This window comes from Athene noctua, chromosome 3, assembly GCF_965140245.1.
Source record: "Athene noctua chromosome 3, bAthNoc1.hap1.1, whole genome shotgun sequence".
NCBI classification, from domain to species: domain Eukaryota; kingdom Metazoa; phylum Chordata; class Aves; order Strigiformes; family Strigidae; genus Athene; species Athene noctua.
The window spans coordinates 15,233,684-15,305,772 of record NC_134039.1 but is presented as its reverse complement, the minus strand read 5'-3'; the positions used below and the strand labels follow the sequence as shown (position 1 = coordinate 15,305,772).

Below are 72,089 nucleotides of genomic sequence, written 5' to 3'. Positions count from 1 at the left end.
TTGTACTTATATAAATGTCTGTACAAAGTGCAATACAAAAGATAGGCAGGCTGAAGGAGATTTTTTGCTTTCTCAATTTTTTTTGAGACTATAGAATTACTTTTGAACTTTTTCCAGTGATACATAGGTAAATCTCAAATAATTATTTGTTGTTATGGTGCCGTACTACCAAGTCACATTACCCATGGCTAGTACTAAATTGTGTTGGTTTAAGGTTTTGGGGGTTGTTATGGGGTTTTTGGGGAGGTTTTTTTTTTTTTCTGGTTGAACTGACTAAAATGATCATTTTATAATCTCTAATCTACACTACTTCCATATATAGTTGTTTTGGTGACAGCAGGTGAAATTCGTCACTGCTGTTTGAGTTGGTGGAGGCATCACCAGGTATACTAGCTGGCAACTAGTTCCATATTTGTGTTCTCCACAGGTGCTCATTTTTAAGTTAAATGTGAATTCAGTCTTTTTGCAGGATGCTTTTACAGTGAAAATTTTAATTAAAAGAAAAAAAGTGTAAGAAGAAATCAACAACAGAAAGTATTCAAAATGTATTGAATGACTGAAGTATGTATGTGAGTACAAGACTTAACACAAGCCTTGTTGACAGTAGTTTCAGCATAAGTAGATGAGGTTTAGTTAGCCCCTTAGAATCAGGGAATAACTTAGTCATAAGAACAGAGGAGTAACTGAAGCATAAACAATCCGTTATTCACTGTGAATGCTGCAGACATGTTGAGACCCTTGAAGACAAGCAGATCATGAGCATCATTGGTGGTGGCAGCCACTTGTGGGGTGCCAAGTGTAAGAATGAGTCAACTAAGAATGAGATATTCCCTACCTCATCCCCCAACACTCAGTGTCTGGAATCACTGGGGAAGAGACTGGTGGAAAGGCAGAAGAAAGGCCATGTCTGTAATAATCAGGTCTACAATTTTCATGTCCAGTCTTCTGAGATTTACCGTATAGGAAGCTTCAGAAATATTTTAATGGAAGCAAATAGATTGTTCTAAGCATGTATGTGTGAAATGAAGAAAACGTGGTTATTTATTAGTAACAAGCAGTTTGTCGTTATGTCAAATGAGACAGAAAAAAGGATTTTGAGAGTTTGTTCAGATGTGGCATTTGTTCAGATTCAACAAAGTAAACAATCTTTTAAACAGCAGGAGGTCACAAAGAACATGGCATATAAGTATCACACATTTAGAAAGCAACATGTAATGCTCAGCGTTTTCAGAGTGTGAGAACAAGCAGAGGAAAACCCAGTCACTAGTTATGGTGATGGTTTGATTTTACACAAATATTCTCAGAAAATGAAGGAATGATTTCTTCATCCTAATTACAGCATGATACAAGTTACCGTCATGTACATATGCCTGTTCAGGTACCTGTAGTGCATGAGGAAAAGTACAGGACAGCCAACCTTGTCCTTGTAGTGTTCCAAGGTTTGGATACAAGGAAAGGTAGAGCAAAGGGAAATTTTTCTATTTCTGTGACAAAAGGGGAAGATGGTACTTTTATATTTGTTAAATAAGTTCTCAATAGTTTGAGAATATGAAGTTGATGCAGCTGAGGGAGGCAGAGGGGGACTGAGGGGCTTTGAAGGCTACCACTATGCAAAATAGTTTCAGATTCTTAGGGATGAGCAGAACAGGAACTATTTGTCCATGCAGGTGTACAAGGAACAAATAAGATAACCTTGGCTCTACTCACACTCTCCACAGCTCAGGAAGCTTAATTCTATCTTTCATAAAGAAGGAGCTATCCTGCAAACTCTTGCACATGATCTCTCCAGTAATCCTCCCAACAAATTCTTAGCTTTAGTTGTCATATTACTTCAAAAATGAAGGAAACTACAGACTTTGCATGAGTCTACATGCAATAGTCCCAAATTCACAGGACTATTCAAAAACATGTGTTGTGTGTACTTGTGTATGGTGAATGCCAACATTTACATATACGTGAAGTTGTAGTCTTCCAGGTATGTTTCAGTTGCACTTTCAAATTTACGGTACAGTAATAATGATAACACTTGCTTTAATAAAAACTTAAAACCTAGCACCTTCTTGTGGGGCCAAAGGCTGAAGTTTTGCAAAAGAAAACAAAAATAACCCCCTCAGAACAAATACTGTAGGATTTTTAAGAAACCTGAGATATCTGGCAACTGCCAGTTCAAGAGGACCAGTTCTGTGTTTTCATTTGTATCTTGTACAGACAAAAGCCCTATACCAAGGTTAAAACAAAGGCAGTAGTAATCTTGATGGACAATAATTAAATTGTTTTGAAAACCTTTACAGATTGTATACAGCAGCCAGTGCACCATTGCTCCTCAAAAACAGAACAATGTTAGCTTGACCTTACTCATCACTGAGGGTAACAGGATTGTTTCAGAAACAGTCAGGACTGTGATCAGTAATGAATCCATCTGCCTATTCAGAAACTGTCCTTTGAACAAGAACACTCCTCTTCCAGGGGAAAATACACCTTTGTATGTAGAGACATGTTAAATGTTTTTGTATAGACCTCATTTGTTTCCCTGGAAGGCATAGTTGTATTTCAACCAGAATGCTTGCAATTTGAATGTAAGCTCCAAAATAAGAAGCTTCATTGGTTTATTAAATCTAAATAATACAAAGAGACACTAAACACTCAAAGTAATTTTTCTGACTGCTATCACCAAGCATTGCTACTGAAGATGGATGATAAAACTCATTGAGTTTTCCTGTTTCCTAGGTAAACAGTCAAAGGAAATGTGTCTGTGTTCCTCTATTCTTGCCCTAAGGCATCTTGATTAATATTGACATCATCAAGCCCTGTGCCAGTGGACCAAAAGAAGAATAACATATTCTGGTGACTAATCCAATACTGACAGCAGCAGGCAGCCTGAATTCAACATAGAAAAATATTTTTAGTGGATTTCTCCTGAGCCTAGGATTGAAGCCAGCACTTGGAAAGAGTCATCACTCATGAGACAATCAGCTGTAACTCTGAAAGTTTTAAAGATATGAAACAATATATTCTTACCCTTTAACATCTCACCTTACAGAATCAGTTTTAAAGATAGCTCAATTTTTAATTCAACTTATTTGGACAAATCAATTATTTTAGAAATAACTGCCAGTCTGCCCTGTTGAGCACAAGAAGTTTTCTGACAAAACCAAGCAACACCAGCTGTGATACACTTACAGAATCAAAACTGCATGATTTCCACAAGTATTTAATATCTTCCTTTCCCTTCCCTTCCCTTCCCTTCCCTTCCCTTCCCTTCCCTTCCCTTCCCTTCCCTTCCCTTCCCTTCCCTTCCCCTTCCCCTTCCCCTTCCCTTTCCTTTTCTGCTGATTCCTCATCATTCTAGTTAAGTTGAAAGTGTTTAATTTCACAATATGCTTACACGGTCATTCATACAGCAGGCACTTTTAAAACAATACTTACAGATTTTCAATTAAATTCCTGAAAGCTGTGTTTGATATAATTTTACTTGAGTATGCAGTCTGTATTTGTCTGCATAATATAATTTAAATATCCAAATTCAATTAGAACTCAATGTAAATATTTAAATCCAATTATTACTGGCAGGCAAGCACACGGATAGATGTTACTAGACAGCAATGCCTGTCAAAATTACACGTAATTCCCTGCACTTGGAAGACAATCAGAGTTTATATGAACTTGTGAGTTCTTTATACAATAAAATGGATATCAAAATTAGCTTGTATCACCACACTATAGGCAGGTTATCACAATCAGCTTGCTAAGATCCCTTGTGGCACCATGGATGGGGAGCATCAGACAGCTTGCTTTCTCTCATTTGAAAGAATTAGAAACCAGACTCTATGGCTATTCAGATTAATGGTTCTATCTGCCTAACTGACATTTGTTTTTCTGCTATAGATGTTTATGTAAAATGACTTTAAAACCAGGCCAAGGGAACTAACGAGAGTTGATTGAGAGCAGCCAAACATTGTGTAGTCTGACAACACATTTTGTTTTCTTTTTCTTATCTATCCTGGATTTATTCCTTCTGTCTCACCCTGAAGGCTGCTTCTCTGAAACTTCCTGAATGGTGGTTGAATTTATGGTTATGCTGATCTCATAAAAGAACATTTGTGGCACAGCTAGAGCATGTGAACAGTTTCTGCTGCCAGTGAAAATGTTTGTGAGACAATGAGAATGATCCCCCATGTGATTGCAGTGGATGGTCATTTTGAATACCTAGATTTCTTCATGGAGCTTGGGAAAAAGAGGAGGGAATATTTTTTCTTACTCTTTCCACTGTTGTATGACTGTGTAACGGGTTCAATTCCCAACCTCTAACCTTAGTGGATTGATTTTATGAGGTTTTAGGAATAAGGAACTGATCAACAGTTTAGGAATAAAGTTTTAGGAATAAAATTTTAGGAATAAAGAGCAGACATACCTTTCCTAGAACATCTACATCCACTTTTTAGCCATCAGCCACAACTCCAAAATGAAGTTTTGCTACAACTTCCTCCTGTGAAACATTTCTCATTGTATGTGCAGGAAAAGCTAAGCTGCTGATTCCCTGTGCTAGTGAGCTGTGTGGAGGTGATGCTCTCTAGCTAGGTGTTTCCCATGCCCACCTCATCAGTTAGGAGGCCTGACATGTGAGTAAATCTCAGCACATTTAAGTCAGAAACACAATCCACAGAAGAAAATCAGCAAGGAATTGCTTGATGCTATCCCTCTGGATACCTTCCAGGTTTGGGGGGGGTTGGCTGCTGTACTGATCAGGGCTCTGACCTTAAGGACCTGAGCATAGATACTTTACTGTTTGGTTGTAATTTGTTAATGATAAGGAAGGAGGTGGATGACTAGGATGGTTAGCTAGCTCATTTCAGACTGACTTGGTTATCAGAGGGATTTTAGCAGGATGTTTCCTTGACAAAAATTGTTTAACGATTTTTAATTCAGGGATGTCCAAAACTGATAGTTATAACTTGGTTTTGACAAACTGGGTTTAAACAACATACGCTAAAGAGCAAGGCTAAAGGACAGAGAAGTTTATTAGACAGGTCTCTTTGTGGACTTAATGGACACAATGCTCAGAAATTAAGAGCTCAACTGTCAAGAGTTCCCACATGTAAATTCTAAGTTAAATTAAATCTGAGTGTGAGTGAGCCATACTTCTGTTTTGATAGTTTCATTTATATTGAAGTATAAAACCATTATCATATTTCAGTATTTTATAGGGGTTTTTTGTACTACAGACAAAATTAATATTCAACAAGTAAAACACAATCAGCTTTGCATAAAACGTGTCTACCCAATCCCACTACTACAAAGACTTTACAAATAATTTGGTTTTATATAATGTCACATATGGCATTTAATACGTAAAGTCTCAGATCTTGACTTGATTCTTGAATCTCAGTGAGTACTTCATAACAGCCAACCTTATAGAAAGTATTCTTCAGTCACTCTAAAGAAAATTTTGATCCTCAAAGGCTGTTTGTTTGAAATTCTGTTAGAGTTGGGACAGGCAACAAACTTGTCAATCTCACTCTTTGGAGCAAAGCAATTTTCTTCACCATTTTCCTTGAGAAACAGCATTAGAGGAAAGAGAATTTATTTTGAAAAGCTATGAAAGAAATTAAAATGGAAAATTGTGGCTGGTCATCTTAACTGGAAATGCACTACTCCTTGGGATGTATGACACTGACACAAAGAGAACAGCTATTTTTTGAAAAGGTGTAGTGTGAAGCCTGAGGACATAAAAAATATATGCTGGAGAAGGCAAAAAAGCACCTGAGTGAGCGTAAGTATCCTCACCACTTCAGCAGAAGATCTTAGGCTGTGGTTGCTGCATTTTAAAATTCCAAAGGGGAGAGTAATTGAGCAGTTTAATCATGATGGGCATTTTAAGCAAAATCAGTGCATGTGAGAATCAGAGCACTTGCACTGCTCCCAGAAAACACCTACAGAATGTAACAAGTGATAAAGAATTCTGTCTTTATACTGCCCAAGACTTAAAGCTTTTAAAAGAACCTTTTTTTGTATGACTATAACCAGCATTGCGATCAACTGAGCTGCATACAAGTAGCACAGAGAATGGAGTTCATGCAGGATTTTCTGTTCTAAAAATACATGCATCTGTCATTTGAGCTAAAAACCAGGTTCTGTTATCTACAACTGTAGCAGCGGGAGGGCTTTTATTCAGCTTTCAGAATGACATAGTAGGCAATATTGTGAGAAAATAATATTTCAGTTCCCTTGTCTGAACCAAAGTTTTTTAACAGGATAAGAGGGATATATACATATATATATATATATATATATATATATATATATATATATATATAAAACTCATGTTCTGCCTCCATATGCAGACTAACTTTTCCTTTGAGGCACTGTCATATATTCCATACAAAGTATAAATCCATCTAGAAGAATGGTAGTTTTGTGGCCTAGAAGACAGGAGATCTGAATTCAGTTCTGATCCCTGATTTTCTCTGTATCCCTTTTAATTTTGTGGTAATAGTGTCCATTGGCTGAGACATGTAAGAATATTTAATAACTTGTGAAATTATATCGTGTTTATTTTTCACTGGGTTAAAGGGTTGAACAGTGTGGCTTTTTACAGGAGCCATTCTCTCCTGATGACAACAGGATGTAACTGCTTTAGTGTATTTCTGAGTCAAGTTGGTAATGGAGGCAACAGCCACAAAAGTTTCTCCAGACCATAAAGTTGTGTGAAAACCCATAGCAGTCTGGAAACAACATATCATGGTGCGTCATGAGCCCTTTCACTTGCAGGAGCAGGTGCGGCAGAGGGGTAGGGGCAAAGCCTTCCACTGTGCAGCACAACTTGAGCCCCATGTGGGGACCAGGCTGGGGATGTGGCATTGCAGAAGGGGGAGACAGAAGTACCACCAGCCCGACACCTGTCTCCAGGCAGTCTGCACTGAGGAGCTGAGGAGAAGCCACCACAGTGCCCTGGAAAGAACCCATTTCTTGCTTCTTGATTGGAGAAGAACTAATAGAAAGGTGAAATCTCTCAGAGCTTTGCCTTTCTTTCTTCTCTTTTCCTGACATTTCTGCTCCTGGTTTCCCTTCTGGTTCTTGCACTGCTTTAAGCTGCACATTCTCCAGCTCCTCTGGGAGCTAGTAAATCTGATTATTATAGAGAATGCAGAAACATTCAGGAATGATTGAAGTAGAAGAATTAAGACTTTAAGAGGAAATTATACTGCACAGACCACAATGAAATCTTAGAGAAGGTGGTATTGCTTCTGTGTGAATAACAGCTAATTTTCCAAAATAAACTATACTATACACAACCATCAGAACCCACCCCTCTAATGAAAATGAGTAAAGAGGAATTATTAAGATTAAAGGCAATGGCAAACTGGAATTACATTACCCTTGCTAGATAAAGACAAGCAGTTTTTCAAAGAAAACTGAATGTTTCAATCACAGATGTAAACCAAGTCCCTGAATTGAGGCAGAGAACAGAATTACATTTAATATCTGAACAGAAATTTGACTTAGGGTGGATTAATGTTCAGCCAGCAGAGGTCAGAAACAGGACTGGAACCTCAATACTATATATTTAATTTCACTCCTCACACGGGAGAATTACAAAAGCCTGCCAAGGGGCAATTGCTTGTATGTTGAACCTGGATACTATTTTTCTTCAGACAATATTTTCCAGTGCTGCAGATATACTACAGTGGGGTTTTTTTCCCAGTTTTTGTCAGATAGAATTTAGCAGCTGGTAGAACGGAAGAAGATCACATCCAACTGAAAATGAACACTTGCAGCTTACGCTTCCTCTTTAAACTGTACTGTCCTGCTAAGTGCCAGCAAAGTATCTCACATGCTTGAGCCTGTCTACACTGGATCATCATTGAGGTGTTGTCATTTGCACCAATTCAATTTAAACATAAATGAAGCCTTGTCCAAATCTAGGGTTTTTTTACTTTTCATGGTGGCAAAGTTCTTGTCTGTTTGATCTAAATGATTAGGTAACTAGGAACAAGGAAACTGGAAATTAGGTTTATGTCTCTTAAGTGAAATACTTCAATAATCTTAAATACTTTAATAATCTTAAATTGAATAATTAACCCATTATTTAAAATACGGTTTAATGACTTTGAAGGTTACAGTAAACAATATAATAGCAGGATTGGAAGATAATGTGAAATGCATTACACAAAGTACTAGTTAATAATGGAACTGCTTGATTTAATTGTTTTCATTCAAAGACATTCTGTCTTCAACCCTGCAAAGCTGGTAGCTAAAATGTCCTACACCTCTTCATGGTGCAGAATTGTAAAGAAACGGATTCATGAGAAGAAAACATTTTGTAATGATACTTGGATATAGGCAGGGGTACTCAACCTGGGGCCAAAAGGTTAAGAAGGCTGCTCTTTCCCCTCATGGAAATGAAAAAGAACCGATTTTTCTGTTTTAATCTTAAGGCACCAAGTCAATGGGAATATGTTGTGCACAAGGAATTCTGGCATGGAAAAGGGAGAGAATAAATAGGGAAATATGATCTCTGCAGTTATAACCCTCTGATCTCTATTTACTTTTGAACAGTTTGTTTTTGTAAGAAAGACAAAAAATTAATTATTTTAATCACTTTATTTCTTGTTCAAAATACATACGAAACAATTAGAATAAAATTATTTCAAATGAATTATTTTCTTTTTCTTGTCTTTTTTAATATAAAATTATCACAAACTGTACACTTCATAACATCGTTTGAGGTTTCATTGTTACATATTTTTTTCAGAACTGACAAATAGATTCACACTTTCTAGAGAATACATTGTAAAAATACTGAAATGTATTACAGCTCTCAAAGGCTAGTGCAAAATAACCCATTTACTATCAGTAGTACAATTTTATGCTGTCAACTTTCACAAATGCCCATTTAGCGCATACAAAAAGCCAGTAACACAAGTTCAAAAAAGTTTTGTTTTCTTGTCTCTATAATGCAGAAGCCAAGGATATTGACTTGAACAATGGCTAGGTATCAAACCACAGACTTCATTTTAAAAGTCACATCATGAACACTGAATAAAGGGTACTAAAACAGTCAGGTATTTAATATTAGATCTTGGTCAGCCAACACCACATAGCAAGAAGAGACAAAATCTTAGAAGAACTCTGCAGTTCTTTGTAAGCTACATAGACTTGGCAACATTTCTGATCTAATTGTAAAGATTGTTTTAAAGGTAGGAAGTTCTGTTAGAGTCTGGGCCAGTTAAAGCCTAATCCAGAATACCACATTGTCTCATCAAAGGTGCTTATTCTGACAGGCAATGTATTGGGTGCTTTCTTTTAACATTTCAAAATACTCAATAAATATTGATTGGGGTTTTTTTTAGCTGTCAGTGTTTTCTATGGCCAGGAACTCCATTATAACTTCCTACCTTTTGAAGCATACACTCTGGAGAATATGCCTTCCCCAGAAATAAGCGTATATTAGAAAAATGTAATGTTCTGTGCTGAAGAAAAGATGTGGCTAATTTCTGTATTCTACTCCCCCTTCTTCAGTTCTTGTGAGAAGTGCACTGAAGCCTGTTGGCTTGAGTGCAGCACAGACTACAAACTGATAAGAAAAGAGAAGCTTTTTAGGACTCCTTTTGCAGTGGCTAGAGAAGCATCTGGCTGGTGTGCAGAGAAGCCAGCACTGCAGTCCTTCTGCCTAAGGTGGTGAGGACTGGGCAGAGCAGGACAATGAAGAAATGCAACTTGGCTTTGCCTGCTCTCATCCCAGCTAGCATGGCTACACTAGTGTCAACGGTGCTGCAATGTGCTAGACTAGCCATGAGACTCCCCACATCACTTCATTCCTAGCCAGAAAAGCACCTGAGTAGCTGCTGTACTCAAGGTGAGTGCCCAAGCCATTGTGAATTCACAAGGACTCAATCAGCAGGTCATATTTAAAAAATATGTCACATGGTTTGTTGAACAAAGGCTCTTGTGATCTTCACTGGAAAGAGGAGAAAGCACAAGTTAGAAGTGCGTCTCCAAATCAGGACGCCAACAGTGCCTACTTGTAGGGTAGAGAACTAGCCATATCCCATCCTTAAACATGTGCATTTAAGTCCAATGTATCCTACCGAGACTACTCATCTAAATAGAGAAGAATAGAAAGAATTTGGACTCACACTTGGAAGAAAAAGAAACAAGAAACAATATGAAATATATATCTATACTTTTTCATTCTCTTGAGAAATAGTTTTTTATTTATTTAACAAAAGTAAATATTTTTCCATACAAATATAGAGTGAAAAGAAGTGTTTTATATCTGATGTGCAACAGGACTATCTAAATGTTACATATTAAAGATTTAGTCTATACAGACACCATCTGAGCTTCAATAGCAAGATGGCATCATGTGGAAAACTGTAGGCCACTATTAAAAATGAAAAATCCAGTAAAAATACATCTGACCTCCATGCCTGACTACAGAGACCAGACATTTTTATTTACCAAATCAGGCAGCTGAGGCTCATATTTCTTAATGGTATTAGTAAAATCAGCATTTGCAATAATAGTTCATACCCTAGAGAGGCACTGAAGACTTTTAGTATAGTCCAAATTGTCAGCAAGCCACAAACATCCATGGTGGATAGAAAAGAATTCATTCTGCTTGCATTGAGACTCCTTACTGGATTCATTTCATAAGATGCTACGATACATCATCACATGCAACCTGATGCAAAGCCACTGAAATCAATAGCAGTGCTTCTGCTTGATTTCAGTGGTGGTTTGGTCAAGTACATACTGCTGTGCTTTGAAATGAAATTACATATTAAAAAGACCTACAGAGTAATTTTGATGTATATATAATGGTCTATTGCCATGATATTGAAAAAATATTTTCATTTTAATTAACACAAGAACAATTGTTATATAAAGCAGCAAGTGACAGACCTAAAAGAAAGCTCCTTTTGAAAGCGTGTTATAATTTGTGTATATTGGAAATAATGTAATGAATAGATTTCACTAAGCTTTTTCAGTAATGCACAATATATAAATATATATTGTTAAAACTACACCTTAACAGGCTGAATTGAATCACGTTTTTTGTGCTATATTATTTCAATAAATATTAAAGCTACATTAGATAAATTTACCATTTTGTGTTTTAATTGAGATAGCGCAAAAAAGGGAGGTGAAATATTCTAATTCCTTAAAAAAACCCCAAAAATCACAGAAAAAGAAAAATGTCTTTTCATCAGCATCTTTATATTTTGCTGCCACAAATATTTTTGCTAAAAGTCTCTTTAATTTGTTTTTGCTTCAATATTATTTTCAGTGCATGAATAGATTGATACTTTAGTACCACTTTTTGCCCTGCTAAAGATTATAGTCTTGTCTTAAGAAAAAGTTCATTTTTAACAACAGTACAGAAAACAAGACAAAAATACTAAGATGCCTTGGAATAATTTGAATGAAATCTCTTTTCTCAGCATGGATTGCTCATTTTCAAGCCCCCCCTTAGGTAGGACTGCTTCTTGACTTCATAGGCTGCCCTGTTTCTGGAGGGCATGCAGAATCAGACCCAAGATTTTAGAGGTGCTTCTCTGAAACCTGGCTATGACCTACAATTGCCGGTCTGCTACTGGCAAGTAGCTAAAGTGCAATAGTGCCAGGCTCCCTTTTGGAATAGTATGGAAAAGGTCTACCTGGGCAGACTTAGTTGCTGGCTAAGATAAAGCTCTACTTTTTCATTAGTGATTTTGATTCTCTGGCCCAAAGTTACCTTGGTGGACTAAGAACTGAAAAGGTTGTAAGTTTAAATAAATGAATCAAGTTTTTGTGCTATAAGGATAATTAAGACCATTAAACACTTATACTACATAAAGCTTGAAAGGAATAAATGTAAGAGTGTAAAGTGCTCTTTGGAGAGCCTACAAAATCTCCCTTTTCATTTTCTATGATAGCCAAATCTCTACTTACATAAAGAAGGACACGCCCATCCACATACCCATTTGCAAAAGATAATTACAGCTGGAAATTCTGTGTCTTGATTACTATGCAGTCATTTCTCTCATAACTATTATTGCACAATTAAGCCTCAGAAAAGTGTATTGAGGAAAGTAATGGTCCTCTATTGATTGCTCTGATTTCAGTAAGAGGCAGCCACTCCCAGGGTGAAACAATCACAGTACACCCAATACTATGTGACAATTTAGGGCAAAGGAATAAGAATTCACTATTTTGTTGAGCCTCCATAGATAGGAAGAACAGGAGGAGATGGGATTTGTCTGGAACATCAGTTCCAGGACCCCATTCATACACAAAGACCTGTGGGATATTAAGTGAGAAATACACCATAATTATGACTTTAGTTTTGTGAATCATTAGAGAATTAGCACCTGCAACAGCCCAACAAGTCATCCACCATTGTGTGACATTAGTTTAGGCTAAAACCAGTACCTTGCGTACCACAGCAGCATTTTCAGAGGTGTTTCCTATTGGTAATTCAAGTACTGATTGTCAGAAGCTTTGAAAATGCGAGGAGGTGATATTATATAAAAATGATTTTTCACTTACTGGAGATTTTCCAACCTATGCCAGGTGCGAACAAATAGGAGGCCATTACAGCATCTAAAGAGGAATGTGTCTGAACACATGCCAACAATGTTCCTTTTTTGCCTCAATTATGCTGCAAGAGAAAGACTGGAGCAGAAAGATTTGTCATGAGCAGCTACCACTGCTCTTTGCACTGTAAATCCTATGGGATCAGGATCTGTGGAGTGAAGGGCTGTTTTTATTTTAAGAACAGACCCAAGTTCTGCAACATGCCTCCCACTGCCCTTGTGGGCTTGCAAATGGTTGTACAAGATATGAGGTAGGGGAATTATATGAAAAATCTCTTTTTTAAAAAAATGTTTGCTACACATACATTTTTGATGACTGAAAATACTCTCAATTCACCCCCTTTGTATATTTTCCAACAGGTTTTTTTTCTAGAGAACTCTTTACATTCTCCAAAAGATTTTCCCCTTCTCTCTTCTCTCATGTTCATGGCTGAGATGCCACAAAATATTTTAAATATGTTCTTGTTCAGTCCTCTTCATGTCTGATGCAATAGTCAGCCTCAACTCATAGTACATTGGAAAAACCAACCCCACCCTTCATCTCTTTCCTCCTGCAGACTGTATTTATAGAAATGTATCTGCTTCACAAAACTAGCTAACAGCTAACCTCTTCACAACCTAGATTCATTTCTAATTATATTAATCTTAAGTGCCTAAAATGCTTGTCTGTTATGTTGACAAGCATTTGTAAGAACATCTCTGATATTAGGAATCACACAAGGATGAGGCATGTAGGGCTTCTGTACCTGCAGAAAAAATATGGTTTATAATAGGAAACACAGCCTTTTCTTTCAACCCTAAGAGGTCTCAAGATATCAGTTCTTAAATACATACCATTATTCTACACAGGAAAGCAACTTAAATCATGTTCTGAAGCTTTATTGATTTTTACTGAAACTTTTGATTTTTCTCCCCCCCCCCTTTTTTTTTTTTTCCTCATAGGTAGATGCATGGATAGATTTGCTTTACTTCAGTGACTTGAATTTCTAAGGTATGAAAATCTCAAACTATTTAAAAAAGCAATCTCTCAAAAACATTTCTATGCTTGTATTTTGAGGGAGAGGAAAACTAGGTTGCTGTCATGAAAACATGTTGCTGGTACTCTTGCTATACTTTTTGTAATAAATGGGTGGCAAAGTTCTCTGTGAGTGCTGAAGTTGCCATGAAATAGCTGTACCCTCATCCTTTTCTTGGTCTGTCTTCAGTTCTCTTTTCATGCCTTCACCTATCCAGGGGAGAGGCAGGATTTCACAATTCTCCTATGATTATGCTGGGCCCTAGGACGCTGTGTCTGTAGTCACTGTGCTAACCCAGACAGTTCAAATGGATTTGCAACTTTACTTTCAAGGAGTCTGCAAATACTCCACTTCATTAAAAACAGAATTCTATTTAAATAATTAAGCTTAAATATGTAATCCTCAATATTTCAAATAAATGGATTTGAAAATAACAGCGTACATGCAATCTCTCCTGCCTCAAGCTTTCCCATCCACTAATTGGAGAGTAACCCTGCCCAATTTCTCTGTAAACTATAGTAACAGCTTGTATCCCAGCCTGCTCAGACGCAAATCTTTTCTGTTCTGAAACAGATCTTGTGATCTTTCCTATTTTTTTTCCTATGCCTGCCTGGGTTTTCACCATTTTAGATGAGATGCATTTTTCAGACCAGCTATAGTATCAGCAGAATCTCCTGGGTCACAAGTATGGACATTAATGTTTTGTAAATCTCAATTTCTTCTAAGAGGCACTTCCTTGTCAGATGTTTTCTGCCTGTTGTACTTCTTTCCCTAAAGCCTGCTTATTGAATTCACCTAATATGAGACCAACAGCCAAGTCAACAAATTGTATTCATAAATTATTACAGAGCAGTTCCACTTTCATCACAGCTGCTATGTGACTTCCTGAAGATGCAACTTTCAGAGTCCACTGTCTTGAATTATGTATCGGGCAGTCAGTATGTCTTTCCCACTGGAGAAAGCTTTGGTACTCCAATAACCTATATGACCTGTATTTATATTTATTAGTTATATTTTGACAATGTTAATACTGAGAGTCTTTAATAGTGTTAACACGGTTCATCAGCATGGGCTTAGCAATACAGAGTGATGTATGAAATATCCTCCCTTGGATCAGCTAGGCACAAACACTTGTTCTTAGTATCAACAAAGTGAATAGTCCTCATGATGGTACAATGCAAAGCTTTAATTGATTTTTCCTATTCTGCAAATTTAACATGCTTTATGCCCTTCCAGAGGACTGAGTCCCATGTAACTTAAGAGTTGCAATCTGTACTTGGGTGGAAAAATTTTACATAGAAACACCAGAGTCATTTTCCTCTCTGAGCCAGTAAAGAAGAGGTTTCCCAGCAACAGCAACATTGTAGACGTACTGTCAGATAAAACATAAAATCACAGCCCTGAGCATTTCCTTTTATCAAGTATCCCCTAGCACTTAGCACAAGACTGAAGGTGTTAGTTCCATTTTCCTGGGCAGATTCCTCTGTGATATTTAAATCACACCTGCATCTCCAATTTCTCTTAAGAGTTCCAGCTCTTGTTTTCCTGTGTGCTGTTAAAAAACCCCTGCCAGTTTCCAGCTGGGGCTAAGGAAAAGGGGAATTGTGCAGGATATATTTGTTCATTTGGACAAGTAAACAAAAGACACTTTTTGAAGTTAAGGTATTATTTGTCTTGGAAATGGCAAATAGCTGTGATCAGCACCTCAATTAACTCCTATGCCTGCCTAATGATGACTCTTCAGGAAGTCTGTCTTCCGGCTTTACAGTACAGAAAGGAAGGACAAGTGATATGAATATCATAACGATTATCAGTTTTGAAAGAAGGCTTTTCATTTCAGTGTTTGCAATTGCATTGAGTAGCTTTGTGTCTACTGCCACGTTTTGCTTTGTCTTAGCTCTGTGGTCTGCTCTGAGCCATGATTTAGCTGTTTTCTGATACCAGAGAGCTCGGTTTAGACTGGCAAGCCTCAGAAGCTAAGTGAAAGTGAATCTTGAGCAAAGGGTTAAACTGAGTATCATCTGTGGTTTGAGTCAAAACATGCATTAATATTCCTGTCATATATATACCACATTTTATCCATATTTTGGATGGTCTAACAGATACTATATGAGATTTGTCCAAAGGTCAACTCACTGTCTAATTAACATATAAGTAATATTTTAACACCTACAGAATTTTCAAGTATATTCACTTGTATAAATAAAGTTATACGAACTTTTCAGGTCAAGCAACTGTCACTCAGTACAGATTTGACCAGTATTTATGATGAACTGAAACATATTTCTGATTAGGCATGGGTGTTCTGTTGAAATAGAAGTGCTAAATAATAATGATTATACATTTTGCAAGTGCAAATACTTGTATGTGCAAATCTGTGTTTTTGCATGCTCTAATAAGGTGGTTTTCAAATTTTGCAGGCACATTTACAGATCTCTGAAAAAATTTACATTATCAGCAGAACTCTTTTACTGAGTTCTGAAACAATTATCTTTCTTTTAAATGTTTACACACTTAAAAAATATAGTCTAATTATTTCAGATGTATAAAGTTTGCTAAATTAATGGAGTGTAATAAAAAGTTAGTACCTATAAAAGTTTATAAGATATAAGCAGTTAATTGATTAAAAAGATAGCAAAATAATCTTGGAACCAGATTATCATGTATTTGTTGTGCATCATCAGGTTAAAAACTTTCAAAAGGATTACATTGAAGCCAATTAAAAAAACTGAGAAGCAGGAGAAATGGATGGATCAAATAAATCTTTTTTTGAAACTTAAAGTTTTCTTAATATTGCTCAAAAAATGCATCTATAGAAAGAAATTAGGAAGTAACTCCTTTTTCCCTTGGAAAAAAATCAACCCAATGAAAACATTTCATGTTTGCTCAAAACTTTCTTCAAAAATATTGAATGTGGTTTCTTTAAGAAAAGATTATAGCTTTGTTACTTAAACATAAGAAGTCAAAACAGTTCCATATATTGAAGAAAAAATTTTGCAGGGGAACTTTTGTTCTGACATACTAAGTTTTGTTTTATCTTACTGGCTCTGGCCACTTTCTCTGTCCCTGACATATACATACCCCTGAGATATGTATATTGCTCTTTTAATGCTTGCTAGAAGCAAAAAACCAGACAGGATTACTGATTTCTGAATGTCTGTTAATCATAAGGGACTTCGGAGAAGGGAATTTACTTCCTTGACAGCTCTCCATAGAATGAAAATGAGTGATGTAGCTATCTTACACCTTTCGGTCAAGGCTCCACAAATTACATATTACTACTTTTTTAAGGCCAGGAGTCAGCTTTCAGCACTGCAGACAAAAGTATGGGTCAGGTGTCTACTGCTTGAAGAGAAGCTCAGTATAGACAAAAGATGGTGTGGAAAGAGATGGTTACTTGCTGGGAGAGTAAGGAGAAAGGCCATACTGGCAGAAATAGACAATGCAGTGATCTAAAGTTGAGATCATGGAGTACAATATGTGACTTACATCCGATTGAGCATACGCTCACCTATGCTCCTGTCTGCAGTGCCACTAGCATCCTAAATCTACCTGTGGTTTAGGGTCCTACTTAACATTTGCATAGACCTAATAACAATTTTATGGTTGCTTAGAGCAAATCTAATGGTCCCTGAAAACTTATTTAATGTGGGGAAGGGAAACAATTGCTTGAAAACAATATTTACCCAAAAGACTAGAATGGCTCATTAGATACATTTGTATGTGGGCTTTTTCACTTTACAGTGTATTATTGAAAATAAATACAAAAATATAACAGCTCCCCTGGAACCACTTAATCCATCATGTACTTTCTCTGTACAGTTCTGTGGTTTTCTGTTGCGAAAGTATAAAAAAGCTCTGCAGTGCAAAATACAATTCTTATTAAGTGCTGCTACTGTTTCCAGTAAATCACTTCAATAAAAATAACTCAGACTTTTAGGAATGTGAGTTTTTCAAACTGTTGTAAAGTTACTACAACATATTTTACACCAACCATTTGCCAGATTTGATTTTGCTCAAATTAGGCTAATGTTTGTGATATGGCAGAAATGTGGATAAGCAACAAAAAAACATTCAGAATGGGAGCATGGAGTTTGCAGCTTCTCCAAATTAAAATATTTTAAACTTCTTAATAGATACATAGAGCAACATACTCATTGACTAAAACTGTGCTAAGCTTTTACTAGGTGGCTCTGTGAGTATGCTCAGAGAGTAACTTGTGAGCCAGGCTCTAAAGCCAATGGGTTGGTTATACTAAGTATACACCCTGCCTTATGAAATAGCTAAGAAAGCAGTGGGGGAAAAATAAATAAATAAATAAATAAATAAATAAATATCTTTTTCCATTAATTCTATTAATCACTGATAAGAGGCTAAAAATATATAATTAGGGAATCATTTCTGAAGTTAGATGTCCTGATAATTTCACAGCCTGATTTTTCCTAGATGCAGAGCACCCATAAGTCAAGTTTAGACACAGAAGTCATTCACTATTGTTATTACCAATACCAAAAATAACACAACAAGAGCGCACAAATCGAGCTATTATTCCTTTGGTGTTTGACAACAGTTTAAATTTAAGAAAACAAGTCTTAAAATACCTTACTACTTATGATGAAACATACAGGATACTCATAGAGAACAATGAAATAGTTAAAAAGATGTTGCTCATTGCTGAACACTAATGCTACATTTGATTGTGAAATTGTTAGCTTTTTGGATATTCGGTGCAAAAAAGTGCAAAGAATATTTAGTTAACTGTTACAGTACCACATTACAAAAAGTATTTTCTAGGCCACAAAGGCCACTGCTGATATAATTTATATTAAGATAAATGTATACACAAAATAGTTTTTCAATCTCCACACACACACACACATATATATATATATATATCTCTGTTTCTATATCAACTTTGCAAAACCATGATGAAAATGATCTAGGCTACAGAATCTCATGATGATAACAATGATGGGAGGAAAAAACCCACAGAGGAGAACTTGTTCTATTAAAAAAATTACTCAACCAGAGCAAACAGAAGAATGAAATTCTGCGAGGCTGCTCTGTATTTATGGTGATGAAAATACAATCCTGAGCAGAGAGGATCAGTGTTCAGCATTACCAACCCTCTCTGGAAAAACTATTTCTGTCTAGAGGCCATGAATATCAGCCTGGAACAGACATTCAAAGACTTAGGCTGGAGCCTTTTTTTTTTAATTTGTAAAGAATGTCTGAAAGACTTACTTATTGATATGCTTGCTTGTTTGCTGTGTTTGTAGGCATAGAAGGCAAGGTATAAAACCTGCATCTTTTTTTGCCTTAGAACACCTGTAATGTTAGGATCAGACTTCCTAACTTTCCTGAAGCAGTTAAACACTTCAAGGCATTGCTTGACTGTCTTAGTGAAGATTAGTGAAATGGAGGGACTGGATCTTCATAACTGTATTCTGTGTCAACCAGACCTAACTAACCAAGGCAAAATGATTCTTCAGAAGTCTGTCTAAACTGCCTTTTCCCTTCATAACTAGATTGATTCTCACAAATTCATCCATTATTGCAAACCAATCTTCCAATGGCGTTTTTCTCGTGTATGACACTTGTGTAAAAACAGTTTTGGAAAATATTATCTTCTCACTTTTCTTTATACATTACAAAGATACAAAAAGAACGACCACCTCAACATTTTTTTAGTTGCAGTTCAGCTTTCAAAATCTCAGGCTCAATCATGAAGTCTTTGCCATGCTCTTCACAGAAAGAAAAAGAAAACCAGAAAAAAAAAAAAAAAAAAGAGAAAAAAAGAAAGTAACTATCTGATTGAGGTAAACTGCAGTGTTAAAAAGAACTAAATCTGCAAAATAATATGTAGTTCTCTTCCAGTTTTTAAAGCAGTTCATTCCAGCCAATATTTTTTTTTTGCATCTGATGTCACTGTGTATTCTAATAAATGAGTTTACTGGTTTATAAAATTGTTACATTTCAATTTCTTTCTCCATATATTGGCAGGAAACATATCTCAAATTCATATTTACCATACAATTCTAGAGGCATCCAGCCAGGGACCAGAAACTATTCCACGTGAACTATGCACTTAGTCAAAATAACTTCAAAGAAATCTAATACTGTCACATTAAATCAAGAATCAGAAAAATGTTGCGTGTAACTGCAGTTTTTGGTTACCTTTTTTGAACAGCTAAAATACATTAAAACAATTCCTTTATTTCAGAGCATTCTCTCATCCAAGTTTGACCTGTGTAAAGACCAAATAAGGACTGCATGATCCCAGCAGCAAATGGGCTGCTTCAGAGGGGCTGGATGTACCTCATCAGGAGACATCTCCATCTCTGTGGAGCTGCATCAACTTCCACACAACTCACTGCAGACACATTAGCTTCCCATAATGATACCCGTACATGCGCTGTTCAGCGTCATCCAGAGACATCCAAGCTACCTCTTTGTCTGCCAGTGGGTAGGTGAAGCAAACCAGCCACTGAGCACAGGCACTTGCCTGGACGCACCTGCCTGGATGCTTTGCTGGACGGGCTAACAAGTTCCTGCAGGGGCAGCTGGCATCTTGATTGGTGAAAAAATATAACTGCATAGATCCAGTAGTGAGACCTGTTCCATAAAGGCTGAACTAAACCCCAGTGAAGCCAGTGGGGTCCTTCTCATCAGCTTCAGTGGCCTTTTGACCAGACCTTCCTCCCTGCCCAAGGAATGAACTGATTTCCCAAACACTCAAAACATGACAACAGTTGTTTTTTCATGCAACATTCAGTTTGCAGTGTTATCTTGACAAGTCATACAGGTTTTAGTGCAATTTAGAGAAAATTTACTATATCAGCTATATATGACTATTTTCTCTCCCTCAAAAAAATTAGGCATTACAAGCTGCAATGGATTTGAACTGCTTAAGGGATGTTTTTTCTGATTTCTTTGTCTATGCAAAGATATAGATCATATCAAAACACTGCTCGGATATGATACTGGATATATGCCAGTGAGAAAACAGGTGAATGAATTTGTATGAGGAAGGTTTATATTTAGCTCAAGTCAACTTCAGTCATACATTAAGAAATTATTATAAAGTGTAATATAAGACTTAGAATAGGAAAAATGTATTTTAATAAAAAAATATGGATACAGTTCATATGCGGAAGCTGAACCTTCTGTTTATGTAGATGTGAGCTACAAGGGAGCACTGGATACTGAACACGATGAATCTACTCGTTCCCTAGGGCGTAAGCGGTGGTTTTGGCGATGAACAAGATCCTTGGCTATCAAAACTGGTTGCTCGTCCAGGTAACTGCAAGAAAAGTGTTAGTTTTACAAATGTTATCATATCTGGCTGTGCATCACACGCATGTCAGAGGATGAGACAGTCCCTCAAAGAAGAACCCAAATCACATCTCTGGATCAAAGTCTCCAGCAGAACTAATAATGGAAGAAAATTCCTAAAGTGACCTCCTAAAAATGCCTCTGACTCATTTCACAGGCGTGGGTTTATTTCACCTGTCAGGGGTGGTGCCTCTGTCTCCAAATTTACATAATCCATAGAGCCAAAAATGTCTAAAAAGAGGCTCCTCTGCTGCATTGACTCACTTTCCATGCCCTCACACTCTTCTTTAGGTGTTTTACTGAAGTCTTGCTGTTGGGCTTTTTCTGCCTGTCACTGGACATGCTGTGCAGCCATGTGCTACACAGTGGGGAAACCAAATGGTCTGTGATGCCTTAGAGAGCAACTCATTTTTCTACAGAGAAACACATATCCATAGATGCTGCATTTATTTTCATGATTCTCAGAAGCACATAAGTGTGAGAGAGACAAAAACATTCAATATACAGAGAAGGAGAAAACTTTGCTGCTTCTTACCTCTACTAGTGGATGCCAGTGAGTTATTGGTTTACGTGGGTAAGCCAACATTTCATTCCAATGATCTCTTCCAAGCCCTTCAGCATCAATTCCTGTCCGACATACCCCAATGACCTCATTGTGCCCTACTCTGAGAATTGCAGAGAGGCAGAAATTTTTTAAAAATAAAAATAGTTTTAATAACATCTGATGTATAATTCTGTTTACTGGTTTAGTGCAGCACAGAATACATGCACAAAGTTTTCACATTATTTATTACAGATATTAGTTTTAGTGGTTGTACAGTAATATTAAGTTCTGTAATGGTTGCATCAAAAACCTCCAGACACTACCAGAACACTTCCAGCAGCTGTAAAAATAGCAATGAAGACTTAAGTCTTGCCATTAAAAGGTTACAACCCAAAAGATACAAGGACAGAAAAGGACCAGAATATACCAAATGATCTAGAAGGAAAGCATGCTTAAAGTTTGTGGGAAAGGAAAGTGAAGGAAAATGGTGGGGAATACACTTCCTGCTGCAAGTCCTTCAGACATCATTTCACACTTCCGAGCTCTGACTGCTGTGGTCGTTGGAACTTCAGTAAAAACTGTGAAAGGCAACAGGCATAGCCATAACAGTCTATACAATAATACTTCATACTCCTGGCAGTGCCATAGACTTGTCGAGGGACTCCAGAAAGTAATTTTCTGTATCTTGTCTATATGTACCTTAGAATAAAGTTTCCTAACTTCCTCTTAGCAAACACTTTGAAAGGAACAGCTGAAGAGAACTTAAAAGTGTACAAGTTGCTGTGCTCTTCTCCCCCTAACAGCAACACAGTGCCCCTTTCACATCTGACTGAGAAAGTCTTCCTGACAGAAATCTGATGGCAAGGAAAAAAAATCTGAAGGTTCATGTTGCTAAATTGGACTTTCACTGTTTATTTGCCCTGCAATCTCAAGAGCTCATTACTTGAATGAAGCAGACTTGGCTTGGGCATGATTCTGTCAGTCACTGTCTAGTTTAACCTGCAGTCCTTGAGCCACTCTAAGCAGGAGTCTCTTCCTGTCAGTTCTTGGTGAGGACATAGATAGTTGAGGCTCAGACGTCTTATCAGTGAGGGCTGAAGCCAAAGGTTACAAAGCTTCTTTTTTGAGTCAACTGAAGAATTAATTATGACTTAATTCAATGAGGTAATTAGCATCTAATTCTTTTTTAGTCATCCAAATTTTCTTTGATTTCAAACACCCGCCATTTAAATAGAAATTAGAGGTTTGATGGCCTTTTTTAAACTGGGAGACACACCTGATTTTTAAAGCTTTTACACAGTCCAGACAGCAGATACAGACAGAAATGTATGCCAAGGCTAGTGTCTCATAAGAAGATTGAGCCATGTTTCTTCCTCATCACAGTTATTTACTATGTAGATAAAATGGCCTGAACTCTAAAAGGTGTGGAAGCTTTAAACCTCCTCAGGAAAAGACCCAAAGGCTTTATCTTTTGTGGCACTGAACCTAGTTGAAAGTTCAAAGAGGTGGAAAACAGTTGCTTGCAGTGATCAGGTAACTTCTCACTGATGGTTAGTGGTCAGAAAGCAAATTGTGCTTACCGATCGTAATCCATCACTGCAATGGAGAGGCTGACCTGGTCCACATTCTCTGGAGGGATATCAAAGATGATGGCCTCGTTATACACGGGATTGAGTGTGTTCTTCTTCGTGGTCGTTTTCCGCTTTTTCAGTCTTCGACCCTCACACATCAGTGACACTTTGACATACGGATCTGAGTAACAGATAATCAGTTGTGTGCATTTTGACTCAAAGTCATTAAAATATGTAGTGTAAGAGCAATATTTTTAGTAAGAATGTCATACTGATAGGACAAAAAAATTACAAAGATTTTAGTGCTTTCAATATGTTGTCAATGCAAAGGAAAAGTATAGGCATTCTGAACAGACATACTGATTGCCAGACCAAAGATAGCCAACACATCTGAACAGGGCCTATCTCCATTCTCCTGCTATTTCCATTTCTCAACCATGTTAAACACACAAAACCCGAGAAGTTCCTATTTGTCACCTTTCTGAATAGAATCTGCCTTGTTATTTAAAAAAGAAGTAGATTCACCTGATGCTCCAGTTATATCCATTGCTTTGAGATTCCTACATTTGATGACTGTTAATGTCATTCTCCCAGCAGTAGGCAAATAACAAAGGGAAAACATGATCTCACCCAAATCTATGCTTTCCTGAAAAAGAAAAGCAATGATTAGAAATCTGACCAAACTGCCAACAATTCAGTTCACATCATGCAAAAATTTAGAAATTTTTTTTTTTTTTTAACATTGAGAGACTTCTTTTGCAGCCTCAGACACTTTTGAAGACATCACAAAAGGTGTCCATCTCCATAAAAGATGGAAAGACTACCAACAGGATAATATTTTAGTGACGGGATGTAGAATTATTAAACTGAGAAATTAAAACAAAAGCAGAGCCAAAACTTTCTGGATTCCTGATATGTTTGTGTTGAATTCACACCAATGAAAAGGTGCTGAATGTAGAATGTCAAGTTCTGCTCTTGTGAAGACTCAAACTCCATCACCCCCAATTGAAAAAAATCTGGTGAGATATTTAGATCATACACATTTACATGCCTTTTACCCACTGGAATTTATGTAGGAGATTTATTTCTGCACACATGTATGCATATACAAAGTTTATCCTGTCTAAGTGCTTTGAAAAGATAAATGTGCTTGTAAAAGTTGCTAGCTTTATTGCTCTCACTGTGCTTTGAGGGGTTCTGTTCTAGAAGAAGAGCAAAGCAAAGGACTAACACCTACAACTTCCCTGTCTCAACAGCAAATTTTTGGAGGATAATATACTCAGAAAGATGGATAACATCCATATGGATCTTAATAATCTCACAAAAAGATAGTTTCTATGTTGAGACAATATGCTGTGACTTCATGTGATATGATGTTGCTATACAGTTCAGATGCTACAACGCTTGAGAAACGTAATCTAAGGAAAAGATTCCATCAGTTCTTATTTTCTCTTTTCTCACAGTTATATAATTATTCCAATACCATAAAAGTTTAGTTGTTGAGATGTTAGTTATGTTCTAATTTGTTCCCATTCTTCAGAGATTTTAAATATACCCCCAAAAAAGTACATAAAAATTTGCATATTATACCAACCTGGGATTTTTAAATATGAGCTTGTAAGGATGTCACTTCTATAAGGCAGCCACTCTCAAACATGATCAGGTGATCTCAAAGGCCTTTTTTGACTGCTACTTAAAAGCTTATTTTTAATTTCTCAGTTTCAATATTTTATCTGTCAAACCTACAGAGTACAAATTTGTTTGAGAACTGCTGGATTTATGGTACAGCCGTTCCAGCATTGGAAGGCAAGCATGCTATATTTTTAAATGATACATACTAAAATAATGACTGCTGTGTAGATGACAAATACATTGCTTGTAGTCATGAGACAGACTGGGGCTTCTTTTTCACATTTTCCAGCTGCTTCTATGAAGAGTTTTATTGACTTCATTTGGGTTAACACTCTATCTAAATTGAAATAGGTAATTCAGAACTTTCTTGAGTCTTGCTCACATGCTTCAGGGTTTTGGGGTTTATGTGTATTTTTTATTCCCTGCATTGCAGACTTTAAATTGAAGAATGCAGTTTTAGAATAGCTTTAAATTCTTTGTTACACTGTTAATAAGATACTGACTTTTGTATAGGTTGTTCAATTCACATGTTCAGTCATTTTGCTGGGATTCTGTTCTGAGAATTAACAAACTGATAAGCATGTGAACATGCACTGTGGGCAAATTTCATGCTTGTCAGAATGTCAAGATTTCAGATTCCTCAGGATTTCAAAATGATTTAGCTCATTCAGTACACATAAGACAAATAAAGCTATTTGACATCTTAGCCCAACCAGAGTGCAGAATTTTGTGCCACTGAGTCCATTAACAAACTCACTTTTCTATCTCAGGAAATACAAATAAAACTTGAACAAATGAAGTGTAATAATTTTCACTCATTTGTTAAAGTTCCAAGTGCTCTTTGTTATATTTTATTTTTTGTCATATTTGAAATCTGTTTTAAGCACAGCTTCTGTTACTAGCATTACTTTCTGAATTCAGAGTCTGATTGTTGTTCCTCATATCCATATGTCAAAGAGATCTCACTCTCTTATTTGAAAAGGAAACATAGATCCCCCACATACAGTGCTTCAAAGTTTAAGGTCTATGTTGAGACAGGTGATGAAGATGGGTTGGATCATAAAACATAGTGGGCAGCTCATAAAAAGGACTAATTCTTCCTTCTTCAGAGAGATGACTTGTGTAGGTGAACAGAGAAAAAATCATTTTTGCAAGATGGGAGTATGAACTTGAGTATTCTATTATTTATTTTTGAAGACAATTTGGATAGACACAGATTTGGTGAGCTTAAATGATAAATAAGACTACAGACAGGACTATTTAGCATGACTTAAAGACTTTAAAAGAAGCATTGCGCAAAATACTTGCAAACTCCATATAGTGGTTACTCTACCATACTTTTTGAAGAGCAGAGCAAAGCATCTGTGCTTAACAAAATGGCAACCATTTAAGGCTTATGCTCAGTCCTTTTCCTTTCTGTTCTGAACACCATGTACAGAAGTTATATTGAAAAAGAGCTTGGAAAATCTCCTGCAGTCAAACCTAGTGTTTTAGACCATGCAATGAATAAGCAAATGCCTTAATGCAAAAGGAAATACTTGATCAACAAATCACGGGAAACTTTTCTCACCACACAGCAGGCTGTCCAAAGGCCAGATGTACTGAAGTTACCAGAGCTCTGTAACCTGTGTATTGAGTACTCAGTTTGAAGTGGTAAGGGATGGTTTTAAGACTGGGAAAAGGCTCTCTACCTCTCCAATGTTTATGCAGGCATTTTCGGACACCTATGACCTATACCTTGAAAAAATGTGGCTTGTGCTGCCCTGAAATGTCTGATTTTCTTATTGTGCAACAACACTCATATGGGTCTATGCACTATTTCAATAGATAGATTCTGCAGTAGACTAGTAGAATCTTGTCTATATTAAAAACATTTATGAGTCACTCATTGTAAGATCAAAGGAGTAGAAATAAAATTAGTAGTTACCCTGCACTAGTCTGTAGGCACCATTTAACTCTCCTCCTGGTGGAGACAACTGTCTGTCATAGACTGCCACCACAGACTCGGAGTTCCCAAGGCCCTCAAGTTGAGTTAAAACACAACTTCTTTCAGAATCCTTTAAACAACTCTGATGATTTCACCTTTTAAATTTAATTTGGTACTAGTTGTGGCATCCAACGTTTACTGAAAATTTTTTAGACAGTGCCTTTGGTTAGTAAGGAATAGAAAGTCATAGTACTTTTACTCAGTTTCTACTCTGAGTATCTGCTGAAATCAGTGGTCTTTCATAATACTTGAGTGAACCGACAATATCTTGTTAGGACCTCTAAAAGTCATAGGGCAACCGGGGATTAAGATATTAAAATGCATCATTAAATTAAATGTTATTTGGAAATCAATCACACAGTGTGAAGCCCCAACTTTATATACTTTAAATATTCTTTTGAAGGACTAAGATTAAAATTATGCATATATATATATATATATATATATATATATGATAGCATCAGAGACTGGATATTGAGTAAAATGTCTGGGAAATCACCATTTCACCCCTACTTTTTTTGTTAACTTGAGCACTAGAGATTCATTAATTTGGAGCTGAATACATAGGTTCAGACACAGATAATGAACAAAGTAAGGCCTAGCATTGAAACTTCTCATGGCAGTCTTTGTCTACCACATTGATTATCATGAGTAACATTTTTAAATGCCCTGGATCCGTAAGTATTGTTGATTTTAATGGAGATTTAAAAATAGGATTTATAAATTACTTCAGAATCCCAGGGCTCTGGAAAATGTGTATTTTTCTCACTTTATAATACACTAGATAAATAAGTTCACACATCATCTGACAGGAACGCTTCGATCAAATCAAATCTGAGGAAGCCAAGGCACAGACTGCCCTCAACAATCAGGTCTACATTTCAGTCCACCTCAAACAAAACACAACTCAGAAGACACAGGCCTGGACCTAGTGGTTTCCTTTCATGAAAATTTTTAACTATGCTTCAGATTGTTTTACATGTATCATATAGTCACTTAGAATTCCACATTACTTGGGTAACGCTCGTGAAATTTTATTTCTTTCCTAGATCTATTCTGAGTTTTTCTTTTTAAATTAAACTTAGATTTCAAATAACAGCTAGCTTTACAGATGCTTGTAATGATTCCTCCCCCCACAACTTCCAATAATGGATGCAGAAAAAACCAGCATCGAGCACAGCTGCACTAAGGCAAAAGGAAGCATTTGCTGGTACTGCATATCTCTTCATTTATTTCCCTTTTGTGTACACAAGCCATCATACAGAACTAAGGAGCTGGAATGGTGGTAAGCACTATACTAGCTTCAGTTATCTTTATGGCTCCCAGTTTACCTCACTATCCAATCCATTTTCTGGTACAGCAATGCTGGAAACAAAGAAAACACCAATTTCAAATGCGTGTGTCAGCTATTCAGATGAACTTAAGGATTTTTTATGTACAGAATACAGATTCTTCAGATATCATAATTCTCATCCCACAAAGAAATCACACCTGCGTAAATGTGCTAATCGTTATTTCCATTAGGTTTCCCAGGTTCTGTTCACATTCTCTGCTTTACGGGCTCTTGGGAAATCTGTCCAGGGGTTGTCAAAGTCAGAGAAAAGGTCCTTATTCTATGATTTTTGTTATTGTATCCAATGGACACCAGGTGCTCACATTCTCATACATGCCTGTAAAAGTCGCAGCATTTCTACAGAGGCTGTGCTCCCTGCTCACAATATGGATAAACAGGGGAGGGGTGCCAGGGGAAGCTTGAAGCTCTTGAGAGAAGCATTAATTAGCCTGATTTGAGCTTTTAGAACTGTTGTTGATGGAGAAAGCTTTGCTGTCTCATACTCCAATTAAATTTTCCAGTTGTTTCCATTAAATTCAATAGAAGAGACAAATTTTAGCTAGGAACCTCTGTAAACTCAAACTGAGATCCTTCCATGTTCAGGGTAGTTTTTTCTCACACATCACTACCCATAATCCTTAACTGAACAGGAAGAATTATTTACTGACAGTGTAAGAACTTCCATGGTTCTCCAAGATCTTAACAGGTTTCCTATGCAAGTCCTATGCTAGCAGGAGTGAAAAGCTTATAGGGAACTAATACGTGAAATAAGGTGTCATTTTTGCATCACTTTTTAATCACGTGAACTCTAGGCCATTTGTATACTGATGCTTCTTTCTTCTTTTTCCTTAGTTTTTCAAGTTTTTCCATTCAAACAAAGTCTTAAAAGAGCAACTCACTATGGATTCTTACAATGAGCTACTGGATCTTACTAGAACTAAAAGATGTACACACTTATTGTTACTAGTGTGTCATGAATTTCCATGGTTAAAATAACAAGTATTTGCATAATTAATACTGCATTAAAAATTAAAATCCCTCAAAAACTTCCTTGTTGTTACTTTCAGTATCATTCAGATTATCATAATCCACAGTAATAATTTTAATTCTTAATTTAAATTTAATATCCAGAACCACTTTCCTGTTAATTGGAATTTAAATGATGTTTTAAAGATTGCATGTTAGAATAGCATAGCCAAAATACTAAGGACGGTATGAATTTATTTTGTACCAGATTTTTAATTGATTTGCAAATTTTTTTCTCTTTATTTTGAGTAAGCATCTGCACTAACTAATAATAATTTTCTAGATATCAAAGAAGTTATTCAGGCATTTACGTTCCTAGACTTTTAGCTGCTTTCATCAGTCACACTGAAAACTGCTTTTTTGTATAGTATGCAAATTTAAAGAAAAATGCATTGGCAGAACTAGACTTTTGGTTTACTTGAATACTTCAGGAAGATGATTCCCCCAAAGGACAGATTTTTCTCTCTGTCTCTTTTTCTTGTTCTGTTTAGAAACATATTATGTATATTCCTGTTTTCCAAGAATCAGGGATAAAATAAAACATAATGGTAAATGTTGGGCATTGAATGGAAAACAAAGAAAAGGGAAACCTGTCCTCTCAGACAGTTAACTAAGAATGTATTAAGACATTTCTGGGTTTGAAGTATCAATCAAGAGTTAAAAGAATTCTAGGAAAGAACAGTACAGAAATCTACTTGTCTGTCTGTTCTCTCATCTATGCATTTAGAATTTGAGGGTATTTATGCTATGATGGAAATTATCAGAAGTTTCATGAAGCTCAAACTGGAGAACTAATTCTACTGCATCTGAAGGGATTTTACTTAGGAAACCTGGTCCCCACAGCTAATATTTATTTTCCTCTCCTGTTATTCTTTGCATATCAAATCCAGCTCCTTTTCTTCCTCCCAGCACCATTTACTGATTGAGCTGTTGTCCTGGGAAATGCATCAATGAAGTTTGTGTTTGTTCTTGTCTCTTTGGAAGACAGTATGGAAGTAGTGGGACCTGTTGCTCTATAATGACCGCATCTTCTGCTTGTGGAGTCCTAATATTGGTTTTGCCTGACATCCTGATTGCTCTGGGTAAGCGCAGCTGCTGATTGCAGTTCTGATTGCATAAACAGGACTCTCTGAGATAGCATGCTGGGTCCAGCAGGCTGAATGCTCTCAATAGCGTCCCAGGAAGTCTCCTGGGTGCTTCTTTTGTTATTCCCTCTGTACATAACCATCTGTCTTATGCACCAGGGGGGTAGTTTTATCTTGCCAGTCAGCAAGGAAGCCCATTCTTGCTTTGAACAGCTGAGAACAGAGGTACTTCTGTGAAATAACTGTGACATCTACCAACATGTGAATGAGACAAAATGTATGTGGCTTCCCATATAAAGATGCTCTTCCAAAGCAGCAATGTGTTGACTGCAAAGAGACTACTGGCAGTGAGAAACTCAGACAGCGCTTAGGGCACAGCAGGTCAGTTAAGCCATGCACCTTAGCATAGCTACCATGGTACTGCCCGGATGCAGAGATATCAACTTCCCTTGAGGAAACCATATTCTTCATTCATCTAATATTTCTTACTGTTAAGGTAGACTGAAAGTAGCAGTTTGCCTCTAGGAAAGCAGAATATTCAAATAATTTGTCATTTCAAATGAAAAGAAACAAGTAGAAATAGAAACCTTTCCTGCTTTCAGTAACTAAACAAAAAAACACTCTTCCTCCATTGTCTTTTCTAGTTATTACCCAGACCAAAAGCAGTCCCAAACCTAAATGAAAAATGTCAATACACTTCATGTAAAGACTGACCCAGAGTATTCTCTCATCTACGCAGCAGCAGGTGATCACATAAATCCTTTATATCACTGTCCCTGAGTAGAAATGACAAGTGCCAGCTATTCTTGGCTTTAAAGGGGCTGTTCCCATTATTGGAAGATAATAGTATTAATTGCCTTCAGCAACTTAGATGGAGACTTAATGGGCTGTTCCCATTATAGAGATGTTAAGTGTTTCTATACTGACAAGCCTTTACTCTTTCATGCCTGTTTAACATTGTGTTAAAGTTTTTATGTACATTTCTAGAAACACTAACAGCCTAAGTCCATTCTGATGAGGATGGCTATCTGTAGGGCATAGTCCACTAAACTGGTGGTGATAAAACATTCCCTAAAAGTGCTGCTCGAAACACCAAGGAATAGGACAATCCTTATAATGTGACCTCAGAATTTGACTACCATAAGACTTATCTTTGTCAGCTCTATACCACTATTGCCTTACTCAGAGTAAGGTCTAGTGTGCCATTTTTTGTGCACTTATGAAATAATGAACTATGGAGAAAACTAAGCAAAGGTAATGCCTGCCATTGCTCCGGATGAACTGCAGAGTTGGGCTTCATTCTTGTTCGATCAGGAAGTCAGAAGAATCTCTTTCCATAACAGAGGCCAACAGCTAGAAGGATTACCTGTGTGACATCCTACTCTGGCAAATGTTTGAGATAAATGAACTGAGACAAATGTTCCACTTATTAAAAAAAGTCCCACTTATTAAGAAAGGTATTTAAGCACTTCTGTCTTTTTCAACAATGCTATTCACTTATATTCCAAATGCTTTAGAAACAGCAATCGCACATCATGGTCATCACATGAAGTCTATGTCTTTACAAAACTTTCTTTTATATCCCACTTCACAAATGAGAAAACTGCAGCACTGAAATGGCTGGTGTCAGAAAATGTAATAATAATCAAGTTCCATCTGTCCACATGAGATAATTTAAGAGGCTACAAATATATGACAGCTCCATGACTAACATCCCCAAGAGACTACCACTGTGCTGGAAATGGCTTTCATCTAAATTGAGCCCTATTTTTTTTTCCCCCAACTGCATAGTTTTCTATAATTGGTTACATTAACAGAGTTCCCAGAATACTTTTGGAAAAAAAATGTTTCTGACAGTCACTTGCCAAGTTTTTTAGGCAATGGTGTTAGAGGCAGAGATTTCCAAAGCAATCAATCACTTTAAAAAGTATAATAGGAAGTTAATAAACTTTCACAAGAGGTGGCCTTTTTGCCTAAACAATTTTACAACACTGACTCTTTGCACTTAAGTGCTTGTTAGCAATTCCAATAAATGAGTTTTCTTTTTTTAAAGTATGTGGTGTATTTTGATAGTAACAAATCCTCAGAAATGTATGCAAAAATCAAAAGCACTTCATAAAAACAGAAGCTAGATAGGTTGACTAAACAATCCATTTGATATTATTTGTCTCTGATGTTATGAATTAATTTCCTGAAGTGTATTAAAAATTACAGTATTCCAGAATACTGAACAGCCTTCATAGGTGGTCCAAAGCTGCCTCTTGAGTTTTTCTTTTTTTAAATTAATCAAACAAACAGAAGCAAATGATGGATTATTTATTGAAAATTCAATCACCCATGTATACGCAAAAATGGGAGATATTAATATCATCAGATAACTAGGATACTTCTTTTTCACAACCAATTTCACACCAAATTTACCTTGATAATTTAACATTAAGAAATGAAAATGCTTTAGCACTTACAACAGGTACATGCTACATATTATACAATAGCTGTAGATTTTCAACATAACATGTAACAGAGAAACGATAGTATGAAGGAAAATAAAAGGAACAAAATACAAACTACAGAAGATGAATAAATATCAACAGTTGAAAACCATAAGAATAAAAATGAGCGGGGGTGGGGTGGGGCAATCCTGCACTTCTTTAAAATAGTTTCAAATTACTATTATGACAAATAAATAAAAGTATTCAAAAAAAGTATTAAAAAAAAGTATTCAAACTGTAGATTCCCAGAGAGTCACTGATTTTATGGCAAAAGGAAACAGTGCAAACATCCAGTCTGATTTTCCCCACACTGTATTTCCTGTACCAAACAGAAACTCTTTATGGATGTCCAACCAAATATTTTAAAAATTATGTTAACTACTGACAGAGAGCTTTCGAATAGCAGAGAATCTCCTGATCTGTGGTAACTTCCTTCACTGGTAAAATGTTGCAGTTCATTTCCTTGGTAAATCTGTCTAGTAGATGTTCAACTTCAAAACTGCAGAGCCTGTGTCATAAAAACAGATTCTTTCCAAGCAGGTAATCGGAATGATTTTTACCCTCAGTCTAGTTTCTGAATAGAAAATTCTTGACTATGGAAGAGATGTAAAAGACTCAAAGCTGAGGAGAGGTTACTACTGTGTTTTTAAAGTTTTGGACCTATCATTTGATCTACTACTTCTACCATTTTCTACCACCTATCCTTTAGCAACAGCATGAGCAAAACAGTGGGTGTAAGGAGCACGTCTGAACAAAAGGCTGAAAAAAAACTTCACAGAACATACAATAAAACAGAGCAGAGATGAAGAAGGAAAAAGCATGAGAGAAATATATTTGCAGAATGCCATCTTGATTCCTATGCTCTAGTGTGTAAGTAAGGACCTTCCCACTGAGACAGCCAGTTTGTTTTTAAAAGATTTTTTCTGAACACCAAAGCACACCTGCCTGGAGTACAGTTATTTTTTCACTAATTGCAGAACCAGCTGGATCTTTTTTTTCAAGGCTTAATCCAAGTCCAATTGACTCTGGCAAGCATTAGTTATTTAATTGCTAGTTAGTGACTTTGGTAAATTCAGATCTGGTGCTTAAGACTATAATTCCCCATTGATTAACATCTTAGGCACTGTTTATTCCTGTGCAGGATTGGCTCCCTTATGTTACATTTTCTGAAATGGCAGAACTAGAAATCTTTACTACTAACCAATTTTAATCTACATGAAAAAGCTGAAGTAAAACACAAGGCAGCACATTGCAAGCTATATAGTAACAAGACATTTTATAGGATTTTGCCAGGAAAAAACAATTTCTTATCTAATTTTCTGAGAACAGTGTAAGACTTACGAAAGCTGATGTGGTCACCTAATACTAGAAGTTTTCTCAATTTTATTGTTAATGGTTGAAGTGGAGACAACTTATTCATAAGCATGGAATACTGTAAACTATACTGGCTGAAAGGCTCAACTCTAAACGCTTCATCTTTCTCTTAAAACTTCATACATAGTAAAAGACCAGCAGAGTGAATTAAACACTATAACTGCATGTACTAATCCTTAGTGAGGAAGAAACTTGAATTAGAGTTCAGCACTAAGATTAGCAACCATTTTTATCCAGATGTATATCAGTACCTCTCCTAACTGCATAATTTGGTATGGCATTTCAATCTGCTTAAAACCAGTGATGAACAGTCCAAGGATTCTAATTTGTTGAAACCATTCTAGTTATCAGCTAAAAATCTCACACACATGCCTGTTGCAAAGGACCAGTGAGCATTTAAATCAGTACTAAAGTATTAAAGATAATATCGAAGCTAGAAGAAATTTTAAAAATTACTGGTCTATTATTCCAAGACCTTAAACACAGATTCAATTTTAAGCTTGAGAACACAGTTCTTAAATTTACCTGAAATCTGAGCTTGATCAAACTAATCATACACAGATGCAGTTTTCTGGAGGTGTGCCAAAGGCTGTTCAGACCAGTTTGGTAGACCCAGCAGCTAAAATGAATTAGCTGTTCTTGTGAATTCACATTCAAAAACTGTCTCCACTATGCTCTGCTCCCTAATATTTCTCCTTTCTTAGAAAACACAGTGCTCATGCTCAAACTGTTGAGGAAATACGAGACCTCTTTGTCTTTCTAGCCATGCAGACCTAGACCTCCCTGTCTAGCAGGTATGAACAGCATGAAAGCATTTGGGAAAAGAGGCATGGGAACTCTCTGGATCCATTGAAGGGATGGTATGAAGCTTCTGTCACTGAAGCAGCGTCTACTACTGCTCTGCCTTCTGTTCATCCTGCCCCCTGTTCATCCATGCCCTGCTGTGGAAGTCCAGCCCATGCTCAAACCCAGGGATGACCCAGACTGTTTTGGCTATCTCCACAGAACTAGGAATGGAAAAACTTCTATATAAAAAAACCCCCCACAACATCCCACCATTTTTTTAAATTTTTTTTTTTCTCCTCAAATTCCAAACAGAGAAGGTGAGTTTGGATTTCAAGGTTAATAAAGACAATGTTTGGAGACTGGTGTTTTTTCTGCTGGTAGCCTCTCATCCATCCTGTCATCCATGAATAGACTTTCCTTTCTTGCTTGCAATGATAAGCAAATAATTTCTATTTCCTAACTGTACTTGCTTGTGTTGTGTCTCTTGAGTTTTGTTAATAACCAGCAGCAACACAGATACATCTCCTGGGGACCCTAAGCAACCAGGAAAGAACATTTCAGATTTCAATCATTTTTAGACTCTCTCTCTTCCTTCACAAGATTCCCAACCTATGAGAATCTGCTAACAAGAGCAGGATGGGCCCTGTTCCTCAATAGATGGTCATTTTGAAGGACGGGGTATTTTGCTAACAGGACAATGTTAATTGTACTTGTTAAGTAGTGATTTTCATGATGTACTATCTAATTAACAAACCTAATTTATATTTGCACAATGAGCCATAAGAATGACTGTATGTTCCTAGAAGATTTTTTAGTAATTAAATTGTATAGCTTCCTAAGCATCTTATTCTCTATGGTCAAAGGAAAATATTGACAACTTTTTTTTTTTTTTTTTTAAACTCTCGCTGATAAACTGGATGCTCTGCCACAAATTACAAAAGAGAAATGAAAATATCACATTAATGCTTTTGGAACACATTACTTACTGTGGTGGCACAGTGGATGTCTTTCCATACATTGGCTTCCCTGGAGAGATCTGAGACTTCAAAAAGGTTATCAAGAATAACTTCCCCAATCATGTCATGTCTAGAAAATCTGTCAAAATCATAAACACTGAAATGCAATTTCCTGTTGCTGAGCTGATCATAGGCTACAGGAAACTGAAAGGTTTCATCAAAAACAGGATTTAATGTCTTTCTGTGAACTCGTGTCTGAAACTTCTTTTTCCTATCTGGAAGCAGATAAATCTTAACGTAGGGGTCAGATGTTCCTGTGAAGTCTTTAGCAGGCAGATCTAAGGCTTTGACAATTGTCACAGCCAGAAGTTCATTCTCATAATCATACCGGAGAGTGAAGTTAAGTTTTCCGCATGTTTTCACATCTTCTTGTTGCCCATCAGAATCCACAGACTTCTGTTTGTAGAGTTCCGGTTTTATTCTCCCAATGCTGGTTGTTGTCTCTCCCCTTTGCAAAACTGGATCTGTCCCCATGTTAAAATCAACACTGGACACTTGCATCTGCCTTGGCAAGTGCCTCCTGAAAGAATTGTGCCTGAACACATACACACACACACACACAAAATAAGCCATGGTTATCTCCAGGAAAAGATCTGGCTATTACTAAGTAGAAAATAAAAGAAGACCAAATTAGTAAGAGTTCATCCCTTCAAAATATTTTTAAAATAATCCCCCCCAAATGTTTTGCAAATGTTAAAACACCCTTGAGAGGAAATGAACATTCAGAATGAACTTCTTGGCCTAAGAGACACCCAGTGCCCTGGTAATACATATATTTATAACCTTGTTTGCAGGCTGTGCAGCTGAAACTGAATTCAGGTTCTTTCAAAGAACAAGTTGACAGTTACAACACTGCTTGGTCCCACTGTGCTAGGGCCTGCGTAAAGTATAGTCTGGCAGAAAATAAATCACTTGCAGAACTGTCATCAGTACTTCCTGGATTTTGAAGGCATTCTGTGGTGGTTTTCCAACTAAATATTTACCAAACTTCATACTGATCACTGTGAAAGACAGCTGAAAAGGCCATGCAGAGCTATGTCTGGAGGTTTTCAGCATAGTGCCTTGTCATCCTACAACATTTTACATACATCTGCTTGGTATTTGCTACACCGAGGTACAGACTGCCTTCTCCAGTCATACTGGGAACATTTTGTTCTGGATGCAATACATGTCAAAGTTTTGGTAAACATTTTTTGTGATGGGTTTTCTTTCCTTCTGTTCTCACACTCTTGTGTAGCGTATTATAAAGCTGATTCTTGTACTCCTACCAAGAAACAATATGTTTAAATCCTTGTAATTCTGAATACAGTGTTGCATAAGCATATGTATTTATAGGCTTATATTGACTCATGAACATCATTGGAAATTTGTGCCTTTCCTATGAAGAATGAAATCGAACCCCTGGCATTTCATACAGCCTTACAGTAGTATAAAAACACTTGTCAAAAACCTTCATAGAATTAATCATCAGCCGATGCCATTATGACCGCACTGTCCAGTTTATTTTTGGGGCATTTTCACATTTCCTTAATACTTCACTACTCCAGCAAACTGTATTGGAAAAGCTCACTGCCTCCTCCTGTGAGCATACTTAGTTGCCATTAAAAAACAATTTAATTGTCAGAATTTCCTCTGCTTTTTGCAATCAATTGCTTATTAATGCCAAATGCAGCCTTGCCTTATTGCTTGGTTTCCCTATGGTGTTGTGTTCTGAAAACAAGAGGTTTCACAGCTGTGTGTTTCTTTCTTTAAATCAGAAATGCAAATTGTCCATTTGAAAGCAACCAGGACTCATTTAATAGATATTATTTGTATTTTTGCTGTAAGTGAAGTGGTTGCAGAAGGCATGAAGCACAGAACTACCACAGTTCAGCTGAGCAGAGATACAAGAGGGTAATCTGCAGCCATTAAATAATAGATAAGAATGTTTCCCCTTTTGGCTGTTTCAGTACTGCTAGGTGCAGGGAGCAGTCCTAGCATAACACAAGAATAGGAGAGGGAGAACTTCATAGTCTAGATTTGAAGTAGCTCCAAAAACTCCAGGTGTTTTGATCTCAAATTTAGATGAAAAATACACCCCTCTCATAACACATTCTACATTTTTTTACAAACAGACAAGTTGAAAATATTTTATTTTTTCTTAAAACTCCCTGAATTCATAGTATGCGATCCCCACATTGGAATGGAGTGAGGAATAGAAAGACCCTAACTAGTCAGAAAAGTACAATACTGTCCTCAAGGAGTTTCAGGGCTGTCCTTGTGCCTTTGTCCTTTGAGAATTCCAGACTTGTAGTGTGCTAACCACAGGGAAGGAACTGAACTCCACCCAAAATATAGTGACAATAAATGTTTGGGCACTCAGCAATTTAGGCAGTAGCTCTCTAGTATCTCTGAGTCATCATGAAGTCCAGAAAGACCTGTGTAACTACTAGTTCTACCTGTGCTAAGGAAACCTGTGCAGGTATGCCTTCCTCACACCTGCAGCTGTAGTCCTGGGATGCCCAGATAATTATGTTCAAACTCTGCCACAGACAAGCAGTAGAAAAAATTGCCTGTGAAGGGGAAACAGTGAAGCTGACTGTGTGGCATTTCCAGTTTGAGTAAAACTGGTACATGGCAAATTCTCTTTTCCTTAACTTCTCTTGCATTTATGAAGATCTGGGTTAATACTTGTAAAAATAATGTATAAAACCCCAAATCTATGATTTCTAAGGTACCAACCTTCTTTCATATTTTCAAACTTATGTACGTAAGATCGTCTAGTGGATGGAATCCTTGTTGCTTGCAAGATGTCACTAAGTAAAACAGTGCAGCTGTATCACTGTTCCCTGTGGTAACCAGCAGCACTTTTGCTCTAGGAAGCCAAAGTGCTAATTACATAGGGCCTACTATCTGTTCTGAGTCACAGCATTTCACCAAGATAGCTAATTGGTCTGTTAATTATTAAGATGCTTCATTGTTGTCATGGCAACATATTTATCTTCCTTTGTTCTGCAATAACAAAGGAATTAATGACTCTGATAATGAAGTACAAGGATGTCAAGGCAACCAGGTTGTGAAAATGCTGTGAAGCTACTAACATGTGCAAATCCAGGTACTTTAACCTCTACTGGCTCTTACATGTAGAACTGCTAAAATACACATGCCTTCCATAACTTAGAACAAATATATTTTGCGTGATTGTAAATCAGTAATATAAAATTGTGCTTGAACAGGAATAATGATAGTGTGAAGCTTATTTCTAACTCAGTAAGACTGACATGTATGACAAAAGAAAAGAATAGGATGCTGATTTATTATATGTCTTGAGATTTATTAGAGGTGTCTCTGGTCTAGCTTTCCTAGATGACATTATACTCCAGGAATGGACACCAGCACTTGTGGCAATTAGACAGAACAGAGGCTGCTGTCTCCTTCTTGCAATCACCAGTCAACAGACATGCTTGGGGTTTTTTTTATCTTAACATTCTTACACACCTCACTTTTGCCTTTGTGCCTCCTGGGAACAAACTTACTCTTTGCAGAGATGAATGACAAACTCCTCTCCCACCTAATGCTAAAGAGCAAAAAGCATGTCCTTTGAAAATACAGGTGAACATCTGAAGAAAGGAATATCATAGAAGCAATAAACTATATTACAGAATACTTTCACAAAGTACTGGGAATAGTGGTTCTCAATAACCCAGAGCAAAAATGTTTGTAAATGAACACCACCAATGCAGGATTTATTTTCTTGTAGTTTACTGGTTAATTGGGATCAAGGACTAAAAAGCTGCTTTTTTTTTTTTGACAAGCAGGTATTATCGGGAACTATAAAACTATAGTTCTAATTAAGCAGAAATGCATCATTTCCCTACACTAACATGTCTTCATGTTAAATGTATAGTCTATAAAAAGTGATCAGGCACATTATTGCTCTGAATGGCTCTTAAAATCCTTAAGCTTCATTTACAATGACTTAATATGATTCCATTTCTTTTATTAAGAACTGATGGCTGCATGAACCTATCACAGAATTGGTTACAACCTTTTTATTTGCCCCAGCTCAGGTGAGATCAGTGTAGAGGAGACAATACAGACAGCAAACATTTCTCTTTGATCCTCTGTCAATAGAATACATTTAGGAGATAGTGCATTCAGGTGACTCAGGAGTCCTGAGTACAACAAGGTGGTGCCGGTTGAAGATGGTGCAAGAGACAGTTATGCTACCTGTGTGTCTGCTGATGGTTCCCTTTTATTTAGAGGTCCCCAGTGAAGGACACCAGAGTCAGGTTTTAGTTGTTTTGTGATCCAACATTCTGTCACACAATGGATGGGTAATCTGGAAAACTGGTATAGATGTCCAGCCTTAATCTCATACATAATATTCTTGGCAGCAATAATGTATATGGTCTGCCAGAAAGTTAAGACTACCTTAAGGCAGGCAGAGGTATAAAAAAAATGCATTTACAATCACAGAAAGGACCATTTATGGGTAATTTTAAAGACACATCTCATTCTCAACATGTTCTGTAGCAAGGGCGGAGTTTTTCAGCAAACTGTAAAGGAAGGTGATATCTCCAAACACCCTGCTATTAATTGGCTAAGGTGGGACAATCAGGGTTACTCAAAGCAAAGGAACTGTCCGTCTCAGGAGATTTAACCTTGATAATCTAGAGAGGATAAAAATTTAAAAGTTCCCTTACAGTTACCAACATATGCTGAAAGAGTAGGATTGATGGCAGCTTTTAATTTTGTAAAACTGTCCTTCGCTTCACAGATATTTTATATGCATTTAGATCCCAGTCCAAATCACTCTAGGGGTCTGTTGGAATATTTCCACAGCCTGAAGTAGCTCTGGATCATGTCCCTGGAACTTCTTTCTTTCCCTATAGTACCACAGGGACTATTCAAGTCCATTTGCCAGCCAGCTATTTCTTCCGTCTGTTCAGGAAGGCAGACAGTCTGATTACTTACACATTTACCTGTTGGTACATGATGGATAAAACTCTTCCTATTAATATCCTGTTAGGCAGTAGCGAGTTGTGTAATATCCTTGCCATGCTAAACTGTATCAATTTTGGCCCCTCTGTGTTTAGTGTAACAGTTACAATTTCAAAGTTGTCTTTTCAGTACTTTGGAAATACTCATCAGAGTGGCTTGGATGCTGTGCTCCCTCTCTCTGCAGATAGATACAGTAGTTGGAGTTGGGCACAGCCAGGGCAATGTGGCTTAAAGCCAGCTGTACAGTCTCATAATTCAGGAGATGGTTCTGCTGCTTAAGTCAGTTAGACCTCCCCTGGCTGGAGTGCTCTCATTTTTGGGAGCCTCCTGTAGTTGCCTGTTGGCTGTTCCATGCTGTTGGAATAGCTGGGAAAAAGCACTTCAGCACTCACCACCTCAATGAGCACACTCAGCTGGCAGAAGATTGTCTTAGGGACTCACAAAAGACCAGAAAGTATGTGCCCACTAAATGTAAAGCATGTGTCTTCTCCAATCTTGTGCCTCCAACAAACATTGGGAATGTGAGCCTTTTTTTTTTTTTTTTTTTTTTTTTCCTTTGGTAGCATGTGTTCATTTAGCAAATGGTTTACTGAGGGAAAGCTACTCCATACACAGTAATTGTATTCTAACTTATGGCATTATGTAGTACTTCAGTTGACTCCTTTAGCTTTCATTTTCCCATTCTTTGTTTACAAAACATTCCCTTTTATGTAGAAAGAGATCTTTGCAGTTCATTGGTTTTTATGCATTAAATTTGCTGATAGTATTTGAAGAAAATTCTGTTTGAAACTATAGGTCACTGCACATGTCTTCACTACTTTTCAGTATAAAGCAGTACCTGTCCTTTATTTAAAGATATATATAGAATCTGTACTGTTTTAAGATCAGTCTATATGAATCTACATTCTTAGACTGGGATTTTAATTCCTCTGTAAGTGGCAAACCATGACTTAAAGAAATGTGCTGTCAACAATGAGACTGTCTATTTAGCAGAGAGGGAAACTTTCATCTGCAAAAGCAATTGCTGTATCTATAAAAATATCTCTGTGAAAAGCCAGACTTGCAGTACTTTAAAAAGTAACACTGAAAGATTTTCCGATACACAAAATCTAAAATGGAAATGCTTAGAGTAGCAACATATGCATTTCCAAAGTAACAGAAGAAAGATTTGATCTTCATATGTTAAAATAATGATATAACTGAAGGTACACTGTATGTATCAGAATATTCTGTTCAGAGGACACTGACGCTTTGCCTTCATGTGACTGCTGATTCACCCATAACTGTTAAGAAGTCAGTGAATAATCCAGGATCCTGGAAATTTTCAGCAGAGCATTCTGGCTCTACCCGTTCCCAGGAAAAGTGCCGTGAACATGAGTGCCCCCTACTTACCTTGATGATGATGTGGGCTCAGTGATCTGCCTCTGCATGCGTGCATGTCTGATCAGATGCTCTTTCAGTGCGTTCTGGACCTCTGCTGGTATATCAGGTGAAGTGTGGCTAATTTTCAACGCAGCTTCAAGTACCTTTGTTGTAGGTTTCCCATTTTCTTTAACTTCCTTTTTCTCACTGGTCTCAAAAACCTCTGTAGGAGCACTGGAGTTGCTCTGAGGGACATTACTGGCATTGGAAGTGAGAGGTTTACTTCTCCAGCAGGGCCAACACAACTTCCAAAAGACAAAAAGAGAGACTACCAGCAAGGCAAGCCCGCAGAAGCTGACGACTACTGCTAACAGACTGACTGAGATGTCTGCAAGGAATTAGAAACAAAGATCATCATGACAGACAAACATAGAGAGAAAAAAAAAGTCACAGGTAAGGAGATAGAAGTATTTTGATCATTATCTTGCATAGAGCCTTAAAGTCCTATTTTATGCTTTTTTCCTTTTTGATATCTACCTTTAAAATGTTATCATACTCTAATATTTGTTTCCAAATACTCCATTAATTGTTGTTCAGGACAGGGGCCGGAACATCTGTACCACTAGCCATGCACTCAGTCCGATTTCTCAGGAAGTAAGGGACTACCCAGATGATCCCGTATACTCCTAGCCATTGTAGTCAAAAGTGTGTCTGCTCAGGTACACATCTTGCTGAAAAAGTTAAACCACAGTCAACATTTTCTATAAGTGCACATGAAGATAGGCCAGTTCTAAACTGCCTGGCTGACACACAAATTTCTTCAGGACTTGCCAAACTTTTGACTCTGTGTGCTAACTGCTTCAGAAACATGTTAAAACCTAACATTTAAGTGGCATAAATAGGGACAGGATATATTCTGTCAGAAAGACATTTCTAGAGTTAAATCATAATCTCTGGACCAAGAAAGACCATATACATGGTTAGACCAAGAAAGCACGTATACATCAATATCTAAAATTCTTCTCTGAAAATGCAGCTGGCTTTAGAGTACACGACACAATGCCCCAAGTTGTACAGAGATCATACTGTACACTTAGCTACCCTTGCTGCCCTATGCTTAACCTTTTCTGCCACAGTTAGTTAGCATATCGAATAGCATGGCCAAAGATAGGAGAGCAGACTTCATACCAACAAAATTCTGTGAATAGATTTGTATTTTAGGAGATGGTGGATCACCAGAAATGCCAGTTGAGCCCTAATTAGGAGTTTTAGTCCAAGTGACATGTTTCATTTTGATTTTTTCATGCAACATTATAAAATACAACTAAAAATATCCATTTCCTTTTGAAACGAGCCTTTTGTATGCATTAAAAGTATTCAATAAACCCTGCTTAAATGTCCCAGAAGTAATGGCTGCTCCTGCTTGTTACAACAAATTTTGACAGTTTAACAGCTAATATTTTTTATCCGTAGCTACAGCCCACAGGCTACTAAACTGAACCAGTGGGAAAGTGCACCAAGAATTCAAGCACATTATTTCTACAGGATCACAGGAAGAAAAGTAGTCCTCTAGGTATGTATTAGCTCCATGGAACAGTATGGACCTCACAGGTCCCTTTGAGAGATGAAGATTCCAGTAGAAAATCTGGGAATGTTTTCTTCATTAATATATAATATCCAGATACATCTTTCAGTAACAAACCCCAAACTTCATTTGACATGAAAATGTGTGAGAATAGCAAAAGCAAATAGAAAATGCTTGTAGTCTGGAGATTTGAAAGTTTCAGTTCTGCTCAACCTTACTTCACATACATCCTGGCCCATGTCATGAAGAAACTGACCTCTTGAAGAGTTTGGCACAAGCTGCTGCCCTGTCTTGAACAGAAGTATGCCTCCTTGACCATTTCCTGTCGGTTCTGAGAAAGATATCCTCCTTTTCTGCCTGTAGTTAAATGTCTAAATGTAGCCCTTGGAATATGCGTGTCAGCTTAATAAGAAATTCATATGGCAAATTCTGATTTAAGATGCTTCCATAAAATGAATGGATGCATAATTATATCTAATAATAATGTAACACAAGAAGCAAATTATACTTTTGCATATGATTTTTTCTAAATAATTTATCCCTAATAGGGATTATTAGGCTATATGGTTTAATCTACTGTTTACACTAATATCCTTCCTCAGCCCAGTAATTTTTACTTGGCTTGTGCATGTTCTGCAGCAGACTGTCCTATCTTGACAACAAGAGAAGACATTAAGAGATGCTGAGTTTACAGCTTGTTTCAATGATTAATCACTTCATTGTAAATTTGTACTTCTGATTTGTATTTTTGTAGTTCTAATTTACAGTCATTGCTTCTTTCATGCCTTTGTATGAGAGATTAAAAGATATGCTTCATAAGACAAGCCTATACAAAATACAAATAAAATAAACTGTGCCAGGAAACAAAACCAGGACTTGAAACTCAACTGCCTATACCAGTCCCTGAAATGGTTTTAAACTGGGACAGTTCATACCCTCCCAGCCAATTGCTGGCCATGGATCAGGAACTAGAGCAGGCTGATGATCATTCTTAATAGGTGATTTGGATGTGGCTCTTTTGTTTTGGCAGATGACAGACTTTAATAGCATGGTAAGAGGCTCTTACATGTGAGTTGGCCTCAGTGACTGAGAATGGTCTGTGGGGGGTTGACCCTGGCTGGATGCCAGGTGCCCACCAAAGCTGCTCTATCACTCCTCCTCCTCAACAGAATAGGGGAGAGAAAATATAATGAAAGGCTCATGGGTCAAGATAAGGACAGGGAGAGATCATTCACCAATTACTGTCATGGGCAAAACAAACTTACTTGGGGAAAACCAAATTTAATTTATTACTAATCAAATCAGAGTAGGATAATGAGAAATAAAACCAAATCTTAAAACACCTTCCCCCCCCCCCCCTTCCTTCTTCCCATGCTCAACTTTACTTTCAAATTCTCTACCTCTTCCCTGCCAGGACTACAGGGGGACTGTGGGAGGTTGTAGTCAGTTCATCACCTGTTGTTTCTGTTGTCTCTTGCTCCTCCACGGAAGGACTCCTCACACTCTTCACCTGCTCCAGTGTGGGGACCCTCCCACAGGAGACAGTTCTCCATGAACTTCTCCAGTATGGGTTGGTCCCATGGGCTGCAGCTCTTCACGAACTGCTCCAGTGTGGGTCCCCTGCAGGGTCACAAGTCCTGCCAGGAGCCTGCTCCAGCACGGGCTTCCCACAGGGTCACAGCCTCCTTCAGGCACCCACCTGCTCTGGCGTGGGGTCCCTCCATGGGCTGCAGGAGGAGATCTACTCCACTGTTACCCTCCATGGGTGCAGGGCACAGCTGCCTCACCATGGGCTGCCCCACGGGCTGCAGGGGAATCTCTGCTTCAGTGCCTGGAGCATCTCCTCCCCTTCCTTCCCTGACCTTGGTGTCTGCAGAGTTGTTCCTCTCACATGTTCTCACTCCTCTCTTTGGCTGCTGTTGTGCAGGTTATTTTCCTTTCTTAAATACATTACCCCAGAGGTGCTACCACTGTCACTGATGGGCTCAGGTTTGGTCACCGGTGGGTCCATCTTGGAGCCGGCTGGCATTGGCTCTGTTGGACATTGGGGAACCTTCCAGCAGCTTCTCACAGAAGCCACTCCTGTAGCTCCTCCACTACCAAAATCTTGCCACACAAACCTAATACACATGGTCATAAGTGCATTTAATATATTAATACAGAGGTACACCTCATTTTTTTTATAAATTGAACCAGATGAATTTTCAATCAAGGTGGACAAAATATTTTTCTGTTCTCAAAGCCTGACAAAAAGTAGAACTCTTGGAACTGTTGATGATCTATCAGAAATAAAACAAAACAATTCAATTAAATTTGGGGTCATTTGCAATATTTCCAGATCAGTTTAGAGATGGTTGGCATAATTAGGTTATATTTTGAGAGAAAGGCTTTTAGAACTGAAAATTGTATTTTTTTTTCATTTAGAAAATGTTGAAACAGGATGGTTTAACAACTATAAAACTGCTGGAAACATTTCAAAACCAGAAATATGAAAATTGATCCAGCAGAGTTTCAATTTGATGAATAGATAGTATCAGCTGAAAAACATTCCATCAAAGCATTTCTAGACTATTCTATATTAAGTTTTTCACTGCAAGACATTTTTCAAGCCTTCAAATAACTTGGTGTCTCCTTTCAACACCTACTCTTGTACTTCAACTTTCTCTAAGCTTTTTTCTGTATTTCTATTAAACTATTTCAAATTCTAAGTCATTCCCAAAATCTTTACACAAAATGTATGTTTTATAGCCCTAAAATAATCACACAAAACACCTGAAGTCTCAAGAGCAAAGGAGCTAATTCTACTGAGCAGCTGTAGAAATGGTAGTCTCTATTTTTGCTATTTTACTAATAAATCACCCTCACATATTGTACTTCATAATACAACAAATACTTAAACAGAAACATGAAATATTTTCATTACCAGGAATTTGATAAAAAAATAGTTCATTAACAAAAAAAATTAATTACATCTAATGACCTAATTGTTAAAAAGCAACCAATATGCCACATAAATTGACATAAAAAAGCATATCGCTTCATTTCCACACTTGTAGCAGTCACTCAATTTAGCAATAACAAGATATTTGCTCCTACATGAAGGCTGAAATTGTCTGCAGAAGTAGTCAAATGGAGCTTCCCAGACCCTTTGTGTGTTACACTGGATATGTCTCCTAAATTATCTTTTTATAGGAAGTTTGGTTTAAGAATACAAAACACTGGAAGACAGTTCTGCAGACTAGGAGTTTTTTCACATCCCTGTCGAGTAAACCTGGTTGGGAAAGAAAATGGGTACTAAAGGATGGATGTGTCATCAGATCAGGGTTGCACTTCACATATGTAAGTATTATTTAAAGATGTAGATCTGGTGACAAATTCAAAGACTGCATAAGTTTTTAGAGGCAGAAGGAGATATATTCACTCTGCTGGGACAACATTAATTGCCAGTACTGTAAACAATGTCCTCACTGCTCTCTGATATGAAGAAAGAGAAAAATCATCTCAAACTACAAGCAGTTGTTTGACAGCTCTTTTTCTGAACTGGTAATTGCAGCTCATCTTCAATACTCCACATCTGCACAGAACAAGACATCTTTCTGAATATTCATCTGGATGTGTAACATTATGCTTTTGCCATTCCTGTTCTCATGCTGGGTAAGCTCAGGAATGTGAAGATCCTCTTTCTCACACACCCCCTTCTGGTCAGTGGAAAATCTTCCAGCGACTTCAATGGAGTTATCATTTCACTTCTGATGATCTTCCTTTACTGACCTCTGTCCTTAACACCATCTTCATAGTCTTGATAAAATTTCATAACCGAAAGTATCATGTTTCCTCATGGTTTTCTATTTAAAACTACTCTTTCAAGATATGGAGTTTCGGACAATTTTGTATTTCTCATTTGAAGATGGTATGTCTATTTGGGAAGTGTGTAAATTATATTTACCTCCAAAGCTCTCTGCATTTTTTTTATAAATATTTTCAGAAACGTTTCCACCATAGCTCCTTGACAGCCAGTCTTTCATATTAGGCAAGTACTTCAGAAACATCTCCATCTTTTTTCTGGATGCTATGGAATATTTTAAGCAACATTTTCTGTACTATGGCTTCCAACAATTTGTTGTTTGAAACTTGCCTCAGAAAATTTCTGCCCATGAATCCATTTGCAAACATGCACATTGGCAGACTTCCATTTCTGAAACAAAGTTCATTTAGATTTTAGTCAGTGCCCTGACAGCATGTGTCCTTTGATGCTTAACTTTGGAAAAACATACTCCTCAAACCCATGATCTTAAATGGAGAGAGACCAGATAGTGCTGTGACGTAGCTGCCCATGGGTATAAGGAGCAGGTATGTGTCTGCTATGGATCATAACAAAGAGAACATACCCTTGCCAGCAAAGTAATAGAGGGAAAGGAACACCTGGAAAAAAAGGGGGTTATATTGTCTTTCGGCCCGTCCCTTGGTCTATATCTGATCTTAGTTCTCTTAAATATTTAAAGTACAATGTCTCTGTAGCTTTTTCAAACATATTTTTCTTTAACTTTTAATTTGTTCTCTTGTTCATCAGCCATAAGCAACTTCACCCTTTCCATACTGACCACTCTAAAGAGAACTATTGTGTCTGGAATATCAGGAGTCAGCTCAATCAGATAAATTAATATTATCTCTGATTTTCTAGGATTTGGAAGGAAGCAGGAACTTTACCAGTTATAAAAGGTCTTGGTCCAAGAAATTTCCCTTATCTCTGTGTATATGAACTAGTTGGTCCAACCTATCATTTCTGTTTTCAGTTTTCCTTGGGGAAATCTGAAGAACATAAAACGTTGCTGGTGTTCAGTTTTACCCAGCATTAGCAGATCTTCCACAATTATCTCTGTCTCATCCAAATCCCTGCAGATAGGGATATAACGCTTTATCATGCCTCAGAAAGTGGCAGGTGCAGAGTCTTGTATTTTCTCTCATAACCTGAACCTGTCAAAGCACCCGACTTAAATTTCAAATGGAAAAAATAGCCTTTCACTTAAAAGTCTGTGTGTGATCTCCTCCCCTGTTCTCATGGAAAAACATACTTTGAAGATCTTCAGCAAATTTTTTTACTCTAGCCGTACTGTGAGTGTGTTCCCTCCTAGGCTGTTAATTCAGTCTCATGTCTGGATTTGTTCAAAATAGCCATCACTATCACTGGCTGGTATATCACTGGCTGGCATATCACTTCTTAATGCTAACAAAGCTCTATGGTAGCATGTTTTGTGACTGTAAGGGAATCAAATGAAGTCTGGTATCACTGTGATTTACTACATGATTATAGCACATAAAATGATTCATCTGCTGTCAAACTAATTTTATCTAAGTTATATTATTTATTAATGTGTCTGATAATCTGTATCTGTCCAAGCATAAATGGAACGCCCTCTTTTGACATTTCAAACTCCATGCATGGGACTTAGTGACGTACAGCAAATACAGGGTATTTCCCAAAAGCTTATTAGCCTTCTCCTAGCCCACATCACCTTCTGTTTTCCAGAAATCATAAGGAATTTGCCACAACTGCTGTGTATTTATGAGCCTCAGTACAGGATTTGCATGCTGTATGTAACTAGAGAAGGTGGCTCTCACTTTTGCCTGACTGGGTCATTGTGTTTTGCACTGAACATTGGCCTCTTCTCTCTAACGCATCAAATGTAAGTTATTTGTCTCCACTTCCAAGGTTTTTTCTGGCCTACCTACTTTTCTACTTGTTAACTCTTCCTTAATCTGAATAAGAGGTAATGCCCATCTCTGCTCAACCCACGTCAGCCTGACTTGCCTTCCTTTAAACAACAAAAAAAACCAACTCTGGGCTTGGTCCCATGCTGCTCTCACACTTGCAAAGATGTTGCTGTAAATATCTGCAAGAAACACTCGTTAACCTCTTTCAGACAAGAAAACGAAATGAAATCACATCATAAGCCCACTGGACTTCCATTAATCATAAAGCATGCCATAGTGGTAACAAGGCTCATACAGCTCAAGTATAACTTTTGAATTGGCAACAGTTGCTTATTCTTACCCAGCATTATATAACACACAGCAAAAAACACTGCCTATTCATCATTGCAGATTTGTCCTCCAGTTTTACAAACGTTTCTGTATTTTTCACATGCATTTCTTTGCAAAATGCATATGGAGGAAGATACTTTCCTAAAACTCTTGTTTTTACTGTGTATCACTGCTGTCTGAATGTTGAGCACTTCTGCATTGTTGTGACTGACTTCACATTCACTGTAAATAAATCTGGTCTCTGTTGTATGTTTACCCTTTGTTCTGCCTTTACACTGCTGAATTAGATGCATTTCTGGTTTTCACAGCTTGTTAACACTGATTTTGTAAAGCATATTTTACCCTCCAGTTTTTTTCCCCCAAACCATATTTCTCTCTAGTAATAACTTTGTTCTGACCAGGTGAGGAGCTGTACCATAAATAATTCAGTCAGCCTGTTAACTGTTCAAATCTTTATTATTTAATTTTATCACATTTCTCTGTAACATAATGATCAATTGTTTCACACAACAGTTACTTGCTCATGAAGAAAAATGTTCCTTTCTTGTACGATAGTCCTACACTGATCACAGTAGTCTTCACATTTGTTCAAGCCATTTCTGATCTCCTTCATGTTTGCTTTGGCACAGTTGAGAAGAACTTACAAGCACACTACTGGGTAAGTCTGTTCTTTTTCCCCCCTAGATGTATCCAGGCAGTGCAAGTACACCTACCGCTTAAAGTCTCTGTGTGTGCATGCAGTGCATGCATACACACATGCATGTTTAAAGGAACCAGGACTAAACGTAAACCGTCAGCTGCCATCAGCAGGTTGAGAGCTGTCAGGGAAGCATCTGGCAGCCAACGGGACACTCATACCAGCTACAGCAGGAGAATCCAAAACATTGCTCATCAGGGAAGAGTGAGACTCTTATTACAGAATGACCATGCGCAGGATGCTCCTGTGTTTCTTATTCCCTCTATACCTCTTGTCAATCAGGGATAGGGTTAGAAACTTGGTAGGTTAAACTTTTATGTTAACAGAATAATTGTGAGTAGAATATTTAGATGAATAACAAATGATCTTGTAGAAGCTGATGCTTTTTGCATGGTCAACTTAAAAAAAATTCATTGACAAGCAAAAGAGCAAGAGTGAACATCACTCTCCAGAAGTCTCTATCCACTCTAGATGGCTAAAATATGCCCTCCTGGCAGAGAAGTGACTGAGTTCCCAGCTCTGCTATAAACATCAGTTCCCCATAAGAACTGATAATGAGATAGTGAAGTTCTGCAGGACCAGCAGCCCTAAAAAATGGCAAAGGCAGCAGAAAGCGCTCACCATTTGCAGAGGACATGCAATGAATTTTAAACATGTGTCCCTAGAGCAGGATACCAAAACTCCTCTCATTACACTCTATGCAACTGGCTTAACCTTCAGAAATGCTCCTAACTGGGACTTTGATGTGCTCGGTTCCTCTGAAAATGAGGAAGGATGATTAACTGGCAAAAATTAATTAGAGTTCTTTACTAATCAGATAACCTGAGTCAAAATGTAGGCATAGTCAAGCTCCAAAGGTGAATTTTGGAAAAGTCTAGAAAATAATTTCCTTGGATTAGAGATAAATTTTGTTAGGGACAATCCTGCACATCCAGCTCCCATTTCTTTTCCACCTGAACTCTTCCTATTAGTTGACAAACATCTTAATCATTTTGCCCAAATCTACTGCAAATAAAGCAGGTGTGAAATAAAAACAAAACAGTTGCACATCCAATTCAGCATTTTGCCAAAAATGTTATACCCTTCAGAAGAAAGCTCACAGTCATCTCAACTACATAAAGGTACCATAAATGTAAACAACTTCCTAATCTTTTCACTTAAGCATTCCCAAGATGAGAGAACTAATAGTCCTTGTAATTACCGGGGCAGAAAATGTAACAGCAGAAGTCTATCTTCACTAACTATCTAAAGCTCTTAGGATTTTACAAAATTATTTATCTCACTAAGATTCTTTGCTATGAGTCCCATAGATTAATTATCCACTACACTAAATATGATTACCCTTTCTTGACACAAGCAGTGAGCAGTAATTGAGGGTCCTAAGGTGGTGGTGGTGTCACCGAGAGGAAAAAAACTATTGAATAATCAGCTATTTCTTTGATGTAATCCTGTTTGTCCACAAAGAATGTCCAAACTCTTATTTCTCTGAGAATAAGAGGAATCAAACACATGGAGGCTATTGTTTTGATTAGCAGCAACCCTAAATAGCTCTCCTTTCTGATTTGTTGTTTCATTTTGTTGTACTCTGCCTTCCCAAAGCCATACTGGTCACAAGGTCAATATTGTCTCATATTTTGTTCTGAGTCTGTGATTGGGCCATGCATCTTTTGTCTCAAGCAGCTGATTCCTGAGAAGCTTGGCTGCTTTTCACGGTCTAGCTGAACAGAAAGCAATCATCACACCCACCAACCAAAAGTTGCCTTTTTTAATGTTTTTGACTTCCAGAGCATGTTTTCATTCTTGTATTAAAGGTCTGCTTTCCTTTTTACCATCTACTCTTTTACTTTCTCATATGTTTCTTGCACTATTCTTTCCTTCCCAAATATGGATCTCCTCATCTTTTAGACTTCTTTCCTCCAATGAAATCTCATTAGTGATTTTTACGTCCGCTACCTTTGTGACACTTTTCAGTATCTTCTTTCTGAGATGAAGAAAACTGAATGAACCCACCATTTAGAGAGAATATGCCATTCCTATACAGCCAACTATTATTTTTTTTCTTTTCTCTCCTCTTTACACTGTCTCCTGGACTATTTGCTTTTTGGATTTTCACTGAAAGTTTAGTTGTGATCCTATAACCTAACAACATACAATCATAAACCATTATTCTGTAATAACCCTCTTACAGTCTTTTGCCTTCTCCAGAGGCTCCAGAAGTCCTCTTCACAACTCTAAGTATCTTCTTAGTCTTACTACAGTAGTTTCTTCTCCACATACTCCAGCACTTGTTGCAGGAGCTAATTCCCAACACATTGATCGAGCTGGAGGCCCAGGAAGCAAATAACTGAACTGGTTCCATGACATTTATCACCCTGCATGGGCATATTCTGGGAAAGTGCTTCTCGCATCATTATTTTGGACATAGAGCAAAACTGACAGGGCTAAATTAGCCATTCTTCATCTCTACCATACAGCTACAGCTGCATGACAGTAGAATTGCATGGAATTTACTTAGCCACAGAAGGATGTGGCTACATGATATGGACTCTCATGCCAAATGCTACCACCCTACGTATGAGACACAGGTATTTCAGAAAAACACAAACATTTATGGCTTCATTTTCAGAATGATGATGGAGAACACTTAACATTTCTACCTTTAATGAAGAGAAACTATGGATGTTCAACACTGTGGACAACAGTAACTATCCATAGAGATGATAAGAAACTCCATGTGCATTTGAAGAACAAAAGAGATATGGCATGGTTCACCTTTTGGTAACCAGATTTCTCCCAGCCTAAACTGTATTTACAATCTTTTAGTTCATACAATAAATAAAAGTGATATTTATATCTTGTCTATCCAAGTGTTTATATATTAAAATATTGTAAATTATCAACAATGACCATGTGTCTGTTCCTCCTCTGGGGACAGAATGTATTAATATATGCTCTTTAGTGTTGGCATTCAAGAGGACTTTCTGTGAGAGAATGGACATCTGAGCAATCCTGCGTGAGAACAAGACTGATAAGAGCCTCAGCCGAGCAAGAATGCGATCAGGATGTGACCCTGAATGAGGGGGGAGAAACTCGACGAGACAAACAACCCCCGGAAGGGGTTGGGACGGAAGAGGAAGTTCCACAAGGCAGGAAGCCTGGCAAGGCTGATGTGGCACTTTTTATCCAGTCATAAGAAGGTTTAAAGCGCGGGCTAAGTTGACTGTCCAATCATGAGGACTTGTACTGCATGTTACTCACGTGTGCGGGAGAACATTATAAAAGGGCTTTCTGAGTTGTAATAAACGGGCATTGCTTGATCACATTGGTCGTGTGCGTGCTCAGCTCTCCCGCACTTTAGCAGTATTATTAATGAGACAATGTTTAATATAATGTACATGCCAATAAAGTTGGTACCCATTATCGAATAATGGTTTCCTTTTAAGGAGGAAAAAGTGAGAGTTAGGAACTCAGCTGAGATGTGAGACCCAAGGATTCAAGCCTCTGATCTGTTAATTATGTTTTTTTCTAATCCAACAATTACAAGTTAGAGTTTATAAATGAAAAACCAAGATCATTGACTTCGAAGAAATGCCTAAAAAGAAGCTCCCCTTACTGTAGACAATGCAATGTCAAGGCAAGTGTTCAAGATTCAAATTTTCTAAAGAGCAAATAATGGTTCACCCCGTGGGACATTTTTGTAACCTTCACATCCCATCTGTTTATATACCCACTTTGTTTATATAATGACACCGAATACTGACTCCCTGTGCAGTACTCTCTAAAAATCAGATAAATTAATCTTTTTAGAGCCTAGATGTCCAGGCTCCGTAGGGTATTTTATTTTCATGCAACCTTCTACGACTCGGACCAAGACAACTAAACCAATGCGCGATCGGAATATCCTCGGCGGTTATCGTTTTCAAAGCACAACAAATCCACGATCCGTGCGGATGGAAACACGCTACGACCCCCGTGCCCCCTTGTCCCGGCGGTGGGGCGGGCGGGGAAGGGGCGCCCGGGCGGACCCAGCGCCGCCGCGGCTGGCAAGGCCGGGCCGGGCCACCCCCCGCCCCGCCGCCCCGGGACGCGCCCGCCTGCACCGGCGGGGAACTCAGCGCCCGCCTCAAGCGCAAAGCTCCGGGAGAACCGTCCAGGTACCGGGGTCTGAAAGGAGCATCGCTCCTCTTTCAAACGGGGTTTTGTTCTGAGGTACTACAAAAACCGCGGAATTTATATCTGTGGGCATTAGAAGGGGAAAAAAAAAAAAAAAACAAAACAAAAAACAAACAACCAAACAAACCACAAACAAACAAACAACCAAACCACACTCACAACAAAAAAAAAAACCCTAACAACTGCAGCGGTAGCTACAGCGCAGCTGGGGCACATGCTGAGGACCTGCTGCTTTTCATGACTTGGTGCTAATTTATTTAATTTGCACTATACGCTTCGTGTTCGCTGGCCATAATGCAAGCTGTCCATCTGCATTTACGAACAAACAGAATAGGCTGCCAATCCCTTCTGGCAGAAATTGAGCACAGAACTTGGACTAATTTTCAAGCCCCGTCCTACAAAGAAAGTACCATGGAAAGCAAGGGGCCAGAGGGTCCTGTACAGAATAACGCCAAAACCAGAGCCGCTTCCGAAAAATTTTGACAATCCAGAAATCCGTGACCAAAGATACCATCGTTAGGAGTCAAAATCTCGGTTTCGACCCCGACAATTTTTCTGGCTTCGGAATATCTAAACTAACCTGAGTTTCCTTCTCCACCCTCCACTCCTCCAAATTTTCCTGGTCTAGTCCTGCACCGGACAGGTCCGGTGGGCAGCCCTGACCCTAGAGCTCTCAGAAAGTCCCCCTGCGGTCCTCAGCGATTAACGCAAAGGATGCAAAATCTCTCCAACCCCGCGCAGAAAGCGCCGGCGGCTCTGCCGAGTTTCATCACAGGGATACTGCGAGCCGCGGCTTGGCGAGCCGTGCCCCGAGCCCGGGGTGCGCCCGGACCGGAGCTGTGGCGGCTGCCCGCCCTCCCCTCCCCTCCGCCGGTCCCGCCGAGCCGATCCCAACCCCCCGCCCCGCCGCGCAACCTGTTGCCGCGGCGCCGCCAGCCCGACGCGCCGGTCGCAGACGGACGGCTGGCGAGAAGAGGGAGGGTGACCGGGCGCAAACCACGCGTGGCGCGCTCGTCGCACGAGAATGCTGCCCACCCGTGATGAGAACATCGAGCACAGCCCCCTCGCCCGCTCCCCGCACGCACGGCCCCACAAACACGTGCAACAGCCCGGGACCGAGCTTTGCGTAAAGGAGAAACTCCCACGGCGGGCAAAACCTTGCTGAAGCGGAGCTGCCGGGGGCAAACGAGCCGCTGCGGGGGAACGGGGCCGTCTCCGGCGGCGCGGCTCCAGCCGGGGTCCAGGGGGTCGCACGGCGGCGACTCCTCTCCCCTCGGCGCCTCTCAGTCCCCACGCCGGCTCCCCCGCCCGCTGCCCCACGGTTCCCCCCGTCGCTCCCGGGGCGCTGTGTCCCGTCCCCCGCCATCCCCCCCGGGCGGCGGCTCGGCGGTGCCGGCGCTTCCCTCGCTGCCTCTCGGGAGCCTCCGCGGGCTGCCAGAGGGAGACGATTTTAAAGCGGGCTGTGTGCCTGCCCCCCCTCCGCCCCCTCCGCACGCAGAGAAGGCAAAGGAAAAAGTTGCGCTCTCCGGCCGCCCACGCCGGCGCTGCCCGCCCCGCGGCGGCGGCAGAACGAGCCCGGGGGCGGCGGGACCGGGGCCGGTACCGGTACCTGTGCCGCCGATGCCCTGACGGGCGGTCTCCAGGGGGAAGATGCCGGCGCATTTCTCCCGCTCCACCTGCCCGCCCAGGCACAGCTCCGAGATGATCTGCAGCGCCTTGTGGCAGAGGCTGCCCACGCCGTCCTCCGCGGGGAAACTCATCTTCGGCTCCGGCCGCTCGCTAGGCCATGGCCGGAGCGGGACGGCTCCGCGCCCGACCCGCGCAGCCTCCCGCGGGGAGCGGAGCGGCGGCGGGAGCGGAGCGACGGGCGCGGCGCGAGTGAACCGAAGAAGTAGTGAAGGGGGGGGGGGGGGGAGGGAAAAAAAAAAAGTGGGGGGGGAAACAAGCATCCACTTAGCAACGCCTTTTGTGCCTAACGGGTTTCGGTAGGCGGCTCGGCCAATGGCAGCCCGGCGCGGGGGGGCGCAGGTGGCGGGGGGGCTCCTCGCGTCCCCCGGGGAAACTTTTCCTCCCCCTGCCCCGCGGCCGGGCGAGGGGCGGCGGCGCTCGGGACGACACCCGGGGTGACGGACCCGGTGGGGGCGCGGCGCGGCGGGGGGCGGCGGCCTCGTTCAGCGGCTGCGGAGCGGGGACGAGCGGAGCGGAGCGGTGCGGAGGTTGCGGTGGTGCCGGCTGGAGGAGTCCTGCCCCCATCCCCGCGGCAGGACCCCCGAACCCTCGGTCGCTCGTGGCGGCGGCAGGGCCAAGCGGGGTTTATTCCCCACCGCGCCGGTCTTTTTTCCTGGAACGTTATTTCTTCGGTGACCCGGGCAGTGTCATACTCAGTACGGTCTGCCGAGCAACGCCAGCTAACTTCATTAAGCACATCGCCGTCTCCGCTGCACTTTTCAGCAGCAGAGTTACGGAACAGTTGACTTTGGCTGTTTCTTTAACTTGTAAAGAGTTAGAGTAACCTTAGGACTGCCCGGTCTATTTCCTCAACAAGTTCTATAAAGCTGGGGTTCTTTATAGATAAAAAAAGTTCCAGGTACTGCGTTTGTTTGAACATACTTCTAAATATCAGTACAGTGATGGTTTCAGTTATTGGCTGCATAGCCGAACAAGGCTTAAGCTGTTAATTTGTTCATATTACTGAATTTCTGATGCTTTCTTATATTTATGAACAAAAATGCTTCTACTTCGATGGCATTCAAGACCTAATTCTAATTAGGCATAGTTAGCAGTTTGCTTAACAGCACAGCTGCTGCTAGTGTGTCTTGGTTTCATAAGCATGAGAGCTTAACTTGTGTACTGCTGTTCATTTTTTTCCCTCCAGATTTCAAATTTCTTATCTGTTACCTGAAAATTAATAACTCTTTCTAACAAACTGCAAAGTTTAACATTTCAAAACTTCATAACCATCAATCAATAACTGTAAATTATTAAATAATACAGAAATGTGTGTTCCAGTTTTAATTCTGAATTTCTATACGTGGTATAGATGTAAAAATCACAAGATTATACTTCTGTAAATCAACCACTTGGCATTTTGAACGCTTATGCATTTATGCGTATGAATTCATACACATACATTTTTCAAAATCTTAGGAAAGTAATAGACTCTGCTGTTTACAAGCTGTAACAGCAACAGAAATTCTGATCCATAAAGCTTTTTCACAGCTATAGCAAGCATTTCAGAACTATCAAGTGCTACTAAGGAAATCATTCCCTGTTCAATGCATTTCCTGAGACTAGCGTTGTCAAAACTGTATTATAACTACAAAATGTTCTGACAAATCATAGAATGTTTAGACTATAACTAGTCAGGGCACAGAACTGTGTAGTACTATTTGAAGACTCATTTAACCCTCATAGGGATCTAAATCTGTATAATTATCTCCTGAAAAAATAGGCTTGCCAGAAAAAAAAAAAAAAAAAGTATGTACATATTTTCATTACAGTGAAGGCAACTGATGCCTACTTCCAAACTTCAAAATATGAACATATTTACTGTTCATGTGACATTTACATTCCTGTTCCCAAAATTCTGTCATGCACCACCAACTAATAATTAAGCAGTCTGTTTATCTTTGAGACATATTCAGAACTCTAGCAGAAGCTAACAAGAGATACAAACACAGACTGATGAAGGAAGAGTCTTAAACAGAAATTGTTTTTAATGAGAGTGAGGACTGTATTTAAAGTCTGAGACTTGAGCTGTTCTGTTGCTGAACCTGTCTACAGACAGTCTTTGTGCCCGTGGATGTTTCATGCAGTCCATGAGTGAATTTTTTTGTCTTTGAAGTTACTGGCAGTTTTGCCATTGATTATAAAAGAGTCCGTTTCACACATAGATCAGTTTGCCACCCTGCTTCTTTACTTATGTAGCGAGCTGTTGGTACATTCTTACATTGTTTGCTTTTTGCACACAAGAGCTTAATTTCAGTGAAGATCATACCATCTTACTGTTATTACTGTTGGTAGTATTGATAAGTACATAGAGAAAACCACAAACAGGTATATTCTACATTAATAATTTTTTAAAAATAATAATTTGAGGACGGAGATTTTCAGGTACATGTCTGTAAACAGGTACCAAACTGGTACCTCTCTGGGCTGTCCTAAATACTTTTAAAAATGCTTTAAAAAGTACTTTAAAAACACCAGCCACATTAAGTAGTATCACCATATCTTTATCAAATGCTTCACCATCAAAATCCTGTTCTTCAGTAAGTAGCATGGATATAAACTTTATTTTGTCAACAGAATGTTTTTTCTCAGCCTAAGTACTATGAGATGAATTGCACTAGGAGATGAGTGATTCTGCTGGTGAGATATGTTGACAATCTTGTCCTAAACCAGATCCAGACATATCTTTGGTTGTTTGGATCAAGTTATTGGTGAAGAAAAGTCTTCACTTCTGTGTTTAGGAGTTTAGTCTGAAATGTGAATTCAGATTAGGAATCATGGCATTTTTCTCCAATGTGTTCTTTCAGTGGAAAGCTACTTTTTCTGCATATGAAAAGATATAAAAGCTTGTTTTCTAGCTTCAGCTCCCACTGCTTGGATTTTCAATAGCCTGTCAGTTCTTAAATGAATATGCAGTTGCATGGTGTGCCCTTGTATCCACAAAGACCAGTTATTTTATTTATCATTTGGAAGTGCTCTTATGCTGTCTCACCACACGAGGTTTGTTAGGACACAGTGGACTCAAGCTTCATGCATTCAGCTGCTGGAATCATACCAGACCTTATCCACTCTTGCTATGCTGACTGCTGGTCATTACCAAGTTCATACGGGCTTGACTGCTTTCTGTTGATTGATGATGACTTTTTTCACATTAATTGCATGTATTCACATCCTCATACTATCTAAGTGATACCCAACCAGTGGTTAGGTACTATATTTTGGACTGCAAAAACATGGGATAAATACCCAGTTTAGTAACACATATCCTTTAACAAACACTGTGTTAGGATTTTTGAAGTTTAGTCAATATGGGTAGCCTAAAGGCAGATAAGGTTTCTATGTCTTTCAGAGTTATGCTGCACTAAGTGTAAGGCCACAAATTATCTGCTGTAAATGAGTGAAGGCCTAGTACTTTGCCAAGGGACATTGGGCTGGTCTAGTTAGTATCGAGTCAAAAGTACTCTCTATGCTGCAGGTGGTGATAAACAGGTGTAGGAATAGTCATAGTAATGTTATACTCCACAGTTCATACTTCTGACCACTTTCTGAAGTGAATTTCTGTCTGAAATTCAGCTAGAGTGGCACTGTACATTGCCAAAGACATCTGCAACAGAAAGTAGTCTTTGACTGCATTTGTAGCCATGCTTGCAAGCAGAGGCTCTGAGGGTACTGCTGGGCATGGTCAGATGCAGGCTTTATAGATATACTCAGGGAGAACCATGATTTGCTCTTGGAATTGTGCAGTCTTCAACACCTCCCTCACCGTGCTTCTTGTATATCATGCCTGTTCAGTTTTTGCATAAGAACTCACTGTCTTTTTAACAACATGGCACCTGGGTCTTTGTTGGAACCTTCAGGCATTTCTGTATATTTTACCTCAGCTGAGAGTTTGACCATGGTGTCTTGATTTAGAATTAAATAAGGATACCAAAAAAGCAACAGAGCTGGGGGGGAAAGAAACATTTCAGCATTCAGCTTTTAAGAAGATATGAGTAGAAGAAGAAAGTGAAAACACAGGTTACAAATACAGTTTTTATTTGTAACAAAGTAACAAATACATTTTTTTCTTTATAGCATCTCCTTAACTTTTAAATCCCTTTTAAACAGCAAAATAAAACTCAAAACATTAAAGATTGCTTTACTCTAGCTGCATATTTTAACCCTCTAATTTTGAGTAAAGAAATGCCTTTCCCTTCTAATGTTGTTTTTGTTTTGTTTTGTTTTGTTTTTAAAAAAAGAGCTGTCTGGCATGCATTATTACAGTTATACAGCAGTCCAGGAGACAGTCAAAGTGGAACGTTCCTAACCTGCAAATTAGAGAGGAAGGGGTGCCATGAGCTATGTAAAGGTGCCCGTAATAACAGACTGAAACATTATGTCATCTAGATATGAGAATGCTGCTCTTCTTTGCATCCTAATTGAAGATGAGATCATTTTGGTTAGAATTGGGCCTCTGTTCATGAGGTAAAAGGCTAGCACAGGAATCCAGGCATGAAGTCACACCCTTCTGTCTCCTGACATGAAAAGGTAACTGCTTGGCATCATCTTGTCATCAGAGCAAATTTTTAATAGGTTGGAAGAGAGCTTCCAGCTTTGTGAATAATCAGAACTGCCTCCTTGTAAGAGGACTGAGGCCTTGTGACTACAGCTCTGAAGGGCCATGGTGTGCATTCCTGGTTTCCGACAGTCTTCAGGCAGTCCCTGTGACTTTGAGAGAGACCTTTAATTTCTCTGAGTTACAAACTGTTACACTGAGGACAGTAACTTTTTCTGGTATCCTTTATTTTTCTTTCCTATGTAAGGTTTGAACACTTATGAATGCGAACCCTATCTTAGTTTTAGAAGTAATAAAAAAAAGCTTAAAATTTCTTTTTTTCTGCCATTCTTCTCAATTCTATACTTTCATAGTAGCTGTACAATGGAGCCCTTATTGGGATTGCTCCTTTCAAGTAATTCACTATGAATAAAAACCATAAAGAGACTCTCCTACATTTGGTCCAAATGGATGCTTCCTCAATTTTCAGAAACACTGAGCAACCATTATGTTATTTTTTTAACTTAATTTGGTGCAGTTGATACTTAAGACTAAAAATCTGAACAAAAAGAGTCCTACAGGAGCTACACAGACAGCTCAAGCAACTTCTGAGAATTAGCAGCAAATAACATTTGGTATTTTGTGGAAATTATATATGGCGTAGAATAATATATGGAGATTTCATATGTTACAAGTATTCGAGAATAACTGGTTAGGGACAGAAGGCAAAGTGATTACTATTGTATTTTATTTCAAATAATGCTTTGTAAGTGATACATGGGATGGGGAAGTTTTTGATGTTTCAGATCCTGAATCCACTGTGAATTGTTTGCTTTTCAGCTACCAGCTTGTAATTAATTGATTGATTGATTGATTTATTCACTGCAAAGTCATAAGCATGTGGTATGGTCTTTTCTGTGGCTATTAGAGCAGAAGGAATAGTGAAGCAATTGACCTGGAACCCAGCAGATCCTGAGAGCTCATCCTGGTGCTCTGGGGGAATGGCTGTGTGGTTGGCACGCCATTTGCCCCTTATGAAGATTTTAAGGCCTCCCTAACCAGTTATGTGCAAAGGAGCTGTGAACGTTCATTGATCGGTGACCACACAATGAACAAGGATGTTGCTGCCAGTGTGCGGGAAGGGCTGGCAGCTGGCTGAGAGCCGCCCAGCCGGGAGCAGTGGTGGCTCCCCATGGCGGGGGCAGCAGGGCAGGGCCTGGCAGCCAGGGCCCGCCTCATCCCCTGGCCCCCAGGATCAGGGCAGCTGGGGGGCGCTGGGGGCAGCCCCAGCCCCGAGCATATGGCACCTCCCTGGGGACAGGGATGGGCTGAGTCTGGGTCAGGACATGGGCCCGGCTTGGTGGGGCCCATGGCCGGGTAGGGCAGGGCTGTGAGAAGCTGGAGACCGGCTCTGTTGCAGTGTTCCTGGGGCAGACTGATGGCCCCGGGGAGTGAAATGGAGTCCTGGGTTGTGGGCAGGGTGGGGAGAACTCCAGAGCATGGGCAGGGATGGTCTGGCCTGGCAGTGCCCTCAGGGCCCTGACACTTGATTCATAAAAGGTCCTAATTATCATTAGATGGAAGTAAAGAGTGCTTAGAAAACCTCATCTGGCTAATCTTCGGTCCTAAATGGGGTGAGACAGTGGTTGAAGACATGGTGCTCTGTGAGGAGATGGCTGCAGGCTGGTGATAGACAGTGGAGCAAAGTAGCAGTGACTCCTGTTCTGTGATGGCTAATTACATGTTGGAAGAGGTGAGAAGAACAGCCTGGAGTCAGTTTCCCCCTCTGATATATATTTTTTTTTTTACCAGATAAAGTATTTTTGAGGCTAATAAGCCTTTTATATCTGCCATTTCTATTTTGAAGGGCTTCCTTGCCTCCGCTCTGTGACAGCTGGCTGTATCACCTGCCTCACACAGCCTCTCATTTTTATCATTTTTCACCTATTTTTTGAATTAGAAGAAAGGCAAGGTCATAGAGAGGCAATGTGTTCCAGCATGTGATGCCTTAAAAGGACATGTTCTACTGAATGGTAGCATGTTAACAATTCCTGTTGCTTTTTTCTTCCTATTTCCTTCCCTTCTTTCTCTTAGTGTCACTTATTGAGAAATGAGGTTGTGACTGGCATTAGAGAGGTTTCTTCAGCTGTGGATAAGAAGTCATTCTGAAATAATCTTGTGATTTGCGAAGTAGGTGGGCTTGAAGAACACAGAATAATAATAATTTTTTTCATTCTCAGCAGACTTTCCAAAGTTTTTCCTCAAAATACCCTGGTAATACAAGACAACGATAAGCCTTGGTGAAATTAAGGTATGTTTTGCTGCTAGAATAGTTCAAGGCAGCCAGATTTTACTGATGAATTTGGGCTATTCATCTGCAACTAGTGAATTTATGTCTCTGTGTGCCTTGTAGTGAGATGGCTATGAGCATGCTCCTTACTGATTTCCAAAAGCTATTATTAGTCTGAACCCAGCCACAAGTGTATTTGGTGATTTTAAATTTGTTTTGGTTTTGTTCCTTTGTACTTGATCATTTCATGGTAGAGTTCCTCCTATAACAACTCCAAATTTTGCTCCTAAAATATTTCATTAAAAGGTCTAATGAATTAAGGGTTTTGTGGCCCATTATGTTGTATCCCCTTCTCACAGTAACACTATTTGTTGAATGTATGATTAGGTCCTAATGTAGCAGCACAAAATTCTCTGAAATAATTTGTGGTAGTGCAAATACAGCAAAAACATTTGTTTTGAAACACTACACTTTTTGCTACAATACATTAAGATGTCTCCTGTCTAAGCTAATTAGAATAAAATAGGTCAACTATTTATGAAATTAACACCTGTTCATCTATGCTATCAATAGCCACTGAACAAAATTATTACATCTGTATCAATCATTTAGTTCCACATAATAGAAACAAATAATTACTACTCAACATTGTGAAAAGAGTAAAGCTTCCTGCTTTTAAAAGGCACAAGCTCTGCCTCGACATTCATTCATGATAAATGAGCCTCATTTCAGCATTTGTTGAGTGGCAGGAGACCTTTATCCTCTGACACTGTACTATTCCACTGTCATTATTTCTTAATTATCTCTGTCATCATTAGTTTGGTGCTTGGTATATGTTACTGGCCAAATTGAGCTTTGACTTAAGTGGGTACAATGCCATTTACTCACAACAGAAGTTATGTCCGTTTGTGTCAGAACTGAGCTTAATTCTCAGCTCTTATCCAGTGGCTTATGATTCACTTTTCTTGTTCATAGCAGATGCTGGATAATGAACTCAGAAAACTAATTTTTACAATGAGAAGATACCATTCAATACACATCTGTGGATCAGTCGCACCCTGCTATCTTCCTCCTCTCCTTGTCACCTGCCCTTATTCTGCTGGGGAAAAAGGAGAGCTGCCCTGACAGGGTGTCTGACAGGTCCTACAAGCCAGGTTTGCTTGCACAGTGAGGTATGTTCCTTGAAGATCTGATGGTGGCAGCAGGAATATAGTACTCCTTGGCCATCCAAAGTGGTTCCCTTAGGTAGCTGAAAATTAATCAGATTCTCCCTGCTTTGCTCAGGTCTTCTGTACTTTAACAACTGCTGCATAATACTTTTACTAGACTATGGGACCATAGTAATGTGCCTAATCATAAAGTGCTATATCATGTGCTGATTCTGAGAGAACCTGTTTCCTACCTAGGTCATGGTAAATAAATTTTGTTAGGTTTAGAAGGATGTTTTCTATTCTCTAATAATTTGTAATTTAATATTTTTTTTCAGAAAGAGAAAGGAACTAATGTCTGGTAATTCTAATTGACGCAACTTCAGTTTTGCATAATCAGTCATTTCAGGGATTTCTTCCTAGCCCTCAATCACTGCTCTCCCTTTATTTTACAGTCAGGGGAATAAATCAGAAACAATGCTCAAAGACAACGTGTCAGCACCATGCAGAGACCTGTTTGTGCATTCTTTCATTAGCAAGCGGAGTGCAGTTGCTACTGATTGAAGAATTTGGTGGGAATGTGGGCTGATAGCCTGCATGGCTTCCCAGAAGAGATGGGAAGGGAGCACAGAGGGCCATGATATCAGTTTTTCCTCCAGCACTGCATGACAAAATGAACAAGTCTGGTGCACTGGAAGAAGCATGCTGCACCTCTGTGAAGGGTTATTTTTTCCCTTTGACTTGGCATGAAGGAAGTCGGACTTCCTGTTGGAATCTTCCTTATACAATAATTGTGGTTTTGCGAATGGGATAAATAAATGCCATGAATGCTGATTCCCTTCACCACCCCCAAAAATCTGATTACCTATCTTGAACTAATTATTCTGTTGCAAAATACAATATTTACAAATTTCTTGATCTAACGTGAGCATTGAGGAAACTGATAGCAGCAGAACCTGCCTAGAGGTCACATATACTAATAATTGTGAAGGCTATATCAGGACTATTTTATTTTAAGTGCATTATATTTTTTTCATGTTTATGGAAAAATTAGATTTTTTTCAGCTTGTTTGAATATGTTGTCACACTGGCCCACCACACTGATAGGAGTTCTGTGATGTATACACAGATGCCAGAATGGATCAGGATATAGCGCAGTATACCAATAGTAACAACTCAAGCATGTAAACCAACATATTTCAAATGTGGCCAAACCATGAATATTCTTATCAAGGTTTTGTATCAGGATTTCTAACTTGTCATTCAATCACTGTATGTATATGAATATTGTTTAAATAAATAAATTCTGGTGAGGCAAAAAATTAAAGAGGTGGGAGCAGAGACAAAGATTCTTGCTAGTACATCTGAGTTTCTAAAACATGGTTCACTAGCTTTCACAGGCAGCTTCTCTTGGTATCTGATGTCTGTGTATTTACAGGAAGGTGTCATAATACATATAGCATTCATGAAATACCTACCTGAGAAGGAACATGACAGAGTTGTAGAGGATTCTTTACCATTTCAGAGTCCCTTAAGGATACCTATTCCTGCAAAATGTCACTCCTACATTTTTTCAGAATTAGTTGTCAAAAGTACTTTTTCTCTTAAAAACATGAGCTTTTCCCAAATGATTTATAATGTGCATGCTCAAAAGCAGTAAATATCATAATAAAATAATATAGTGATGAACAGCCATATATTAACTGACTGAGAATGAACCTCTGGAGTACTCTAATTACAGCATCCATTCATTGTGAAATTCAGAAATCAAGATACAGTTTTAGGGTAGAATCACTGCCAAATAACTGTGAACACTGAGTGTTTAGTGTTCCCTTCTTAACAGTGAATGATGCCCTTAGGGAGAAAACCCTTGAGAAGCTGAACTTTAAAAATGCAGGTTTTAAAACAAGAGGAGAAAAAAATTAAAAGCAAGATTTATCATAAACTTAAAAACTTTTACGCAAATTCTGAGTCTGGCACTGTAGGCATCAGTTTATCCTCCCAATAAAAATAAAGCATGGACAAATTCTTTCTCATATCTAGTCACCATTTGATTTAATGGAAAGAAGCCTGCAAAGAATCCACTTGTAGGGTCTGGTCATGAGACTGGATCTATACTCAGGTTTTGATGAGGTTTTGCTCTGTTTCAGAGCAGCCTAAAAGCTTTTTTAAAATACATTAACAGATTGTGACTTCATTGTGCCAGTCCATCAGCTAAAGGTCAGCTAGAAATCACAACTCATGAGTGCTTAAGACCTAGGCCTATAAAAGAAGACTGTAGAAGAATATATGTGTAGGATTCGTCTCGTCTACAGTTAGGTATCTACAGTGTAGTGATTCACAGAAAAAAGACCCTACAACTCGAATAGAGTTATACAGCAGGTATGTTTACTCCAGCGCCAGGGTGCAAGAGGATCTCTCCACAAAGCTTGCACACCCACTGCATATTTTACCAAAAACTTATAGAGTGTGAATATACATATTAATTGGATAATATAACACAAACATACATATGTATGAGTAAGGCTGGGTTAGTTCTAGAGGCTGATGTCAACAATGTATATCATCTTTGCACCTGCACATTGCCTCCTGGTGGTCGTCTTTGGGAGTCTTTGGGAGGAAGGCTTGTAGTCCCTCTCACCTTGTTTTTTCCCCAGAGCATGCGCAGATTGTCTTGACCAATTTCTTGAATAACAAGAGTGTTTTTAAGCCGGTTTACTCATTCTATCTTATCTAAGAAAACCAATAGAACTTCTACCATCCATATATGGCTATCTTTACTCATTACCAAGACTCCAACTAGTTAGAGCACACCTCTTCCCCAAGGACAAAACCATAATATTTGGCTGAACGTTGTAGTCCTTGGTAGATTTTCACAGTGAACTGCTTTTGATGAACACAGTAGTCCTTGGTAAAATTCCACAGAACAGTCTGGGCAAGCAGGATTCTTAGCAATATTAAAAAATACTGTAAGTAATACTATAACTTGCTATAAGTAAGTAAATAAGTAAAACAAATAATCATTTCTCTGTATCAATAGATGCATATATCTCAACTGTTATCTATTTATAGCTTATGGACAGAAGTGGGTACTGTACCATGATTTATCTGAGCCTTCTTACTTGTTTAACTTAAGATGAGATACATTTGTCCCTTAGCATACCTGTGTTTCTTTGCTGACTGTGAAGGGGTGACCAGCTCATGAATCCAAGTGCAGGACAATAAATCCAATGCTATGATTTAGAATTTTGGTCTTCTAAGATAATGGCACCCACAGAAAGCATCAAGATGTTGCAGTATACCATGAAACTATAGAACCAAGAGGTTTTTGGGAAAGAGATTCCATTTTTACTAGCCTCCCAGTTCCTCACACAGTCTTATATCATGGGAGTGCTTAGATTTTTTCCCTGATGAACATCATCCATGATGGAAGCCACAGGCCAAGATAGTGCTGAGGTCCCCTACTCCTTCAGCCACCCATCTTCCGGGAAACCAAAACTGTTCCACTGACCTCCTGCACACAGTGTCTGCTCTGGAAGACTGCCACAGAAAGGCAGAATAGCTGCTTGGTGGTAAGGCTGGAAATGGCGTGGTAATGGGACTGATTTGGGAGGGAGGACTAAAAGTGGAGGATGTGACTAGGACTTGAAAGAATATGCAGAGGCTCTATTGTGGATCATAAGATTGTTATAGCAACTAGATTAAGTACTGATACTGTATTTACATACTGCTCATCCTCACGAAGAAGCAGACACTCTCCTATCTAAGTTGCTTGAGTGATGTAATGTGAGAGAAAGCATGCTCTGATAGAGCTATCATATAGGAACAGCGTTTGGTCTCTTACAAAATATGGTTGAGGCCCCATACCTTCTAAAGCTCCCTGGCAATGGCTAGTTGTCTGTGCAATGAACAGCTGATTCATGTGGGTCTCATGAGCCTAACAGTCAAAAAGTAATAGATTTCCTGTGTATGCAAAGGCCCATGCAGGCAGCACATGGTGAAATTGGCACCTTTGAGATGTGCAGAGAGCCCGCCGTTTATATAATGGCTTTGCAATTACAGCCCTTGTTCACTAAGGGGGAGCTACCTCCTTTGGAAGTCTGTTCTCTGTGAACCCACATATTCTAGGTGTTGCATGGCAGTGTGTTAGAGCAATTAGGAAGAAACAGAAATTCCTTAGTCTGCTAGGATGCCTGAATGACAGTGGAGTTTGGACTGAAGCTGAGAATCTGACCCACAGAGCATATCCATGGATTCAGGTGGTATTGCTGTGTGGTTATGTGGAGTTATAATGAATATAGACATGCCCTCTATGAAGTGGTAAATATGTTCAAAGAATGAACTGGAATAGGCTGGACTGGAGCAGCCTCAATAAAAGAATAAAATAAATGTGTGTGTCTGCACATTTGCAAATGCACTTGTATATATGTTACACACGTTGTGTATGAGGAATAAACCTAAACAGTAATTATCTTTGTAGCAATTTTTCGACATCATAAATAAGATGATAACATTATATAATTTCTAAATAGGAAGGTAATCCAAGCTCATTAGAGAGGACAGTAAGACTGGGAGCCAGTGAACTAATAATTTTATATTGGTATTTTTTGTGGAAATGACGGTGAAACTCACGAACTGAAAGTGGTTTGCATGGAAAAATCTGCATGCAGACATAATAGAGACTGACTTCTAAGGAATCTATTATAAAACGCTTAGAAAAATTTGCAGGACACGATATTTATGTGATATTTTGTGGACATATCTAATGAAAATAAAGAGTAAAATAGAAGAAAGACTGGCATGAATATCAGTCAATCATCTACTTGTGTGGTGAGAATTACCAACCAGAAGAGGTTCTTCAGGAGAACTAAAGTAAAACATTTGAAAAGAGAATCAAAGAAAAGATAGGTAAACTGAGGAAACAAAAGATAAATGAATGCATAGTTATACCTGCTCTGACTAGTAAAAAATCCAAACCACCAAAATAAGCTGCAAATTTTGCTTAGAAGGTAGTTACAAGACAGGAACTAAAGTAGAAAAGCAGGCTATAGCAGGAGGCTGAGATTGACACCAATGTATTAGTGAACAGTGTATTGAGCAGAAAGACAAGTAGTGAAGTTGGCTGATAAAGTTCAGAGGCCCTTAGTTTTGATTCAAGAGCTGATGACACATCATATTTATTACAGTATGATGGAGAGAGTTTGGGATTACAGTCTGTTGACAGGGGACTAGCTCATTCATTTTGGTTGGCAGTACCGGATAGCTTTCACTCTTACCTACGCTTAGTAAACAGTATGCTGAGAGGGCATCATAATTTGCTGGCTTTAACAATCTTCTCAACCAAAACTCTGTATCTCCTTTGGGAGCAATGTTAGACGATATCAGAGATGACTTGCTTCCTTTGAAACAAAGACTGGGAATATGCTATCCCAATAAAACAGTGTGTATGCCTACAGTTTTTGGGCAATTTTAAAAAAATACTCATTAAAATACTATAGACAATGATGAATTCAACACTTTAAAAAGTACAATACATCACTTTAAAGTACGAATTTTGTTTAATCTGAATTGAGTATAACCGTGATTGTCCATAGTTGATGGAAAGCTTGTTGAACAGTAAGAAATCAATTAGCATTCAAAATGAACATCTCATTTTAACTGTTGTAGAGATATGCATATTTTTATATATATACATATAACATACATATATGTATCTGTAAATGTTTTTTCAGTGTCCAAATATCAGCCACCTGCTGCTTTTACTTTCTCTAATTTATTATTGTCCTATAGTGGCAAAACAGTCCTGAAGTTGTCTGTAAGTGATTAATACTATACAATACCTACTTAGGACCAATCCAAAGCCACTTGAACTGATGAGAAATTTCTTATTGACTTCGAGGGGTTATGGAGCAAGCTCTCAAGACATGTCTATTACACAACAAATGCACTGGATTTCTGCTGTTGTATAATCCTAGATCATAAAAAAAAAAAAAAAAAAAAAAAGGAAATTCAGAAAACTGGAAGCAGAAAGAGCAAAAACCATTTTAAAAATATATATATGTATGCATAGACATAATGCACTTACCTTTGAAATAGTAAATTTACTCTAAATTTTTCATATAATACATTCATCTTTTAATAAGGTACAACTGTCTAATGTGTTTTGTAGGCATTATATCTTTGGGTACTAAATAATTAATCTCTTCATCTTACTTTTCAGTAGAGGGCACTCAGAACAAATCATAGATCAAAATAATGTAGAAAAGACACTAAACATAATGCAAGATACTCATTAAAAATACTCCCATGTCTTAAACAAGGCTACTATATATTTACATCTGTTTCATATGATAAGCAACTGCATGAAAAGATAAAACTTTTCAAAACTTGAGCTGTCTCTTGTGCACATTCTTAAGTATTTCACAGCGTGATGTAAGCAAGCTATTAAACTTTGAGAAAAAGTGGTTTGTTCATTTTTATGGATTAACTAGCCAGGGTCTAATAAAAAATTTAACAACTTTTTAATGAACTAAGCCTGTCCTCTCTTTCCAGACATAATGAATAGTGTGTATAAGTCTTGGCAATAGACATTATTCCCCTTTTTGGTACAGATAATTTAAAATATGCAAAGTAGAATACATTCAGGCTTTGTTTCCAGCAAAAACTGATCTGTTAATAAAGAGAATAGGGTCCTGATTCCTCTCTGTTTTCATCTAGCTTTTATACCAGTATAATTCTAATGAATGCAGCTATTGCACCATTATAAAAAGAGTAATGCAGTGTGGATCTGGATAAGCAATTTGATTATATTACATTTCATAAAGAAATACTGAAGATTCAAATGAGCTTTTATAAAAATGCTAATATTTTAAATAACATTCAAGAAAATAATCAACCTTTGTCACTTAGAAGACATTTCCAAAGGAATGTGAAACATAATAAATTTAAGGAGTGAAACCTTTTGAGACTTTCATACAGTTGTTATATAAGAGCATCGTCTTGTTCTATAAATAGAAAAGAGAAGTTATGTTTCTCTGGGGTTTTTTTATTTTGTTGTACAAATAGCTGAACTTAGAATATGTATCTGTAGTTGATAAAATTAAAGCTTTGTGAATTAATATTTACTCACCTGAGCCTACAACCTTTGTACACACAAAAGTGTTCCATGAACATAAGGCTTAGTTTTTGTTCAGGAAGGGCTTCCATGCTTACATGGAGATTAACGTCTATCATCTATTAGGCCCGGATTAAATCTAGAAAATAAGGTGTTTGTGTCTGTATCTACATAGAAAGAAGTGTCACTCACAGACTTCTAATTATTTCTTCAAATTATGATTTTATACCTTTTTATAAATTTTATGTCCTTGTGGAATGCTAAAACTACTACCTTTTATCTACAGAAGAGGTACATCAAGACAGTAAACTTTCTTATACGTTTCTCAAAGTGTGATTCAAATTTGATCTGCTGGAGGAGAAGGAAATTCCATCTGCATGCTAATTCTTTACTGGACATGGCTTCTTGAAAAATGGCCATGTAAGGTGAATCATTAGCACACTATTTTTGAGACTCATTGTCTAGAAGTACGGGCTTTAGCTACAGATACTGTGAATTCATTTTGCCATGTAATGTACCTCACTAATACTGCACTACCCCTGCTCTGCTAGTGATAAGTTTCTATTAAACTAGCACTGGTAATCATCTGGAACCAGGCACCAGTTTTATTAGGAGGAAAATTGCAAACTCATATTTCTGAGCTAAGGTGACACCAGAA

At 38.5% G+C, this 72,089-nt stretch overlaps 1 protein-coding gene across 1 annotated transcript; it reads right to left on the bottom strand.

Moving 5' to 3' along the window:
• Window positions 1-20,825: 20,825 nt before the first annotated feature.
• Window positions 20,826-56,391, bottom strand: SYT10 (synaptotagmin 10). Its single transcript, XM_074901276.1, has 7 exons — window positions 56,227-56,391; window positions 42,151-42,508; window positions 35,746-36,310; window positions 23,570-23,690; window positions 23,054-23,225; window positions 21,465-21,594; window positions 20,826-20,897 (listed from the first exon to the last, which is right to left on the bottom strand). The coding sequence occupies exons 1-7, from the start codon at window positions 56,375-56,377 to the stop codon at window positions 20,826-20,828; spliced, it is 1,569 nt and encodes a 522-aa protein (XP_074757377.1). The 5' UTR covers window positions 56,378-56,391.
• Between the last annotated feature and the right edge of the window lie 15,698 nt (window positions 56,392-72,089).

What these genes read in the sequence shown, in the direction of transcription:
- SYT10 (XM_074901276.1), bottom strand. Translation starts at nt 56,377, where the DNA reads ATGAGTTTCCCCGCGGAGGACGGCGTGGGCAGCCTCTGCCACAAGGCG. An exon ending in ACATCCACTGTGCCACCACA is followed by an intron (nt 23,691 to 35,745) that starts GTAAGTAATGTG and finishes TTTCTTTTTCAG; the next exon opens with GAAAGCATAGATTTGGGTGA. An exon ending in GGATATAACTGGAGCATCAG is followed by an intron (nt 23,226 to 23,569) that starts GTGAATCTACTT and finishes TCTGTTACTCAG; the next exon opens with ATCCGTATGTCAAAGTGTCA.